The sequence below is a fragment of the Homo sapiens genome, chromosome 2 (genome assembly GCF_000001405.40).
Source record: "Homo sapiens chromosome 2, GRCh38.p14 Primary Assembly".
Taxonomy (NCBI): domain Eukaryota; kingdom Metazoa; phylum Chordata; class Mammalia; order Primates; family Hominidae; genus Homo; species Homo sapiens.
The window spans coordinates 67772099-67844187 of NC_000002.12; the positions used below are offsets into that span (position 1 = coordinate 67772099).

General features: G+C 40.4%; 1 long non-coding RNA gene across 1 annotated transcript, besides 1 other annotated feature; it reads right to left on the reverse strand.

Moving 5' to 3' along the window:
• Window positions 1-23955: 23955 nt before the first annotated feature.
• On the reverse strand, window positions 23956-53464 carry LINC01812 (long intergenic non-protein coding RNA 1812). The gene is made up of 3 exons (NR_110271.1): window positions 53391-53464; window positions 51776-51881; window positions 23956-24500 (listed from the first exon to the last, which is right to left on the reverse strand). It is a non-coding gene; the product is annotated as a long intergenic non-protein coding RNA 1812 (long non-coding RNA).
• Window positions 36699-37898: an enhancer, noted in NCBI's record as "MED14-independent group 3 enhancer chr2:68035929-68037128 (GRCh37/hg19 assembly coordinates)". NCBI's record gives its function as "activates an origin of replication core promoter dependent on BRD2, BRD4, P300/CBP and CDK7 cofactors, and independent of MED14, by STARR-seq in HCT116 cells {active_cell/tissue: HCT116}" and the evidence as "EXISTENCE:reporter gene assay evidence [ECO:0000049][PMID:35650434]".
• Window positions 53465-72089: the final 18625 nt, after the last annotated feature.

The following is a 72089-nucleotide window of genomic DNA, read 5'->3' on the forward strand; positions in this document are numbered from 1 at the left end:
CTTTAAACAAGTTGGCCTTTGAAGGACAGAGATGCCCAGAATATATATCATCAAACCTAAGCAGTTGTTGTACCCTTTTACAGGCAGCAGAGTAGGGAGTAGGGAGCTAATAACCAAATAGGATCAATGGCTATCCCTGGAAAGCACTGTGGATTTTCCGTTCAGAAAACCAAAACCCCAACAGCAAGATAGCATCTATTCCTAAACCTGAAGAGTTTTCCTATTCAATATGAGAGAATCTGAAAGGAACTTAGGAATCAATCCAATCTCCTTTCACAGACCAGAGAACTGAGACAATGAGAATTTCATGCCTCACCCAAGATGACATAGTTAATTAACTACAGAGATGTGACTGGAACCCAAGGCTCCAGGCTCCTCTTCCGTGTTGCTTCCACAATATTGTGCTTCATCCTCCAGGTTTAGAAAATCTGCATCAATGGTTCAGATGTCTCCTTGCCAGGAGACAAGCCATATTGGGATCAAAGCACATCTGTGAAGCTAATGACAGTCTAATTCACTATTGGCAGAAACATGGGAGATTTAGGGAGAAAATTGCAACAGACCGTTACAGACCATTCTGCAGCACATTGCTGAAAACGGAAAACACCTCTTAGATCACAAAGCATCATTGAGAAGGGGAGCCAAAAATCCCTGCTCATTTCACATTCGGCTCCTTCGGATGGTTGGTGGGTCCCCCAAACCAGCATGCTCCAAACGCACATCTGCTTCCATGCTGGAGAAACAAGAATCAGAGCTCTACTGAACTCACAATAAATTTATTTTTTCAAAAGCAGAGTTAAGAGCTTAACTGGATAAACAAAAAAAAAAAAAAGGAAAATCAAGTGAGTATGACGCAATCAGCCCCTTTGTGTTCCAAAAAACAGCCAAGGTCCCTGACATCTAGATAGCTATCTTTCCAGACTTTTCCCAGCCTTGCCAGCTGTCATTTGAGTTTAAACTCACTTCCTACAAAGGAAAAACGCACCACTATTTCTCTTTCATTGACTGAATAAATCTTCACTGAGCACTTTCTAGATGTCAAGAGTGTGATAAATCATCTCAGGGGCTAATTTCATTGCAATTCTAGCTTCTAGACTAATTATCAAAGCCCCCAAAGACCTACTGACCAACAATAAACAATTCAGGTGTGGTGTCCAACAGCCCCAAGGGCCAAACCCGAAACTTCCCTCCCCCTTCCTGGTTACAATACTTTATCCTCAGAGTATTAAAGACCACATAGTATATATTTTCCTTTAAAACACCATCATCTGAATTGGATACACACGCACACACACAGTGTGAAATTTTTAAAAAGTTATGCATATATATATATAAATTTATATATATACTCACACAAAATTAAAAATTAAAAAAATTAAAAATTTCAATTTCAGGTACTTCTTTTTAGTTAACTTTTATTATGAGAATTTCAAACACAACAGTAGATAGAATAGTATAATAAAACCCCACATATCTATCATCCAGATTTGACAATGATTAACATTATTCTCTTGTTGTTTCTTCTATTTCCCTCTTATTTTACAAAAAAAAAAAAAAAAAAAAAAGGCAAGCATTTCTTAATGATGCCATAATCTAGGGTAACCATATGTTTCCATTTGCCTGGGATAATACTTCTTTGTATTAACTAATACCTATTAACTAATTTTATAGCCCCTTTTGTTTTTAAAAATGACCTGGTTTGTATAATAAATTCTGTGGTCACTTCACCTATAGCCGATATTACTAGTCTAAGGCACTGAAAAAAAGGTGATGTCTTATACTGTTTGTCATTACTCAGTACTATCCTGCTCTTCTAGGCTCTTCTCTGAACCTCAAGAACGGAAAGCCCGAGTACTACAATTCACAGATTCCCTGGCTAAATTCCACCATTGAAAGAAATTGACGTAAGCTTTGGAAGACAAAAGAGAAGAAAAGCATCTTCTCCAGCTTCAGCAGACACATAAGCCTTGGAAGCAAGCAGACAGCAGATGTGGACTTTTGCCCATGATTTACAAGGCTACAGGCAGCCCAGACCATAGCTGGTGGTTTCCAGCAATCTCTGAAATTTACATTTCTTGAAAGCATTCTCACCTTTGGTCTCCAGACTCCAATCTTTACATAGACCTCCAATTCCCCACATGAAACCTCTTCCATCTTGAAATACTTAAAATGTCTTCCATTTTCCTAACTAAATACTGACTAGAACAGTGACAAAGTGAATCCCCACTTTTCAGGTTTGCTTTGGCTCTGAGTATTGCCTGCAGGAGCTCTGCAGCAAGCAAGGCCCTCCACGTTCTCAGCTCCATCCATACTCCAGCCCCAACTCCTGCCACTCTAGCCACATCAAGAGCTGATAGCTTACCAGAACGTCACATTAGGTCTCATTTCCATGTCTTCTCTCATTCTGCCTTATAATTCCTTCTTCCTCTTACTCTCCCTTGGCTAACTCATGCTGCTTGTACAAAGCGCTACAAAAAGCTTCCTTCCTTCTCAATGAAGTTTTCTCTGACCTTTCCCCACACTGTTTGTGTGTCCCCACTCTGTGTTCCCACAGCAATCCAATATCTCTATCACTGGACTCATCACAGCCTATTTATGTTTTTAAATGTAGGCTTACATATGCTAATGTATCTATGTTCTCCTTGGGTGAGGAAACCTTGTTCTCTATCCCCAGTACCTAACACAGAGTAGAAGGCACGTAGTAGAAATTCACAGAATACTTGGTAAATAAACAAGTGAAAGAGCAATTCCTCACCAGCTTCAGCAGCTTAAGGATAAAGAATCTTGCATCTAAAGAGGACAAGGTCATCTCAGCATTTGACACTATGTTCAGGTCTAGACCTGCACTGCCTAATACACAGTGGTCACTATCCCCATGTGGCTACTTAAATTTAAATTTAAATTAATTAACTAAAATTAAATGAAATTTAAAATTTAATTTCTCAATTACATTGGCCACATTTTAAGTGCTTAACAGCCACAGATGGCTAATGGCTGCCATATTGGGCAGCCCATTTCCATCATTGCAAAATGTTCTACTGGACTGTGATGGTTTCTAAAATTAGCAGAACAGAAGAAACACTTTCCAAGGCAGAGCTAGTAAAAGTTCTCTCATCTGCATACATGCGTAGATGATACATTTTTACAGCTAACTCAGAGACAAAATGACCAGCCAGAAGACTCAGAGACAAACACTAAGGAAGTGGGTTCTAGCAAGGGAATAAGAATCTCAATGCTAGCTAACTTTTTTTGGGCAGTTAGTGTGTAAAAACCCTTGTAATAAGTACTTCACACATACCTTATTTAAGAAGAATGTAAGTAAATACTGATCTGCTATCCCTTATCTACAATTCCAAAATCCAAAAAGCCCTGAAAACCATTTACTTTTTAGATAAGTTTTGCCACAAACTCACTTGGCAGTAAAATCTGACCTGAATTTGAATTGCTGTGAGCCTATTCCTAATCTTTATTTAGCATGAATTGTCATTTTGCTGCAGAAATATTAATAGGTTACAGGATACCACCCAGACCTCACCTTTGCTGGTAGTTTAATGTAAAATAGGGCATATGTGCTATTTCATTTTTCTAAAATCTGAAAGAATCTCAATTCTAAAATACATTTTGCCCTAAGTGTTCGGAAAGCAATTTTGGACCTGTATTTTTATTTTCTTATTTTACAAATGAAAATACAAAACTCGGAGAAGTGAAGGTATTTGCCCCAATTCACAGAGACAGTAAGGGAGAAGCAGGGGTTCTAACCCATCTATGCCCAAAGCCCAGCCCTTAACCACTAATTAACACTGCCTCTCTCAGCTACAAATGCAACCAGTGTGCCTCTGCTACAAATGTATAGCAAAGGCCCAGCCACCAATTCTGGAATTAGGGTAAAAACTACACATTCCAGAGAGTACCTCAGGACCCTAACCAGGCCCTATAACCACAACCGAAACTGACTGAATTAGAGTCACCATTTGCCCAGCACAAATGGAGGCAATGTGGGTTTAGTATTTGTGGTATTTCAAAGGAAAATGAATCCCGATATCAAGTTCTCCAATACATTGCAGTAATTAACATTTTCAGAATCTAGCTATTTAATTTAAAACACCTCAGGATAGGGGATCCTCAATAAAAGCGAAACAAAGGGAAAATTCCCCATCCGGAGAAGCACTGCTTTCTTAATCACAGCTGAGAGCAAAGGCTCCCTCGTGCTGAAAGAGGCCAACCCAGTTTCCTTTTTCATGATCCTGCTAAAAAAGAGGATGCTAGGGAAACCCTCAGGGATCCCTAGAGGCCTGGCTGTCAGCTTCCAGAGGGCAAACTCTGAGGGCCCATCAAACCACTGGCATGAATCAGTAGCCACGCCAGTGGCATGGCTCATAGGCAGATCAATGATCAACAATCCAGGATCCAGGCATCCTTGGGTTTTGTTAAGAAATCACTATAAACCTGGGGAAGAACACCAGTGACTTCAGCAATATAATGCAGCATGGGTAACTCTCTATCTGGAAATGTTTAATTAGTTAATGAGTTTGGGGAGCAGCTCTTCTTAGGGATAATTAGTTAAGGTTTAACATATGAGACTGCAGAAAATTCTCATTAGTAGGAGTCAGCAGATTTCCCTTCTCTTTGATGGCCAATCAGAAGCCCTTATAGTGTGCCTACGAAGTGCCCTCCTCAATGCTCACTTTAGCAGTATGTTTCCAAATTCTTAGCCGATTAGACTCTGAGACAAAATGGGGACTAAAAACCCTTGCAATGGGGTTTAATGCATGAACCTAGGTAGGGGCTGGTTTTGGCTGAACTGTCTGGGACTTAAACTCCCTTTTCACAACTTACATCTTGGGCTCCCAGTGATGAGCGCACAGTAGATTGGTACTCCTTGACACCTACTGCTGTAAAAGCATTAGAGAAAATTGTTGATCCACACTTATCATAGAACAAAGGAAATATGCCCCTGTGGCCTGGACAAAGAGAAAGGCTGCCTGATTCTCATTTAACCAGGTTGGTGCCATAATTCCAGGAAAAGATCCAAAAGCAATTGCTGCCGCCTCACACCATCTGGAATGTCCTTTACCCCAAAAAAGCATCAGGAAGACTCACAAATCACTCATATACATGCCCTTGGGTGCTCTGCAGAGGGAAATGACTTCAAAAGATTAGATCAGCTGATACTTCAGAAAGCCATTTGTTCCAGATAAATGCAAATTATCTACCCCACACAAAAGGTTCAGACTCAGACATGAAGATAATGACCATGGTTAACTCCAAGGAAAGAAGCTGTATCTCTCACCTGTAAGGACTATCCTCTTAAGGTCAATAGAAGTCAGTTCTGCACGATTCTGAACAAGGGCCTGTCTCAGAAAGCTGCCATCATCAGTGATTCTGCCTGGTGTCAGCCAAAGTGAGAGCCCCAGGAGAGAAAACCAAAGTCACTGCAATGAACTCATGCTTAACTGGCAATGTCTTATTCTAAGCAAGGCGAAAATTTTTAAACAACACAAAAACTAAGGGATATGTACTTTTAGCCAATAACTAGCTTCTTTTTTCTGTACAAAGTTTTTGAGCTTCTGACACCATACTGCTAAGATAAGAAAGGAGAGGTTGGAAGATGCTGGGGCTTTGAGGTTCAGATCATGTGGTCTACAGAGTGAGATGTCCCCCATTTCTATCCTTCCAGACTTCCAAGTAACACCATAGACCCAGGTTGTAAGCTCTTCTGAACCAAAACCAAAAATTTAGAAACATTCAGGCACATAGTGCTTGCAACTATGGCTTTCAAATGGTGGTGTATAGAATGCCCTGGTGTAGGAGTAAGAATCCACCGAAGGATCATGGCAAGTCTCCCAAGCTCTTCAGGTCTCAGGTTCTTTATTACATGAGGAGTATGCATGATTAACAACACAAACTTTGCAGCCAGATTTCTTAGGCTCACATCTTGATTTTGTTACTTACTTTGTGACACTGGACATAGAACAGTGCCTGGTTCATAGGTAACTGCTATATACATGTTGCTATTATTGTTATCAGTAAACTGAGAATGAAAACATTGGTCCTTCCTATACTACAGAGAAGTAATAAGGGCAAAACAGAATGAGATGTTTGAAAAACAAGTTCAAAAGAGTGAAGAAATCACTACATAAGCAAATTTCCTATTATGTTTCTTTTTTATAACACATCCTACTACTATGGTATTTCATTGATTCTAAGACACAGATTTTTTGACATTTTAACATCTCTGAAGTTGTATATACCTGACAATGAGGGGACATAATTAATTGGCATTTTATAATTTTTGAATGATACATAAAAATATGTTTTATAATTAATTGTATCTTAAGTTCAATAAAATATGATAGTATATTTCCAATAAATGTGAATCATTTGGTTGTTTCTGGGTTCAGACATCCAATCCTGCTCATAATCATAATTTTACTTTTTCTTCAGATGCGCTTTTTAAATTTCAAGCTAATTTGGTCTAGGACTACTGGACTCTGAAGCAGAAGGACTGGGATCCAATCCCGATCAAAACAACCACAGGTACAGGCTGGGGGGCATGATAAAATAGCAATGACAATAATAACAAAAACTCATTTTATGAAAAACACCTCTGAAAAAGAATAGTTCAAAATAAATTTAAGTATGCATTAGGTGATAAAAATGGCGTTTTAAATCCTTGGTGAAAGAATGGACCTACCAATCAATAAACTGGTGTACAACAAAAGGCAGCAAATTAAAGGGGGTGGGGAGGGCGCTTAGAGTTGAAGAACTACCTTACTGCTTACAGCAAAATCAATTTCAGGTGCAGAGGGAAAAAAAGTAAAGAGAACTTCATCTTGCACCTTAAGTACCAGCACAGTCACAGGCAGGTAGAGCACTAACCAGGTTCTTGGGGTCCCCAATTCCAGGACTTCACTCTTAGATGGCATTTTTGGACCTCCCTGGGCCGGAGAAGAGCCCACTGCCATGAAGGATGAGTCCAGGTCGGGCAGCATTCAGCACAAGCTGACAGAAGGGCCCTTGGGCCTTAAGGGAACATCAGTAGTAGTCTGGCAGTGCTCTTTGTGGCGTAGGGGGCAGGGGCTATGGAGCAGGGCTCCTCTGACTTTGGAAAAGGGAGGAAAGAGCGGGAAAAACTGCGACCTGTGGTGTGAGTGCCAGCTCAGCCACAGTACAGTAGAACACCAGGTAGACTTCTAAGGTTTTTTACTCGAGTCCCTGATTGCGGCACCTCTAGACCCACCTGGAACCTAGAGAACCTCACCACCCTGAAGGGAAGTTCACAGGCCTGGATGGCTTTGCCACCAGTTGATTTTAGAGCCCCAATACAATAATAGCTTGAGACTTCAACACTCCACTTGCAGCACTGGACAGATCAGATAGGAAGATTGTCTGGAAAGATGAAATTCAACAAAGAAACATTAGACTTAATCTGCACTATAGGCCAAATGGATCTAACAGATATTTACAGAACGTGTCATCCAATGGCTACGGAATACACATTCTTTTCCTCAGCACATGGATCATTTTCAAGGATAGAGTATTATGTTAGGTCACAAAACAAGTCTTAAAACATTTAAAAAACTGAAATAATATCATCCCAGCACTTCGGGAGGCTGAGGTGGGCGGATCACAAGGTCAGGAGATTGAGACCATCCAGGCTAACACGGTGAAACCCTGTCTCTACTACAAAAAAAAAAAAAAATACAAAAAATTAGCCAGGTGTGGTGGCAGGCGCCTGTAGTCCCAGCTACTCTGGAGGCTGAGGCAGGAGAATGGCTTGAACCCGGGAGGCAGAGCTTGCAGTGAGCCGAGATCAGGCCACTGCACTCCAGCCTGGGTGACAGAGCGAGACTCTGTCTCAAAAAAAAAAAAAAAAAAAAAAAAATTGAAATACCAAGCATCTTCTCTGACCACAATGGAATAAAACTAGAAATTAATAACCAGATAAATTTTGGAAACTACATAAATACATGAAAAACAATATGCTCCTCAGTGACCAGTGGGTGAATGAAGAAATTAAGAAGGAAATTGAAAAAATTATTGAAACAAGTGATAATGGAAACACAACATACCAGAACCTATGGGATACAGCAAAAGCAGTACTAAGAGGGAAGCTTATAGCTAAAAGTGCCTAAATCAAAAAAGAGGAAAAACTTCAAAGAAACAATCTAATGATGTATCTTAAAAAACTAGAAAAGCAAGAGTGAACCAAACTCAAAATTAGTGGAAGAAAAGAAATAATAAACATCAGAACAGAAATAAACGAAATCGAAATGAAAATAATACAAAAGATCAGCCCGGGCACAGTGGCTCATTCTTGTAATCCCAGCACTTTGGGAGGCTGAGGCTGGGGGATTGTCTGAGCTCAGGAGTTCGAGACCAGCCTGGCCAACATGGTGAAACCCCGTCTCTACTAAAAATACAAAAAATTATCTAGGCATGGTGGCACATGCCTGTAATCCCAGCTACTTGGGAGGCTGAGGCAGGAGAATTGCTTGAACCTAGGAGGCAGAGGTTGCAGTGAGCCGAGAGCATGCCACCGTACTCCAGCCTGGGTGACAGAGCAAGACTCTGTCTCAAAAAAAAAAGAAAAGATCATTGAAACAAGAAGTTGGTTTTTTGAAAAGTCAAACAAAGCTGACAAATCTTTAGCCAAACTAAGAAAAAAAAGAGAAGATCCAAATATACCTTCAGTATTGAAAATGATGCAAAGATAAAATACCTAGCATAGCAAGTTGGCATTATATGTGAAGGAACAGAAGCCACACATGATTAAATTATTTGCCAGAGAAGATTTCTTGTATTTTGGGCCGGTGTTTTCACTTTTATGATCTTCAGAACACTCACTGAACTCGTATTTGGAGAGTGGTTGTGGTCTACAAATTTTGTAAGTACATGCTGTCCATTTGGAAAACAAAACAATCACAAGCAAAGGAGATACAGAATGAAAAGAATTTGCAATTTTTGCAGGGCACGGTGACTCACACTTGTAATCCCAGCACTTTGGGAGGCTGAGGCAGGCGGATCACTTGAGGTCAGGAGTTTGAGACCAACCTGGCCAACATGGTGAAAGCTGTCTCTACTAAAAATACAAAAATTAGCTGGGCGCAGTGGTGTGTGCCTGTAATCCCAGCTACTCAGGAGGCTGAGGCAGGAGAATTGCTTGAACCTGGGAGGCAGAAGTTGCAGAGAGCCGAGATTGTGCCACTGCACTCCATCCTGGGTGACAGAGGGAGACTCTGTCTTTAAAAAATTGCTATTTTTATAAGTCCTTTCTATGGGACATAAATACATTAAAGAAAACATTTTTCAAAAGAATCTTGGAATACAATAGACATTTCTAAGTATGACAAAAATTCACATATGCCATAAAGAAAAGAGCTACTAAATTTAACTTCATTTATATTTTTACATTTCTGAATGAAAAAAATCAATAGATAAGTAACAATGAAGGGTGGGGGTGGCAACATTTATGACAAATAGCTAATTTCCTTATAAGTACATGGTAATTCTACAATTTTCAAAATCCAGCTCAGAAACAAGAAACAAGGCCAGGCACAGGAGCTTGTGCCTGTAATCCCAGCACTTTGGGAAGCCGAGGCGGGAGTAGCACTTGTGGCCAGGAGTTCAAGACCAGACTGGGCAACATAGCAAGACCCCCATCTCTACAAAAAAATTAAAATATTAGTGAGGATGGTGGTGCACACCTGTGGTCCCAGCTGCCTGGGAGGCTGAGGCAGGAGGATCACTTGAGTCCAGGAGGTCGAGGCTGCAGTGAGCCATGATTGCACATCCAGCCTGGGCAACAGAGTGAGACTCTGTCTCAAAAAAAAAAAAAAAGAAAGAAAGAAAGAAAAAAGAGAAACAAGATTTCAACTCTGCCACTGACTAGCTTTGTGATGGTGGGTAAGTAGGTAAGAAGCTAGGGTTCCACTTCTGCTAGTGAGAGCTGGGCGAGATTGTCCACAGAGTCTTCCCAGTTCCCATACTGTGTGATTGTCCGCAAATCTCCAGGTTTGAAAAAGAGGCAAATTATGCATTTAAATGAAATGGAATTTTATAAAGGATACAACACAAAACAGATTAAAAGACAGATTGTTTGGCTTGAATTCCTAAACAATTACACTGCAAAGTACAAAATGAGGCTTCTTGTTTGTAACTTAAAATTTTTAAAGAACTTTTATGGATGAAAAGTACCAGAGAATCTCATGATTAGCCTGTTCACAAGCTAACAAATTATAAAATGTCTGCCTCCTTTTCTAGAGAGAAATAAAGGGTCATTCAGGGACTACCAGCCCTAGAGTTAAAATTAATTTCCAGTAAATCTGAAAGGAGAGCAACATGTCCACTGAGTGGACCTACAAAAACCACAGAGGAAGTGAGAGCAGACAGCAGTTTTCCTTCAGAACAGTGGGGTTGTGAGGTCTTGGTAGGTTTGCTGTGCACAGAGCGCCCATCACCTTCCCACCAAGCCTGATTCACAATCTAAGTGACTCTGGAGGACTGAGCAAGGAAGTGGATTGGTCCCAGCTGGCTCCTAATAGTTCACAAATCTCTGATGCTCTGCTTAACCCAGAGTCTGTCATTTTTTTTCACTCCCAGGCTTTTCTGCAGACGCCAAACTCTAGGAGAATCTCTTTTCTCGCACTGCTCCACAGCCTTGCTAACCCATGACATCATTCCCACAGCCTTCTATGGCTCCCTAAAGCTGCTCCTGTAATCTGCTAACCCCACCGTTCCAGAACAGTGGCACATCAATAAAACCCAGCAGTTCTGTTATTTGGGTTTCATCAAGCTTTTCAGGAAAACCTTTTGTGGTGGACAGTTAGTAAAGGAAACAGAACAAAGAAATAAAGCACCAGCTCATTAGACCTGAATCAGAGCCTAGAACCAAACTCTACTCACTTGGAAAGGGTTGGCTAGGGGGTCTTAGAAGTCTGCAGGCTCTATAAAAAGGAATGTTGCTCTTCAGACACTGAGCAGGGAAATTTGTTGGTGGCATTTCGTAGTCTAATCCAAGCCCTAGGATATGGAATTTAGGAGAGAACAAAATTGTTCTAGGGATGTGAGCCCCTCCTTACCTGATAACAATCCAAACCCCAGGGACTGACTTGCTCACTTGAGGCTGGCTGCTTTCCAAGCCCAGGACCTCATCCAGCTTGCCTTCCCCTTTCTCCAAGAAATTCTTCCTTGAAAGGAGATACACTTTAGTGTAATAGCTCTTTAGACAGATATTTATCAAGGGTCTATTCCTTACCAGGTATCATGTGCAATGCTTTGGTGTCCACTACCCTATTCCACAGGGATCTACTTAGAGGCAGAAGCAGAGAATTTGCTGAGACCTTACAAGAGGCTGCAGAGAAGCCTCTGAGATGGGAGGTCCCAATTTTACAAGTTGGGGCTCAGAGCAAGAAGACTCACCCTGTTCAGGACTTCTTTAAGGGAGGATCATGTTAAAATGCAGACTCTCATTCTACACATCTGGAATTGGGCTTGAGATTCTTCATTTCTAACAAGTTCCTGGACCACTCTTTGATGAGCAATGCCCTGACTCCTGGAGAAGATGCCACCTCCTATGGGCCACCCCTGCTTTGGTTCTGGTGGGAAGGGTAGGGCATTGAGGGAAAGGGTGTGACTGCTGGAAATGGCTGGTCCTCTTAGAGGATCCTGAGTGAACACATCCAGTCCCCTACTTTTTCCCAACTCAATTCTCCTAAAGAGATTTTTTTCCTTTTTAATAAACCCAGTGGTTAACAACTAGCTTGTTAGTTAAAGGCCTGAGGGACACAGAGGGAGGCTCATGCCCTACTACTCAGTTCATTAACTGGAGTAACAACCAATTTCAAGGTGATTATTGCTATTATAAGCTCTGATCAATTTTTTAAACGTTTCCAGGTTTTAAACCTAAAGCGGGAATATTAGAGCTCAGAGAGCAGCTGTGTTGAGAATTAGTCATATCCCCAGATTAATATCTGATCTCTCCATCAAAGAGAATACAGGACACATTTAGTTAGGGTTCTAATTGTACCTCCAATAAACCTCCACCACAGTGAAATATGAGTGCCCATAATTTTTAGTTTCAACTTCCTATAGATAATCCATCTGACTGGATGGTCTTGAGCAGAGGCAGTTAAAGCAATTTGTTTCACTTATATAAAGAAATAAATCAGTGCTTAATTATGTGAGGTTTATTATTAACAGTGCTGGCAATCTGACCATATGCCATGACTTCATCTTTTTACATCAAGAAAAAATATGAGAATATACTGATTGCTTTTATGATGGCTGTGCCCACTCCAGAGTGACGCTTGTGGCACACAATGTGACCCAATGAGGAGGAGGAGGTTCTACGTGTTCACACTGTTCTCAGTATCCAGCTGTGGGCCTATGATGCATGCATAATGGTCAATGAACAGTTGCCACTGAGAAGAGGCAGGAAAACTTCACATCATCCTTAGTACTGCTTCCCATCATGAGAACAAGTTCATCAAATCTTTTTTTCTCCAGAATCTTGATGTCTTTCCTAGACCAGCATTAAATCACCAGCATGCAACAGAAGAGAGGTCACAGATTTGGTGTCAGAAATGTGAGTCCAAATTCCCACTCTTACTAGCTGTGTGACTTGAGTAAGTGATCCAACCCCTCTGACTTCCTGTTTATTTCCCTAGCATGGGATATCGATGCCTCCCATGCCAGTTCATGTGAGGATTAGACATTATGGATGAGTAACACCTGGCCCATATTAAGTGCACCGTAAAAGGTAGCTATTACTTTGGAAACTCCTATTCTAGGGATAAATTGGATAACTAAAACTTAAGCATGTCTATATCCTATGGTTGTTGATGAACTGATGACATCAGTGACAATATTTCAAATTGGGCTTTTAGTTTGCTCTTGCCTTTGATGTCTGTTTCTAGTGGGCCAATTTCCAATTTCTCTTTAGATTGCTGTGTATCCAACAGCAAACTAGTGAGTATTCTGAGCTTCATCTGTTTTATAGATGATCCAGTTCTTAGGGAGTTAAAGCCTTCAGGATGGGAGCTGTGACAGGCAGGTTTGCACTCAGGAAATACTTCACAATGGCCACTGGAACTCCTCCTGCTGTGGCAGACAGCTGGTAACCCAGTCAACATGCATTCTCCTGTATTCCTTGGTGAAAGAATCCAGTTGTAGATGCCCAGCTGCTAAAATATGTCTTTGCAGGTCAGGATGGCCAACGATACACAAATGGAAATTGTTGAAGCAGATTTCCAGGAAACCTCCTTGAGGGAGGCACAGACAGCTGGCATCTCCTCCTGTCACCCTTTCCTCTTCCCTGTACTCCATTCCTGAGTATAGAAGTGGTATTGGAAACCCAACAATCAGATGGAACCATAAGGCAGCCCTGGGGATGAAAGCCATGTGCTGAGGATGAAGGGACAGGAAGATGGAAAGAACCTGGGACCCTGATGACACCATATTAGCCTAGAGACTGCCTTTCTCTGGTCTTCTATTGCATGAGGGGCAAAAAAAAAAAATGTAAGTTATGTAAGTCACTGTTATTACCAATCTATGTTACTAGTAGCCAAATGCAACTATTTTTTGCATTTTTATACACACCCCAAGCAGACTTGCGCTATGCACAAAGGACCCTGGAAGAAAAGTATTCCATATCTGTGCTAAAAATGCAAAGGACTAAGCTTTACCTACCCCAAATAAACTAGTATGTTACTCATACATGGCTGAAAATGTAGATATTCCTTCCAGAGAGAATAATTTATTTAATTTTATAATATTCTGGACTTGCAATAAATACCCCAAAGGCATACCTTCTACAAGGTCTCTAGCTTAATTGGGTCCACGTTCTGAAGCTTATGAAGTCACCAGTCCTAAAATAGCTCTGCTTTTCGTCCCTCACCAAGACAGTCTTAAACTCTTTACTAGACACTATAGCAAAATAAAACATGCTTGAAAACATTAAGGGCTGATGAACTGGTTTGGATTTTCTCCAATCCTCTAGACTTTCTCTCCTTCCCATAGCTCTAAAAGAAAGTCCAGCCACTTTGAAATGAAGACATTTGATTTGGGGCCACCACACATTGATTTATCTAGCAGAAGGTGCTTGCATTTTTCAAGCCAGAGCAAAGAGCTTCCATACCACTCTACTATCCCCTTGGTGAGGTATGATGGTTCTTGGCTGCCAGATTAAATAGAAATACAGTGTCTCATTTCTGGTTCCCATGAAGAGGCAACTGAGATGGGCTGACCTGAGAAAAGAACCATTCTGCAATAGAGAAATATATTAACCAAGATAAATTCAAATCCTAGTTTGCCTCACCATATCTCATTTTAGGTACCTAGAATGGAAAAAAAAAAAAAAAGAATTCATCTCTTTTTTTGTGGGGGGAGGCACTGTCTTGCTCTGTCATGCAGGCTGGAGCATAGTGGCTCAATCATAGCTCACTGCAGCATCGACCTCCTGGGCTCAAAGGATCCTCCTACCTCAGCCTCTCCAGTAGCTAGGACTACAGGTTTGCACCACCATGCCTGGCTTTTGTTTTATTTTTTATTTTTTTGTAGAGATGGAATCCCATTGGGTTACCCAAACTGGTCTCAAACTCCTGGCCTCAAGTGGTCCTCCTGTCTCAGCCTCCCAAAATGCTGGGATTACAAGTGTGAGCCACCATGCCCAGCCTCATCTAAACTTTAATGAGATATTTGATACCATTCTACACAATATTTCTGTCTTAACTTTGCTTACCTTATATTGCTGACATAACATGGATTGACTAACACTTAACAAGTAGAAATTAATTGTTCAACAACCCTCAAGATAGTAAACAGACTAGTCTTCTGAAGTCTGTTCTCATGTTATTTAAAATCTTTATAAAATAATAAATAAATAATTGATATTTTACATATACAGATGCAATCGATGGGTTGGACTTGTTCATATCGAAAAAAAGGAGAAATAAAATGTAAATGCCTTCATTTAATTAGTAAATATGGCTCATTTGAGCACAGGTTGGTATTTAACAGAGAACGTGCAAAGAAATGCACAAAATAAAGACACTGACAGAAAAGAAACACTTGGAGGGAGAGGGAAAGGGGACTATTAGCTTCTCTGAATTCTCCAAAGATAATATAAGATTATGGTAAATGAACTCCACCAGCTAGCTAGCAATCCTTTCCCAGCAAAAGTGACAGGTTAATCATTCTATTTAATATCAAAAGCCCACCCTGAAAGCTCAAAGTTCCGAATCTGGGAGTAAGCAATGCAGAACTCCATTTCCTAGCTCTAGAACACCAAAAGGCAATCCGTGGGACTAAGTAGACCACTAGCAAAGAATCCCAATCCTGCCTTCCACAGTCTCCAGCCAGGACTTAACGAGCCATGAATTTTCACCACAAAGTAGATTTCTTCATTAAATAGCTAATTAAGCTCTTTTGAAAAAGTGATTTTCAACAGAGCTGATAAATTCAACCCAAATTGGTGCATTAACTAATCAAAGCAAGAGACTTCTGCTCAAAAGTACAAACCGAAAGGCTTACAATTCCCACCTCCTCACATACCTTCATTCATTCATAGATAGACCGATAATAGACAGATAGATAGATAGATAGACAGACAGACAGACAGACAGACAGTTAACCTGTTCCTAAATGTGATTAAATAAGGACTTGGAACCTGAAATCATGAATTTAGGAGAAGCTATCTCAGTCCAATTCACACTGGAGAGTATGGAAAGAACCCAGCCAACCTCTGCTTCCTGGGCTGAGTCCATTTCCAGGTCAGCTTAGCACCTTGTTAAGTTGTCTAGATCTTGATATTCATGGGATCAGTAAATTAGTAACCCCCTGCCTTCACTTAGAAATCACAAAGTAGGACTTCCATTATATTCATCTTTGTGTTCCTTAGAAATCCTGGATTTTCCAAAACTGTAATTATGTGTTCAATCATATGCTCAGAAATGACAGCAAAGGCCAGGCGCGTGGCTCACACCTGTAATCCCAGCACTTTGGGAGGCTGAGGCAGGCGGATCACCTGAGGTCGGGAGTTCAAGACCACCCTGACCAACATGGAGCCTCTACCAAAAATACAAAATTAGCCAGGTGTGGTGGCACATGCCTGTAATCCCAGCTACTAGGGAGGCTGAGGCAGAAGAATCGCTTGAACTCGGGAGGCAGAGGTTGCAATGAGCTGGGATCGCGCCATTGCACTCCAGCCTGGGCAATAAGAGTGAAACTCTGTCTCAAAAAAAAAAAAAAAAAATAGAAATGACAGCAACAATTTGAAATGATGTATTTTCTAGCACTTGATTCTTAGCCCTGTCCCTACACACAAGCATATTATGTCTTACCAAACTACATAGAAAATAGGTAGTCCACCTTCACCTTCTAATACCATTTTGTTTTAGATTACATATTTTATGCATATAATTTCAAATTTTATGAAAATTATAGAAATAATTTGCAAATTATCGGAAAACATACAACAAAGGAAAAAAGAAAAACACAATTCCCTTGATCAGAGAGCTAGACCCTAGACCCTATTAACATTTTGGTGTTTCTTTTGTCAGTCATGTTAGAAATGGTATGGACATATATAATTTTTAGAAAAAATGTATACTACTTTGTAGCTCACTTAAAAAAAAAAAAAAAAGTTTCACTCTTGTCGCCCAGACTGGAGTGTAATGGCGTGATCTCAGCTCACTGCAACCTCCGCTTCCTGGGTTCAAGTGATTCTCCTGCCTCAGCCTCCCAAGTAGCTGGGATTACAGGGGCCTGCCACCACACTCAGCTAATTTTTGTATTTTGGGTAGAGACGGGGTTTCACCATATTGGCCAAGCTGGTCTCGAACTCCTGACCTCAGGTGATCCACACACCTCGGCTTCTCAAAGTACTAGGATTACAGGCATGAGCCACCACGCCCGGCCTATAGCTTGCTTTTTCACTAAGGAATACATACTGAACATTTTTCATGGCACTAAATATTCTACAAACTTATTTTGAGTAACTGAATAATATTCCATCAAATATGTTTACTCTAGCCAATCTTCTATTATTGAGTATTCAGGTTGTTTCTAATTTTTACCAGTAAAATATTGCTTCAGAAGGCCGTGGTGGCTCACACCCATAATCCCAGAACTTTGGGAGGTTGAGGTGGGAGGATTGCTTGAGTCCAGGAGTTCAAGACCAGCCTGGGTAACGTGGCAAGACCCTGTCTCTAAAAAAACTAAAAAGATATTAGCCTGGCATGGTGGTGTGTGCCTGTGGTCCCAGCTACTCAGGAGGTTGAGGTGGGAGGATCACTTGAACCCAGAAGGTTAAAGCTGCAGTGAGCCATGTTCATGCCACTGCACTCCAGGCTGGGTGACAAAGCAAGACCCTGTCTCAAAAACAAATTAAAAACAAACAAACAAAAACAAAACATTGCTTCAATGCCTGCCCTCAGAGAGAAGTCATTGCTCACATTCATATTTTCTGGGACAAATTGCTAGATATAGAATTGTTGGGACAATGGATGTGAACAAATTGTAAATGCTCATACACGCTGACAAACTGTCCTGCAAATAAGTTGCACCAATCACACTCTACCAGTAATATATGTAAATGCCCCAAGTTATGGTCACTTTCCTTACATCCTCACTAACTTTATTATCATTTTTTCTCTTTGCCAACTTAAAAGACCAAACAAAGGCATATCAATTTGATTTTAATTTCTCTTATTGCTAGTGAGATTGAACCTGTTTTCATTTGTTTATCATACATTTGTGTTTCATCTTTCAAATTATTTATTCATGGTCTTTATCCATTTTTCTATTAGGATATTTGTCTATTTGATTAGCAAGAATATTGTATGCATTAGGGATATGCACCTTTTAGGTGACATATAGATTATATATGTTTTTCCCAACTCTTTGTCTTTTAACTTCCCTCATAGTGTTGACATATGGAAATTTTAGAAGGTTTTTATAGCCAAACCTGTCCCTCTTCTTTCATATTTTTATTCCTCTTATAAAGCCCTTCCCTGCCTCGAGTTATCATTTATTCAACATTTTCTCCCATTACATTTATTGGTTTGTGTTTTGCTTTTGTCACTAACCTACACATTTAATCTATCTGAAATTTATTTTGCCATGACAATAGGAAAGAACCCTCCAACTTTTTGTAAATAGTTAACTCTGAGCCACAACTTATGCCATTGATATGGTATACATTCACAACATTCTTATGCACTATATTTGGTCTGTAACTTTAGCATTGTGGTTAAGAGCTTTGGTTTGGGAGTCAGACTTGATTCAAACTCACCATTCCTACCTTTGTGACCTTGGACCAGTTTTTCAACCTGGTTAAGCTTCAATTCTCTCACCTGCAAAGCACTTAGCAAAGGGTCTTGCATATAGTAAGTGCTCAATCAATATTAGGCATTAGCAACCTTTTCAATTAGATCTCAGAATGACCACACAAATTCTACAACTGCACCTGATTTGCTCTCACTGCAATATTAAGGAATAGTCTGGAAAATTTCCTCAGCAGCCTGAACCTAGCTCATGAGGCAACCTTCCTCCCTTCAACCAGACTATGTAGAGCCCACTGACAATTCGAGGGGAATGAATCAGATCACGGCTTTTCTCCACAAAGCTTCTAGCCTCCCTTTCACCCCATTCCTATTAATATAAGCCACCACAAGCCAGCAGCAAAGGGAGAGGAATCCACAACCACAGGTCAACATCATTGCCTTCCCCACATGCAGAACACACACTCTGCTCCAGCTTCCTCCCTAACTCACAGAAGATGACTCACTTTACTCCATGGCTTAAGGTATTTATTTTCCCTTAAGGAAGAACTAGTGTTGTTATACTTGGAGGTCCTGATAGTTTGGGATTCAGGAGAAAAGGACAGTGGAGGAAAGAATTCCAGGGTAAGATACTCAGAGAGTTTTCAATGGTTGTGCAATTAATTTAACAAACTGTCCCAATCTCAGATAACTTCTAAAGACCAAAAAAAAAAAAATACTACCTGGTTAAAAAGCCAAGCAGTTAAATCGGAGGCATAAATTGGGTCTTTATTACCAAGTTCTCCACCTCTCTCTTAAATCATTACATTCCCTCTAATATTTCTTTATTAGAAATATTATAGGGGTAGAAGGTAGTTTGATGTATAATGGAAAGGACTCAGTATTTGGAGTTAGACATAACTTCTAAGATACATCATCAGATACCTGCAAAACCCTGTCTTCTAGCCTAGTTCAGTTCAGCCTGTACCTTAGCAGTTACTATATGCCACAGGATAGGGGTAAAATAAAGTAGTCTCTTGACTGGGATAGCTCAAATTCCATTTCCTCTCTGGTATCCACTCTTCCCCATTGTATCACAAACTTCCCCATTAGGAAGACTATGTCTGCTACCACCTTTTAGAAACCCAGGAGCCAAAGTCCTATGATGCATTCAATAGCTGTCCCAATACATTTTAGAAGGAAGAACTGAGATGTGCTGTTACTGTTTCATATCATCATGCTCCAGATGAAGAAAATCATTTTCCCAAGTAAAGCAGGGACCACGCTATACTCTTGCCTTATCCTCTAGGGCACCATTCTCTTCTTGGCTTCAGTCCAGCCCCACAAAAGTAATAGTAAAAGAATCAGACCTGGGGCTTCCAGGTCTCTCATCATGCCATCTCCTCTGTTTCTCTCCACTGATCTAGAAAAATGCAGTAGATACTGTAGGGCAGCTGGCTCTTTGAGTAGCAGGCCAGAGTCTCATGAATGCATGCCCCTTCTGGGTCCCAGTGGCATGAGGGCACTATAATTAAGTGCTTTGACTTTATTACCTCTTCTTCCTGAGCCTTCCCTGCTCCATCATTTTTATCCATCAGTCCTTAGATTTCATACCTAGGCATTTGCTTTCAGTATCTCTATGTCTGCTGCACTATCAATTAATGGCTGCAAAGAATTCCCTAGAATCCAAGCCTTCCTGGCCATGTACCCTGGGGTCCAAATGGCTCCTTCATTTTGGCAGATTGTTCCCATGACTTCTTGGGTCTTCTAGTCAGCATCAAGGATATTGCAAGCCACTTCCTAATTGTTTTACTCTCAGTATGCAATATTCCAGTCTTCTTCCTCTGGCTATGGTTGAGAGAGCCAGGGAGTGAGGTCTCTCTGCCTATGAAGAGGATCTACCTCTGCACATAGCCATAATTTGATTCCCCTCTCTGGGATTCATACGGGGAGTTATTGAGCCAAGAGTTTATTATCGAGCTTAGCATGAATATACAGTGAGGATAGCTGAGTGCAAAACCAAATGTTCCAAGTGTTCTTAATTCCATGTGTTTTGAAGTGCCTGAAGCAGGAATTTTATGGAAGAGGGAGAGTCTTCCCTGGTGGTAAATTAAGGATACTTCATTTTAGCCCTGGATCACGATCAGGTTTTTAGCAGTCAACTAATCCCATTCTGTCTTTATTTTCTAATTGTATCCTTACCAACACCCCTCAGCGTTTTTTCACAGTAGAGTAAGCCTTGCTAAAAAAAAAAAAAAAAAAAAAAAAAAAAAAAAAAAAGAAAAGCTTCTCTGTTCTGAGACTCCCTCTAAAACATGTCTTCGCTTCCAAGGGTAATGAACTCTTTTATAATAAACGCCTCACTTTAATGCACGCTCTCTTTGGTTTCCAGGAACTGCCTTATAATTACGCCGCTCAGTATTGCATGTCAGAGGTTTGCTTCGCCTTTAATATTTTATGAAGAAATTCAGATTTTGACAGTAAAAATATTTAACCCAGAGGACCTGAAACCCAGACTATTATTTTGTAAAGTAGCCATCTAGCTGCACACTTGTGCACCGCTGCCTTCCCCAGTGCGTACTCACACTCTTTGATACTCTCTGAGCAGACCCAACCACATGCTGTCCAGATGGAAACCTGGCTATATCATTACATTATATTGAAATAACCCAATACCACCTGTTTCTGTTGGGGTTCCTGCCAACATTTTCCCATAAAACATTTATTTTGCTAATATTTTAGTTGGTCACCACAGAAGGACACTTGAAGTTAAAGATTTACCATGTGTTACCGCCACTCGGAGCCAAAAGAGGCAAAAAATAAAATAAAAAGCCCTTTGAAACCAGGCAGCAGAGTTCGAGAAGAGCAAATGTCTATCTATTGTTTCCAAAGGTGGATGCCTCACCTGGCATGATGTAATCACGGGCACAGGGATTTCAAAACAAGCTTTTCTTGGCAATCTTCACAGAACGAATTATTCTTGTGTCTCTGGTGCTCATCTTTGGATCGTAAAATATTTTCAGCTTTGTGAGAAGCTTTTGCTGCTCCTTGGCAAATTTTCTCCCTCCAAAAATGTTGCATTTTGTAAATAAGTTCATGGAGATAAGGAAGTAATTAGATGAATTTGATTTATAGATACACATGCATATATTATTTGCATTCCATGAAGAACAGGATAGGTGAGGGGGAGTCAATGTCACATATTAGGAAATGACCCTGCACAGGATGTTCAAAGTCACTGGATGCCCTTGGGGACAGAAGCAATGCATTTCTCTTCAGGATTGAACATCCAATGGAACGCTTTGGTCAAGAGACATAATGCAACATAATTGTCAAGTGTTTTGTTTCTTGTTTTCTACCCTTTGCAACTACTTCACTATTTCTTGTTATGAAACACAAAGTTAAAGCCAAACTAGCCCAAAAATCAGAAGGCCATTGGAATAGTTTGCCAAAGATGTCATTTGGAGCTGGATTTGTGAAGGAAGAACTGTTGGCACCTGGTTGCCCCTTCACCACCTACCTCATGTGCCACTGTAGCTGGACCCAGCTTCCCTGCTATATTTTAAGCTTACACCTACATTACAGTCTTAATTTTCTCCTGCACACGGAACCCCCTCTCAACAATAAACCCCAGAGGATGGGGGAAACACACAGAGACTAATGGCATTTGGCTGCTGCACATCCTTAACATCTCCAGTCTTTTGGCTCTCCTGGCTCCTGGGATCTCCATCGATTTTCCTGGAATTCTCATGCACTACAAGAAGGTCTTTCTTTCTATTATTATACTTGGTGATTCACGTGCAAAGGTTAACTGCATGGCCTTTTTCCTGGCCCTAGTTAATTAGGAGGATGGGCCTTCCCCCAACCCCACTTCTTGACTGGCATATTGCTAAAAACCAGAGGAATGGAAAGGAATGATGTTAGCCTGGAGCCCCACTCATGTAATGTGTCCATTTTTCAGCCAAAGGAGCTCTTTTACACCAAAACGCCTACTTTGCATTGTAAAAGTAATTTATATTTTAGATATTTGTTTTAAAAGTCAACTTGTAACCTGTAATGGCTATAGATATAGATTAAGGATCACAAGTAAAGCAATGTACCTCTCCTGGCGGCTTCCATTCACATTCACATATCCTCCCTAAAGACAGATAATCATATAATTAAGCAATCCATTTCTCAGCATATATGCGCTGTACAGAAGACAGTGATACAGTGAATTCTGGTGTGTGCTTTGGTTCAAAGTATGAAATACTGAATAATCACCTTTTTTATGAAAGCACTTGACCTTTAAATTGATATTTCCACCCAACAGATTATAATTATTGTTCAAAGAGGTGTTGAATGCAGCACAGCTAATCCAAAGGTGGCCCGTCTGTTACTCAATGGTTACGGCTTGTGTCCAACTGATTATATTAGCTGATGGCCATAAAAAGGGCAGAAAGGGTCACTTTTGGCTTCCTGTCAATACCAGCCTTGATTTTTTTTTCCTTCTCTAAGATCGTGAATCTGAATTCTTAAGGTCAACCTAAATTCATAAATATCACCTGCAGATTTGCATCTTTCTACTTAGAGAATGTCAACATTCCGGATGGAGCAAAGCAGGACAAGTGGTAACTGACTCTTGAGTGTTGATCAAGGCTGCTTCCAAAACAAAAGCTCCCCCTTAAGTCGAGTTGCCAAATTTAGCAAATAAAAAATACAGGATGCCCAGTTCAATTTGAATTTCAAAAGGATAAGTATGTCCCATACAGCAAATTATTCATTATCTGAAATTCAAGTTTAACTGGGCATCCTGTATTTTATCTGGCAGCTCTACCCCGGAGCACTCAATCTCTGATTCTGATGTACCCTAATTATCTGTATTTTTCTCTTTTCTACAGAAGAAACATCAAATATGGACAGCTACAGCAAACAACATACTCAGTTCACTGATGGCTGAAAACAAGGAGCACTAAGAAGTCAATATCCATCATCCTTTCTGTTGTTTATTTGTATTAGTTACTGATTGGACCATTTCCCTTTTCATAATTAAACAACACTCTTAATCATCACCTCAGTTCCTGGAATCCTTTATCAAGAGCAAGGACAACTCTGTCCAGGCTGAACAAGGAAAAATATGAAATATATGCTAATATTTAAAAGCTTATTGTTTACCCTACCAGCATCTATCAAGGTAAGCACATTGTGTGAATTTATCATGAGATATGCACAAGGAGATGCAGTAGTTTCTGACACAGTCAAATCTGTTCTGGTTAAGCTCTGGGAATGGGCCCTATCCTTCCCACAAAGTGTCTTCCCGGCACGCCAAGCTCAGACCTAGACCCAGAGGAAGGGCCGGAGCCACCTTGGTGAGCAGAAGGCAGAGAGGAGGGCTCTACAGACACCCACGGTATGACTATCAGGCCAAAAGAGCATCCTAGCTCACATCAGCAGACTTCTCCCTCACCACTGGCTATCCTGCCCTTGACTAGCTAGAAGGGAGGATCATGGATATAAGGATATAGCATCCTTGTAAAATTGTACTGAATCCAAGGCTCGGGGAGATAAATCTCCCTGGGCTTCCCCTGCATTCCCTCTTCCTTCATGCCATAAAGGGGCCACCACCATAAACTAAATCTGAAATCCCAGCATATCAGAAGAAAGCAAAACTAAAAATCCATATCAAAGCAGAAAATCAAGAGTGGAGACTGAAAACGTGATTCTTATCTTTATTGAACATTGCATTGATGAGAATCAATAACAATTGTAAATGTTTCCATTTCATATTTAGAATGTTTTATATTGGTCTAGAAGTTAAGAGTTCAAAGAGCATGTTCATTTACCTCATTTGATATCGCAGTGATTTATTGTACAAAAGGAACTTAAGAGCCCTTTGATCAATCTGTAACAGACATAGTTTTCCTAACCAAGTGTTTCTCCAAGTATGGTTCTCAAAACTGGTCCATGCAAGCAGCATCAGCACCACCGGGGACTTGTTAGAAATGCAGATACTTGAGCTCCATCCCCAGACCTGCTGAATTAGAAACCCTGGGAGTAGGCCTAGCAATCTTTGTTGTCACAAGTCCTCCAGGGAATTTCTGTACACCCTATCATTTGAGAACCACTGCCCTAGCCTCCTAGAGACTGCCAGGCCTTCCTGAGTTCCTCTTCACCATCTGAACCAAACAGTGGCATTTTTCAAGCACTATTTGTAGAGTGTTTGTCTGTCTTTGCCAATAGTAAGGTCGGGTCTTCAGATTTCTGTGCCAGATTTAAGAAAAGACAGTAAGGCAGTAGTTTTCAATATTAAGAAAATGGTTCCCATTTTTTCTTCATACCCTCTCCCCATCACGCACATACACACACACACACACACACACACACATATACATATACACATGCTGCCCCTGCCCATTTCAGAGTGTCTCCTCCAGCTCCTCAGACCCCTATTCTGGGACATTCTGCACTCCCTTCCCACACCCTCCTCTATAAAATGCACTTTTTAAAATCTTAGCCTCCAGCCTGTATCACCTCTCCCCTCCATATTCACCCATCCCCCATTACCCCTCTTCAGCCTCTATCTTTTTGCAGCTTCCAAAGCTTTTGCATTTACAGCCTCACCCTAGGCACTATCTTTCACCCAACACCTTGTGTCCATTTCCGAAACCCTGTCTCTCCGCTCCCCTCCTTCCCACTCCTGCCCTATGCACATTTTCTCTCCTACACGAGTGCTAGCTCCTTTCCCACAGGTCAGCCAGACTCCCTCATTTGCTGCCCATCCCTAGTCCCCACTGTTTTCCTGATGATTTTTGTTCTCATCCCCTAGAACAGAGATGACCAGCCCCACACCCAATCTTCTCTGGGTCTCCCCTCCTCTGACATCCTCTCCCCTCCTCTGACATCACCAGTCTTTGGCTTTTATTTCTGCTACAATAGAAATATTTTTTCTCTGAGGCCATAGTCTTCTCCAACTTTCGTACTTATCTTTTGTTACCTATGCACTAGTTTCTTTTTTAAATATATTGAAGTGAATAGTTGATTTGAAGGAAAAAATATTAGATAAAAAATTGTTCAGGTAATAAGAGGATGAACCAAAAATTGTGGAGGTGGTCACAGAATAAATGATGGTATCAAATGCTGATGCAGCAGGAGGGGGTGGGCATGTCGAAAAGCAGAATATGTTAAATATTGTGAGAAAAGACCCTGGGGTAGAGATGAGCATGTGGCTACAGGCAGCAGTGGGATTCCAGCACGAGAAGGGTGGAAGGAAGGTTCAGGTAAGACAAAGATGTTTATCCTTTCTAGGTCAAAGCCCATGTTGAAAATCTAATGAAATCTAACAAGTCCTCATAGTAAAATGCCCAAACAAGCAAAAGTTTGCATTTATTTCTGGCACATGGAAGAATTCATGAAGCCTAAAGGGGATGACGTCCAGAGACCTCAGATAGAGAAACATGCTGGGTTTGGGTGCCAGTCCAAAAGGCTTCAATGCCAGAAAATGCAACAAAACTTGGGCTTCATCCAAGTGGCAAGGTGGTATGTGTTTTAGGATGCTCAACTTTGTGTACTTTATATTTTGTGTACACATCTCGTGCCCAGCCTTTAGCAAGACTTTCCGAAATTAATGTTTTGATTCCAGAAACTTCAGGCCAGCAACATTGGCTTGATGCCAGAAAAACCAGCCACTAACATATTTTGAAAATGATGTCGTAGATAGAGTACAGGAAATGATTATCACTGGGCAGATAAAAGGAAAACATCTTAAAAGAGAATATAAACTTTTTAACCTACTCTAGAGGCAACATGTAAAAACGTCTGTGCACCAGAGAAAGAAAATTCAGTGATATGTGTGAGGAGTGGTTTGCATGTGTGTGAGGTTAGAGAAAAAGCCACACGTGGATTGCAAATGTATTCGTTTTATCTACTGAGTGCTATTCTGCCAATCCTGAAACAAGAAGATTACCATTTTTGTGTTTTCAGTGTAATAGTATCAGGTAACACAGATTCATTGGTTGCTACATGCCAAGCACCTCATGTGCATTGTTTCATTTAAACCCCTCCTTTACCCTGTGAGGCAGACACTCATACAAATGAAGTGCTGAGGCCCAGAGAGCTTATGCAAAGAATGGCTAAGTCGCTGTTCTAGAACCTGAAGCTGGGATGAACTAGACCAAGATTAAACCAGGTGGCCTGACTCTGTCAGAGCCTTGCTTCTTAACACCATCCTGGATCCAACAATAGTTCTCTCTCCCCAAAACTGACATGGCTCAAAATCTGAATTCCCCTGTTGGCCCAGTTTCCAACCAGATCCACAAACTGTAATTGGATTATGCAGCTGGAATCTGAGAAACAGGAAAGTGCAAATGGCCAAAATAATGAGCACTCGTTAAACTCCTTGGAAAGAACAACACTGCTTCAAGGCAGTGCCTACAAGCAAGTTTTCCTTGAAGAAAATAACTAAAACGTAATCATTACTTTTAGAGATCTTGGTCGATTTCACCCACTGTCCATTCTTCTGCTTGTTTTCCCAGAGAAAATGCGTAGGTGCTCTCTTATTAAAAATAAACTTGCATCCCAGTCTACCCCAGAGCGAGATCAAATGGCTACCACAGGGAGTGATATGAAAATGGAGTCATTTCTCTGAAATTCCCAAGGGTGCTTTTTTGCTTTTAAGAGCAATGAAGTCACTTTCTGCTAGTAATTTATTATTTCCACCAGTTATTCAAATATTTGTCCACATGTTGAAAAATTAGTCCTTATTCAAACAAGTTTTTGCTTTTAAAGCAAAGGCATTCTAAATGTTCAGTAAAACTGGATTCTAGCAAAGGGATACATATAAAGTAATTAAAGGCACATGCTCACTTTCTTCTTAGATAAGCAAACTAAAAATACAAAAAAAAAATAAAAAAAGCCTACACCTTTCTTCAATAGACATTGGTTTCCCAGATTGCACTGGAGGCCTAAGCTCAAAAAATGAGGTTGGCTTCATCCAAACATCACCTGTCTTGCCATTTCCCTGGGCTTGCATGCTAAACAGGTTCAGTCATTTCTGAAAATCGTGGTTCAGGCTGGTCTTTCTTTTGTCCTTGGCATTCTTAGCCTCAGCCAATAGCAGTATGAAGACATTAACCTTATTAAACATAGATTGTGGCTGGTGTTATTGGAAAGAAGTTTAGTTTGTTGTTCACCCATTATCACATTATAGATGACTTTTATCGCTATAGTGGTCATGTGTATGTGGGTAATTGCCCCCTTTCCATCCAAATAATATAAATACCATTAGGCAGGAAGAAAAAGGAAATGGGAAGGAGAGAATAGAGTGCATAATGGGAGGAAAGGACTATTTCCTAAATGCTTCCTGACTTACTGTAGGGAACAAATGAATTATTGCACCCTTCTAAAACTTCAGTGCCCTTGGTAAAAGCAGACAGAGACAGGAGAAAGGGTAAGCAGTTTGTCTTTCTGGAAAAAAGGGCAAATTATATTATATATATATAGTTTTTTTTTCCCCAAATACTGCTCACTAAATTAAGTATTTCCACACTGTTCCCAGCAAGCAGGGAAAAGCATATGGAAGAAGGGAGAGAGAGATCCTATATAACTTCTTCAGAATTGAGGGAGGGTCAGGAAAATACTCAAAGAAATAAACTGTGTAAATAAATACAGTAACTAATCCTAACAGCCTCTGAAACCTCACTTAAGGCATAGATGGTGCCTGGAAGCCAAAGTTTCCACTCAGTCAGCACTAGCATTCAAACACATCATCATTTAGGGAGTTGCTTTTTCTCATCATCTGTTTATCCTCAACTGCCCTCATTGTTCAGCACAGTGAGTACTCAGTAATTACCTTTTGAATGTATAAGAAATCACCTCATTGAGCATCTACCATATACATAGGATTCTTTTTAATAATTACCAAATTTCAGATATGTTAAAGTTAGGAAAAAAAAATCTGGTTTGGGTCAGCAAGTTCAGTAAATCGGTCTCATAAAAGAAGTTTGAGAAGAGCATTTTCCATTGACCTTTTCTTCACATTTAAAGTGTCTCTGAATTTGACAGTAGGTATCAAGAGATTTGGAAAAGGTCATGCCTCTTGCCCAAGTAGCTCAACTTCCAGATATCTACCCCCAAGGAAGTCATAAGAGGTATGAACAAAAATTTGTGGTGGAGATGTTCATCACAGCACTATTTAGAATATCAGTATCCATGGATACACATGTCCAGGCACAGGGTCAAGTTTAAATTAAGCTGGAATCAAAGTCAAGTCATGTAATGGCCTCCCAGTGACCCTTACATGTGATTTTTTTAAAGTTTCTTTAATGGCATGGAAGATATTTGATGATACACTGATAAACGAAAAAAGCAGGATGCAATGCACTTCACACAGGATGATCGAAATCTACATCAGAGAAAAAGCTACAGGAAGAAAGAGACACACACACACATGAAGAGAAAATCAAAAGTTAACATTCCAAGTTACAATGAGGAGTTATCCCTTAGTTATGAAGGTTATGAGGTCACAAATGATTTCTTTCATCTTTTTAAAATTTCCTGTTATTATATATTCCCAGATTGCTTTTATAGTCAGAAAAAAATAAATTTTTTGTCATAGAATTTTTAACTGTTTAGACCAGGTTAGGAAGTCTAATCATAGGGAAAATGAGATATTCTAAATTCTGACAGCTTCAATTGCCAGAATTCAATTGCCATAAGTTTTCTGTGTGTTTTTGTTGTTGTTGTTGGTTTGTTTTTTTAGACAGGGTCTCGCTGTCACCCAAACTGGAGTGCAGCGGCACAATCATGGCTCACTGCAGCCTCCCCATTCTGGGTTCACGCAGTCCTCCTGCCTCAGTCTTCTGCTACCAGATGATCTCTACAGTTTTCCTATGGTTTCTTGAAGACTTCTGTGCATTTTCCCTAATAGCCAACTACTTATGATCTGTGAGTCTGCAGCAGCTAATAATTACAAGAATTTTCTCAGGAAAGGAAGATGGAAAGGGGAGTTCAGGAGAGTCCGACTCAAGCCATAGGTTGCCATTGGCTTGTTGGCAAGTCACTTAAACTCTTGAGGCCTCCTTTGTGTCATAGACTAGGTAATTTTTAAGCTCCCCTGTAGTTTTAAGTCCAAAAAATAATTATCTTTTCTATGCTGTTCTAGGAGGTCGCCACCAAATAATTTGCATTTGGAGCATGTAGACTTCAATTGTTCTTGAGTGAAAGAATTGCCTTCCAGTCACTCTGGAGGATGACAGAGGCCAGTCACTCACACTTGGGCTATTCAGTGGCCTTCCTCTCACATCATCTCCTGGTTTCTGGGCTTCACCACCAGGATCCCCTTAGAGTTCTGCTCGTCCCACAAGGTATGATTTTTAACATGCCAAATGCACTTTTATCATCAACAAAGCCTACTGTGCTGGGAAAACAGTGGCCCTCAGCCTTTTCTGGGACACAGCTGCCTTTCAGAAACTGTGGGAAACATTGACCTCTCCTCAGAAAAATGGTCTTTCACGTCAAAATTTGGCTGACCACTTCATGGACTCACAGACTTGCAGCCCAAAGCCCTTGGATGCCAGGTTAAAAACCCCTGGTTAGGATAGTATTTACCTATTCAACAGAGCCCCAGATGATTTTAAAGCATGCTTCTTTTTCGCGAGTAAGATGATCATGATGACTAGAAATCATGTAATGAAGGGGGCCCGCCCAGGCCCTGTGAGTCAGGAAGAAGGGAACCCAGAGCTGTATCCTTCAGTGCAACCCAGGATCAGCAAGCCTCAGGACAGCGGTGAGGACCACAGGAAAGGGGACACATCTCAGAAACCGCTCCCTGCTCCAGAGCCTGTCTACAAGTGACAGAGCTGCAACCGCCACCAGGGCAGCCTTCTCCCTGACAAGAATTAGGACTCAGGTTTACAATGCCCCAGGCATTATCTTACTGATCCTCACCACAACTCACTGTGCTACTATTGAGCTTGATTGTACGTGGTACCCAACATCTCCATTTTGTAGATGAGGAAACTGAGTATCAGGGAGGATAAGAAGTTTTTCCAAAGTCACAGAGCCAGCAAATGTCAGGGGCATGATTCAGGCTCTGCCTGACTCTATTCCACCCAAGTCAGGCTAATTATTATCAGGCAAGCCCCCGTGCTCAGCTCAGCCACAGGATTGTGTTTCTCAGGAAACATTGCCATAAGTTGAACACAAGTGACACAGAGGAGACTCATGGAAAATTAGTAGCAAGTGGTAGCTGAATAGCAGTTTTTCTTTTTTTTTTTTTTTTTTTTTTGAGACAGGATTTCACTGTCTCCCAGGGTAGAGTGCAGTGGCATGATCATGGCTCCCTGCAACCTCCACTTCCTGGGCTCAGGCAATCCTCCTGCCTCAACATCCCAAGTAGCTGAGACTATAGGCATGGGCCACCATGCCTGGCTAATTTTTTCAATTTTTTGTAGAGATGGAGTCTCATTATGTTGCCCAGACTGGTCTTAAACTCTTGGCCTCAAGCAATCCTGCATTGGCCTCCCAATGCGCTGGGATTACAGGTGTGAGCCACTATGCCTGGCTGGCAGGAATGTCTTAATGCCCGATGCCTCTCAAAGTTCTGTTTGAGGGTGGAAGTAAGAAGGAAGACAGCCTAGGAGCTTCTTTGAAAAAAAATAGCATCTTTGTTTTTTTTCATTTGCAGAGTCATCATTTCTCTGTGTGCCCAATGCTGTGAGTGACCAGCTATAGCCAGGGAAACTCTGTAGCTCTAGAACATGGCCAAGGCCTTTGCTGAAATCCCAGAGCCAGGGAACCACACAGAAGTGCATGGCAAGCCTGGCTCTATGTTCCAGGGGACTGGCTACTTCTCTTAATAAAACAGACTCCCTCTGTCCCCTCAACTAAGAATCATAGAACTTTAAAAATGGAAGGAACCTCAAATATTACTTGGTTTAATGGCTTCCTCTTTTTCATCACTCCCACCCTTCCTTCCTACCTTTACTGTAGACCTTATTTTGCCAAGGAAGAAATTCAAAACCAGAGAAAAGAAGTTGCTTTTTTAAGATTCTACAGATCATTATTAGAGGGTAGAAGTTGAACATAGGTCTATTATGGACCAGGAAGTATGTCACATAATTTACAAATAGCATCTCATTTAAACTTACAGTTATTCACTAAAGTAGATCTTATTATACTCATTTTATAGATGGAGAAACTAATGTTCAGGAAAATAAATAATTCACCATGGTCAAACAAAAAAAAATCATTTGAACATAAATAGCCCTAACCCATAAAGCCAATGCCTTTTTCAAAAAACTCTATAGACCATTAGAGATGAGCCAGAAGTTACCCTGATAATGCTCCTGTGAAGTGCTGGTCAGTGTGTTTAGGTTCCCCTGCACTCCTTTCACCTATGGTACTCTGCCTCTCCCTCTCAGTCTGGAGAATGAACAGCAGACATGGTGATGGATACAAAAGGGAGACCCCTCTGATGGGTGCAGTGGTGACAGCAAAGACCAGATCCAAGAAAGTACCATCTTGGATGGGATATGTGCCAGAGTGGATGCATGACATGACCAAGGGTCAGAAGAGATACGTGACATTTCAAAGATAACAGAATAGTAACAAAATAGATGAGTTTAAAAAAAATAAAATAAATAAATAAAAACGTTTTTTTCTAACAACCTCAAGAGTGTCAGCTGCCGACATACAACTTATTATAAATGCTGAGGAAAGAAGGCGATAAAAGAAAGACAATCCAAGTTCGACGATGAAGGAAAAAGGCGACAAGATTAAGCTTTCTTCATCAGGCATAATATATAGAAGCTCAAAGTCAGGGTAAAGTGAGTTATAGAAAAATAAAGATGACATTTTTCACAGCAATAATCAGTTTCACAGTTATCATTTGTATTAAACTGGTTATTCTATCATGCTACCAATTCAGAAATGCTCCATAAAAATTATGCAAATTATTTCATTTGAAATAAGCTTTAAGTCAATTTTAGGGAAAGGAAAAAAGAAGGACCACAAACCATGTACCCATTTCCCATGTGAAACTCATCAGCCCTCCTGCCACTACTTGTTATTACAGATTTGAGGAAAACTGGAAGAGACAGAAGACAAGAAAAAGAACCGTTCCAGAATAATCCAATATGGGGGGAATGGGGGTAGTGGGGCGGGTAGTGAGAATAAAGCTGTCAAAAGACAAGACAGATTATAGGCCGGGTGCGGTGGCTCACAGCTGTAATCTCAGCACTTTGGGAGGCTGAGGCGGGCGGATCACAAAGTCAGGAGATCAAGACCATCCTGGTTAACACGGTGAAACCCCGTCTCTGCTTAAAATACAAAAAACTAGCTGGGCATGGTGGTGGGCGCCTGTAGTCCCGGCTACTCAGGAGGCCGAGGCAGGAGAATGGCGTGAACCCGGGAGGCGGAGCTTGCAGTGAGCCAAGATGGCGCCACTGCTCTCCAGCCTGGGTGACAGAGAAAGAATCCGTCTCAAAAAAAAAAAAGAAAGAAAAGACAGATTATACTTCCTGTGCCCTTCAAAAACTGATTCAGTTCAGAAATAAGGATTCTTAGAATTCTTGATCAAGAAGTCATCTAGCTTTTCTCTGTCATCTTCAGGAAAACCAATGGCTACAGAGACATGAGCCCAGGGAAATGAGAAGTTTCCCAGAGGAAGCGATTCTAAACTGCCCTCACAGTCACAACCCTGCATTAGGACTAAATAAAGCTGATCAGCATTTATCAATCCGTACCTATGTGATAGATTCATTCATGTCAGTCTCTCCATTGAAAAACAGTTTCCACAAGGGCAGAATGTGACAGGGTTACAATGTATCAACATACTCTTCAAAACTAGCACAGTCCCTGACATAGAATTTATCCTACATTAATTTTGTTGAACAAATGAAATAAAAAAGTCTACACCCCAGGAATTGGAAATACTCTGTTATGATTACATATCTGCACTATACATGAAGTAAGGTAGTGCTATTTGAAAATGGAATTAGATTAGTAAGTTTATATTGCAAATATAGGACAAGTGTAAAAACACACTTTTAAAAGTATCCTTGGTATGCAAAAAGAGGAAAAAAATTATATAAAATTCTCAACTAAAATGAAAGAAAGCAGAAAAATGGGGGAAAAGAAAAAGTGATGAAAAGAAAAGTTATAAATAAAGTAGATATTAATCCAATTGTGTCAATAATCACTTTAAATATAAATACCTAAACATAACAATGAAAAGTCAGAGATTGTCAGAATGGATACAAAATAAGACACAACTATGTGTTGTCTACAAAGAACCACTTTAAATATAAAAGTACATTAAATACTACATCAAGATCTTCCTTCTCTCCTATCTCTACCCTCATGCACAAACACACACACACACACACACACACACACACACACACACAGAGGCTTTTAGTTAAAAAAAAATATTTTGGCTGAGTGTGGTGGCTCACACCTGTAATCTCAGCACTTTGGGAGGCCAAGGTGGGTGGATCACAAGGTCAGGTGTTTGAGACCAGCCTGGCCAATATGGTGAAACCCCTTCTCTACTAAAAATTTAAAAATTATCTGGCCGTGGCGGCACGCACCTGTAATCCTAGCTACTCGGGAGGCTGAGGCAGGAGAATCGCTCAAACCTGGGAGGCAGAGGTTGCAGTGAGCCAAGATCATGCCACTGCACTCCAGCCTGGGCAACAGAGCAAGACTCCATCTAAAAAAAAAATTATAGAGCTAAGAATGAGTTACTTCCTATTCTCAGTATACTAGATCCTGTCAATGTATTAATCAAGACAGTTACACAAAAGGATTGAGACTTCTCATGGTTTCATACCTTCTGTAAACAGTTCCACTATTCTGGAGCAAAACTGAAGGAGGCACTTAACAAACTTGCTGAAGTCTTGCTCTTACATACACAGACAGGCTTTAACATATAGCTGAAAATCAGTTACAGTTTCTCAGGACAGTGATGAAAGAAAACATGCAAATGTAACCCATATGTTAACTTTGATATTTGTCCCTTAGCCCTGTCAGGTTAACATTTCACACTTGGAAAATGAGAACTTCTCTTGTTATATTGCTTAAAGAAAACCAAAGTTTTGCTTACCTAAATGAAAATAAGGTTGTTTCTACCTTATGATGTCCAAATGGGACTTAGTCTCTTCCCTAAACCTTTTACTCCTCATAATTTTCACTTTTTCCTGAAGAAAAAACTGAAATTCAACTTTCTGAACCAAATCAGTCACTAATTGAAATAAATGCTCAGAGGAGAGCATATAAGCATTTTTAATTCAAACAACAAATACCATGTGATTAATAAAGTGTCATTCAACTTTCTGCTAAACTATCTAAGCCTTGATCTTTTCAGTTGTATGTTGATTATATGATTCCATTTCAAAAGGTCTGCATGAGAATAATTCTGCTTACAGGAAAACTAGCAAACACAAACTTCTTATTTGGTCCACCTATGTTCTCTTGCCTCGACTGTTCTTTAAAAAAAAAATAGGTTTAGTTGACAGCATATTCAAAATGAGAGATTTCAAATACATACTCTGATTTCCAAACATCTCTTGAAAACTAGATCTGTCTATTAAACTTAGGCTTATTAGTTCATCTGGCAACAATCAGCTTGCCTAATAACAACTGCTCCCTTTAGACAAGGCATGTGCTTTCCAGTTTGCCAGTTGCCAACATTCCATATTGATTCCCTGACACCGAGACCCAGTGCCAGTTGCCATTTACCATCAGGCTTCTGCTGCTGTTTTTCTTGTAATAGAGAACTATTCCTCTGTTATTTGTGTCACTATGAAAAGTGGGGAGATAGACCAAGAGAATATCAAGTGTGTTATACTCACTGCATGCTTCCATCATGTACATTCACTGACCCATCATTTAAACATTTCGGTTTGAAACCTATGCCCTATAGAACAGTGATGAGACAGTCATTCGCTCTGAAAGTCAAGAGGTGCCAGCCAGCTACAAACTAGGGTTTGTAGAGGTTTGTTCATGTAATAAGTGTAATCAAGATGACACTACACATAGGAAGAATAAAAAGGAACACCAAGTCATCAAAAATTTTCTGAAAAATCAAGACTTTCCATGTGATGGTGAATATTGTCAATTTGATTGGATTGAAGGATGCAAAGCATTGTTCCTGGGTGTGTCTGTGAGGGTGCTGCCAAAGGAGATTAACATTTGAGTCAGGACCAGGAAAGACAGACCCACCCTCAGTCTGGGTGGGCACCATCTAATCAGCTGCCAGCATGGCCAGAATAAAAGCAGGCAGAGAACATGGAAAGCCTAGACTGGCTTGATCTTCTGATCTACATCTTTCTCCCATGTTGGATGCTTCCTGCCCTCGAATATCAGACTCCAAGTTATTTGGATTTGGGGTTTTTTCCTCCTCCCCCTCCTCCTCCTCCTCCTCTTCTTCCTCCTCCTCCTTCTTCCTTCTCCTTCTTCTCCTCCTCTTCCTTCTTCTTCCTTCTCCTTCTTCTCCTCTTCCTTCTTCTTTTTCCTGCTTTTTCCTCCTCCTCCTCCCCCTTCTTCTTCTTCTTCCCCTTCTTCCTCCTCCTCCACTTGTTCCTCTTCCTCCTCCTCTCTTATACTTCCCCTTCCCCATTTTTTTCACTTCTCCTCCTCCTCCTCTTTCTCCTCCTTCTTCTTCGTTTGCTTCTTCTTCTTTGTTCACTTCTTCTTCCTCCTCCTCCTTCTTCCTCCTCTTCCATTTCTTTTTCCTCTTCCTCCTCCTTCTTCTTTTTCCTCCTGCTCTCCCCCATTCTAGAATTCCAGATATACATATGTTTAAATGTTTGGTATTGTCACAGAACTCTTGAATAGTCTGTTATGATGTTTTTGTTTTGTTTCCATTTTTCTCTCTTTGTATTTTAGTCTGAATAATTTCTATAGACCTAGTTTTAAATTCACTGTTTTTTTTTTCCTCAGCTATGTCAAGTCTATTGATGAGCCCAACACAGGCATTCTTCATCTCTTTTATTGAATTTTTTATTTCTAGTATTTCCATGTGATGATTTTTGTAGTTTTCATTTCCCTGCTGAGATTATCTGTCTGCTCTTGCATGTTGTTTACTTTTTTCATTAGATCCTTCAAAGTACTGGTTATGCTTATTTTAAATCCTTGTCAGGTAATTACAACATTTGTGCCATATTTTATTCTGGTCTGATGATTGCTTTGTCTTTGAAGGTGTATTTTTTTTTCTTGCTTTTTCATATGCTTCCTAACTTTTTCTACATCCTGAGCATGAGTCTAACAGAGCTTTGATATCACAATATAAAAGGATCATTCAAGGAAAGAGCACTGCATGCATTACTAAGCATAGTTTTGGAAAACAAAATAAAACAGTGTATAAAAAGAATAATACATCATGATTAAGTTTGGTTTAACACTAAAAATAGTAGTTAACATAATCCAACACATTAAGGATTAAAAGAGAAAAATCATGTGATTATCACAGTAACTGCATTAAAAAGCATTTGATAGAGTTTTAATCCTTCAATAATTTAAAGTAAAAACTGTTAGGAAAAATAGGAGATGGGAACATTCTTAACTAATTTTTAAATTAATAATTTCAAAAATACATAAGCAGAGAGAGAGAGATCATCATGGCAGATGGGAGGCAGGACTACATTGCAGCTCCAGACAGAACAGCTTACGGAAGCTCGCAGTGTGAATTTTAGCTCCAGATCGACTGCAAGAACAAACCAGCAATCCTGAGAGGACCCGCAGACCCTCTGAAGGAAGCAGACTGCTCCTGCAGGACCCAGGAAACGTCCCAAATACTGTGAGTGCCCCAGCTGCAGAGGTGGGAAAGGGAGACCCTCCATTCCCAAACACACACTCCCACTGGAGAAGATGAAGGTCTGTTTGTGGGAGAAGTTTCCGACCTTACCTGGAGCTGAGCCAATTTAGAGAGTCGAGTGAAATACAGGGGTAGAGGAAGCAGCAGAAAGGCCCTGGGAGCTTGCTGGGTCCCCTAGCTGGCTATTCCTGCCTGGCACCACACGGTTCCATTCAGTGGGTGACCGACCAGAGGAGCAGGGGATACAACTCCACAGGGAGAAGGAAATCTCTAGCTGAACTCTGTAACAATTTGAATGGGGCAAGAAGCCTTCTGGCCATAACTCAGGGGAGTGAGCAAATCTGGCATGCAGACTCCACAGGCAGGGAAAGAACCAAGCCCTTTTCTCTGGCAGCTGGGAGGTGGAAAGCCTGGGGCAGGTTTTCAATCCCCTCATGCCCTCCACCTGGAAACAGACCGGGGCTGTTTGCGGGGAGCACAGTGGGAGTGAGACCACCCCTTTGTTTTGCATGGGAGCTGGGTGAGGCCTGTGACTGCCAGCTTTTCCCCATTTCCTAGACAACCTGCGTGACTCAGCAGACAGCCATAACCCTCCTAGGTACACAACTCCAGTGACCTGGGAACATCACCCCCATCTGCCACAGCAGCCACAGCAAGACCCACCCAAGGACAAAGGAGAATCTGAGTTCAGACATGCCTAGCCCTGCCCTGACCTGATGGTCCTTCCCTATCTACCCTGGTAGCGGAAGACCAAGGGCATATAATCTTAGGAGTTCTAGGGCCCCATCCACCGTCAGTCCCTCTCTATACTACTAAAACTGATGCTTTCTGGAAAGCCCCACCTCCTGGCAGGAGGCCAACCAGCATAAAAATAGAGCATTAAACCACCAAAGCTAAGAACCCTCATGGAGTCCACTGCATGCCCCCTGCCACCTCCACCAGAACAGGCACTAGTATCCACAGCTGAGAGACCCATAGATGGTTCACATCACAGGACTCTGTGCAAACAACCCCCAGTACCAGCCCAGAGCTGGATAGACTCGCTGGGTGGCTAGACTCAGAAGACAGACAACAATCACTGCAGTTCGGCTCACAGGAAGCCACATCCATAGGAAAAGGGGGAGAGTACTATAACAAGAGAACACCCCGTGGGACAAAAGAATCTGAACAGCAGCCTTCAGCCCTAGACCTTCCCTCTGACAGAGCCTACCCAAATGAGAAGGAAACCAACCCTGGTAATATGACAAAAACAGGCTCTTCAAATACATGGAAATTAAATAACCTGCTCCTGAATTAGCAATGGGTCAAAAACAAAATCAAGATAGAAATTTAAAAATTCTTTGAACTGAATGACGATAATGATATAACCTATCAAAACCTCTTTGATACAGCAAAGGTGATGCTAAGAGGAAAGTTCACAGCCCTAAGTACCTACATCAAAAAGACCTCACAAATTGACATTCTAAGGTCACACCTCAAGGAACTGGAGAAACAAGAACAAACCAAACCCAAGCCCAGCAGAAGAAAGGAAATTACTAAGATCAGAGCAGAACTAAATGAAATAAAAACAAAAAATATATATTTACAAAAAGATAAATGAAACAAAAAGCTGGTTCTTTGAAAAGATAAATAAAATTGATAGACCACTAACAAGATTAACCAAGAAAAGAAGAGAGAAAATCCAAATAACCTCACCAAGAAAGGCAACAGGAGATATTACAACTGACACCACTGAAATACAAAAGATCATTCATGGCTACTATGAACACCTTTACACACATAAACTAGAAAACCTAGAAGAGATGGAAAAATACCTGGAAAAATATAACCCTCCTGGCTTAAATCAGGAAGAATTAAACACCCCATGCAGACCAATAACAAGCAGAGAGATTGAAATGGTAATTTAAAAATTACCAACAAAAAAAAGGTCCAGGACCAGACAGATTCACAGCAGAATTCTACCAGACATTCAAAGAAGAATTGGTACCAATCCTTTTGACACTATTCCATAAGATAAAGAAAGAAGGAACCCTCCCTCATTCATTTTATGAAGCCAGCATCACCCTAATAACAAAACCAGGAAAAAGCATAATCAAAAAAGAAAACTATAGTTCAATATCCTTGATGAACATTGAGGCTAAAATTATTAACAAAATACTTGCTAACTGAATTCAACAACATATCAAAAAGATAATCCACCATGATCAAGTGGGTTTCATATCAGGGATACAGAGATGGTTTAACATACACAAGTCAGTAAATGTGATACACCACATAAACACAATTAAAAACAAAAATCACATGATCATCTCAATAGATGCAGAAGAAACATTCAACAAAATATAGCATCCTTTTATGATTAAAACTCTCAGCAAAACTCAGCATACAAGGGACATACATTAATGTAATAAAAGTCATCTAAGACAAACCCACAGCCAATATAATATTGAATGAGAAAAAGTTGAAAGCATTCCCTCTGAGAATGGGAACAAGACAAGGATGCCCACTCTCATCACTCCTCTACAATACAGTACTGGAAGCCCTAACCAGAGCAATCAGACAAGAAAAAGAAATAAAGGGCATCCAAATCGGCAAAGAGGAAGTCAAACTGTCACTGTTTGTTGATGATATGATCATTTACCTTGAAAACCCTAAGAAATTCTCCAGAAATCTCCTAGAACTGATAAAGCAATTCAGCAAATTTCCAATACAAGATTAATGTACACAACTCAGTAGCTCTTCTATACACCAGCAGCAAACAAGCAGAGAATCAAATCAAGAACTCAACCACTTTTACAATAGCTGCAAAAAACAAACAAACAAAAATACCTAGGAATATACCTAACCAAGGAGTCAAAAGACCTCTACAAGGAAAACTATAAAACACAGCTGAAAGAAATCATAGACAACACAAACAAATGGAAACACATCCCATGCTCATAGATGCGTAGAATCAATACTGTGAAAATGACCATACTGCCAAAAGCAACCTACAAATTCAAGGCAATATCCATCAAAATACCACCATCATTCTTCACAGAATTAGAAAAAACAATTCTAAAATTCATATGGAACCAAAAAAGAGCCTGCATAGCCAAAGCAAGACTAAACAAAAAGAACAAATCTGGTGGCATCACACTACCTGATTTCAAACCATACTATAAGGCCATAGTCACCAAAACAGCATGGTACTGGTATAGAAATAGGCATATAGACTAAGGAAAGAGAATAGAGAACCCAGAAATAAACCAAATAAACCAAAGCCAACTGATCTTCAATAAAGCAAACAAAAACATAAAGTGGGGAAAGAACACCCTTTTCAACAGATGGTGCTGGGATAATTGGCTAGCCACATGTAGAAGAATGAAACTGGATCCTCATCTCTTAACTTATACAAAAATCAACTCCAGATGGATTAAGCACTTAAACCTAAGACCTGAAACTATAAAAATTCTAGCAGATAACATTGGAAAAACCTTTCTAAACATTGGTTTAGGCAAGGATTTCATGACCAAGAACACAAAAGCAAATATGCAATAAAAACCAAGAAAAATATTTGGGACCTAATTAAACTAAAGAGCTTTTAAACAACAAAAGGAACAGTCAACAAAGTAAACAGATAACCCACAGAGTGGGAGAAAATCTTCACAATCTACACATCTGACCAAGGACTAATACCCAAAATCTACAACAAATTAAGACAAATCAGCAAGAAAAAACCAAACAGTCCCAACCAAAAGTGGGTGAAGGACATGAATAGACAATTCTCAAAAGAGGATATACAAATAGCCAACAAACATGAAAAAATGCCCAACATCGCTAATGATCTGGGAAATGCAAATCAAAACCACCTTATTCCTGCAAGAATGGCCATAATCAAAAAATAAAAAAAACAGTAGATGTTGGCATGAATGTGGTGAACAGGGAACACTTCTACACTGCTGGTGGGAATGTAAACTAGTACAGCCACTATGGAAAACAGTGTGGAGATTCCTTAAAGAACTAAAAGTAGAACTACCATTTGATCCAGCAATCCCACTACCAGGTATCTACCCAGAGGAAAAGAAGTCATTACTCAAAAAAGATACTGGGACACTCATGTTTATAGTGGCACAATTCACAATAGCAAAATCGTGGAACCAACCCAAATGCTCATCAATCAACATATATGTATGTATAATATGTTATATATGTATATGTATGTTTATATCTATCTCACAGTTTCTTTATCTATACATATATATACACATATACATATATATACACATATACACGTGTATATATGCATATATACATATATACATATATACAAACATACATATATGTGTATATATACATACAAACATACATATATGTGTATATATACAAACATACATATATGTGTATGTATACATACACATATATATGTGTATATATAATATATACATATATTATACATACATATATACATATTATACATACATATATTATATATATGTATGTATAATGGAATACTATGCAGCCATAAAAAGGATTGTATTAACAGCATTTGCAGTGACCCAGATGAAACTGCAGACTATTATTCTAAGTGAAGTAACTCAGGAATGAAAAACCAAACACTGTATGTTCTCACTGATATGTGGGAGCTAAGCTATGAGGACGCAAAGGCATAAGAATGATACAATGGGCTTTGGGGACTTGGGGGAAAGCATGAGGCGGGATGAGGGATAAAAGACTACAAATGTGGTGCAATGTATACTGCTCAGGTGATGGGTGCACCAAAGTCTCACAAATCACCACAAAGAATTTATTCATGTAACCAAATACCACCTACACCCCAATAACTTATGGGGAAAATAAATAAAATTTTTTTAAAAATACGTAATCATATATATATATAATGTATACATTAAGTCCCATTTTTAAGAGTAAAATATTAAAAGTATTCCCTTTGTGATTACAAATAAGACAAAAATATCCACTATCACTAATTTTATTCAACAATATACTGGAGATCCTAGACAATACTGTAAAGAAATAAAAAGGATAAAGATTTGGAAAAAATAAAATAAAACTGTTGTTCAGATACATAATAGGAATTAGTTTACCAAGAATAATTGATATAAAATTACATATAAAAGCTATTACATTTTTATATACCAGCAACAATTACCTAGAAGGTGAAATTTTTACACATCATTTACAAAGTATGGATTATCTAGGAATAAATTTAATAAAATAACAAAAAAACCTCTATGGAAAAAATAATAATACTGCTTTTAAAGATTTGTAATGTAAATAAATAGAAAGTAGACTTTATGGGATCAAAAGACTCCAGTAATAAAGATGTCCATTCTCCCTAAATTGATCTATATATTCAATAGAATAAATACCAAAATCTCAACAGTTTGTTGTGTGTGAATGGGGCAGGGAGGGTGAAGAGAGAGAGAGAGAAGTGAGAAAAAAATGTGCGTGTACATATATGTTTGTTTTGAAACTTGAAAGCTAATTCTAAAATTCATGTGAAACTATTAAAGTGTTGGCTAGTCTTGAACAAGATAAGCATGAAGAAGAAAACTTGGGGGAGGGGACCTTGTTCTACTAATTATTAAAAATTATTATAAAGCTACTATTATTAAAACAGCCTGGCAGAGGCTAAAAGGCAGAAACAGAGAAAATCAAACAATACAGAGAACCCAGAAACTCAACAATACTTACCAGGACAACTGATACATGATTGAGTTAGCATTGTAGTTCAGTGGAAAAAGAACAAAATTTCAAAAGAAAATTGTGCTGTTAGGTATACTTTAGAGAAAGATTAAAATTTACCTTTACCTACATATACATACAGGTAATCAATCCAGTTATTTAATCCTAAACACCTATATGTGAAAAGTAAAGATATAATATTTTAGGTAATATCTTCTTGGTATGTAAGAGTTTTTAAATAAGACAGAAAAAGTAAACTTTGTAATAAATAAAAGGAAAACTTAGACTATATGAAAATTAAGTTGTGCTCATCAAAAGACACCATAAAGATAGTGGGAAGATAACAATATTTGCAACTCATGTAATTAAAGAAGAATGGCAATCCAGATTATAGTATAATTCCTGCAAATTGCTAAAAAAAAAAAAAAAAAAAAAGAAGAAGATGAAGAAGGAAAAAAGAGGAGGAAAGAAGAAACAGAAGCAAGAAAAATGAACAAAAGACTTGAATTTTAAAAAGGAAATTTGAGGCCCAGCACAGTGGCTCACACCTGTTATCCCAGAATTTTGGAAGGCCAAAGTGGGCGGATCACAAGGTCAGGAGTTCAAGACAAGCCTGGCCACCAAAGTGAAATCCCGTTTCTACCAAAAATACAAAAGTTAGCCGGGGATGGCGGTGTGCACCTGTAGTCCCAGCTACTTGAGAGGCTGAGACAGGATAATCGCTTGAACCCGGGAGGCAGAGGTTGCGGTGAGCCAAGATAGTGCCACTGCACTCCAGCACTCCAGCCTGGGTGACAGAACAAGACTCCGTCTCAAAAAATAAAAATAAATTAATTAATTAGTTAATTATAAAAAGGAAATTTGAATCGTCGATAAACATGAAAAGGTTCTTGACCTTACTAATCATCAAAGAAATGCAAATTAAAAAAACAATTAGCAATTACTATACTGGCATGAGATTTGAAAAAATTATATTTTACAATACCAAGTGCTGGTGAGGATGTGGATGCAATGTCAAGTTCAAACACTGTTAGTGGAGGTATATATTTGCAAAACTCCTTTGGAAAAAATTTGGCCATGCCTAAAAAAGTTGAACCCATACATGCATTATGACCAAGCAATTCTAGATATATACACCAGAGAAACTCATGCCTCGGAAGGTTTGTACCAGTTGTTCGTAGGAACATTGCCTAAAATTGGACACATCCCAAATGTACATCAACAGTAGAATGGAAAAAATAAAGTGTAGCATATTTAAAGTAGAATAACATACCACAGTAAAATTAAGTGCACATCAATAATACATGTCAATGAGTTTCACAAACAGAAATAAGGAAAAGAAGCAAGTGACAAAAGAATATTTACAGTGTCATTCCATTTGTATTAAGTTCAAAAAGAGAAGGAAATGCAATGCAATTTACTGACAAGCATTAGTGGTAACAGTATAAAGTAAACAAGAGAAAGGATTACCACAGAAGAGTAGTATGTAGTTATGTTTGAAGGGAAGAGGGAATTATGTCAGAAAGAAACATAAAGAAAATTTCTAAAAACTAGTAATGTTCCATTTTATAACCTGGGGGCAGGGATTATTTGCTTTAATATTATGTTATTTCAATTGACATATTAGTCACCATTCTGAATGATTAATATTGGTTACAAGTTGTTTTTTTTAATCAAATATTCAGTAGTCCATAACTACTTATTGGTCGGAAAGGTAGGAAATCTAAAGACAGGAAGTTGTTAAATGAATTAAAATATATTCATATGGATAAGCTAGATACTATACAGTACACTATATAGTATATCTATATATCCATATTCATGTTAATATACTATGCAGCAGTTTAAAATAATAAGGTATATTCATTTAAACTCATAAGGCAATATATCACAGATGTACACTAAGTGAAAATGACAAGTTGTACAAATTTCATTTATACAAAAATGTTCAAATCTCAAAAAATATAAAACCATAGTATATTCCTATTTAAACACATATAAATTTGTAAATGTATTGAATGAGTTCAGAAAAAAAGAAAAAAAACCCCACCAAACTGGTAATAGTAGTTACTTCTACAGAAAGGACTGATGTAGGGTAGAGGTGACATTGGATGGGGAAAGGTGAAGAAATCTAGAGGGAATTGCATTTAACCAGTATTATTTGCCTTTTTTTTTTTTAAATAAAGAATGTATTTGTGCATCAATTGTTTCCTTTGTTAAAAGTCTAGGACTTTCACTTCTACCAAATGAAGAATTAACTGCTATGGGAAATGTCTCTGTAAACAACTGAAAATCAGACAAAATATATGAAATAGTATTCAGACATGTGTAGCAGATAGCATGGGACTATGATCTCTGAGAGAAAGGAAACAAATGAGATGAGCAGTAAAATTAACCCAGATCACTGCCTAGAGAGTTTCCAGGCCTCAGTACAGGAGGGAGAACTCAAACAGGAAGGGAATCCAGTTGACTTTTTCTCACTAAGTTTAGGAAGCAAAGATAGGGAGGCCAAGGTGTCTAGAATTTGCAGACAAGAGTAAGTAGGGCTGCACAGAGGGTTCCAGAGAACTGCAGAGGGATGCCCTCAAGTCTTTGAGAAATAATCTGTACATAATATGGGGTGAAACTTTGGAAAGCAATAGATCAAATAATTTTCATAGTTCACATATGGCTAGGAAGAGTTTATGTTCAAATTCCAAACCACCACAAAAGAGGGATCTCATGAGACACAGGAAACTGAATAGAGAGTCTTCAGAATTGGGGTGCTTTCATAGTGAAGCTAAATGATCAGTAGAATAAAGGCTGCGCTGCACATGCCCTAATAAAATTTAAAAGCAAGCCTGGAAATGATAAGACTGATAGTAAGTAACATGACTATATGCAGAACAAATTCAACGTGCTTTAAAGAATACAACAAAACCCAGCATGAATGAACATAAAGTTCATAATGACTAGAATCCTATTAAAAGTTATAAGCATGTAAAAACAAAAAAAGCAGAAAAATATGACCTATAACTAGAGGAAAATTCAACCAGTCGAAACTGACCCAGAAACAACAGAAATAATTAAATTATTAGAGAAGACTTAAAAATACTATTAAAAATATGTTCCATATATTCAAGGATATTTTTCAAAACATAAATGTGATGAGAAAAAAAGTGGAAGATATAAAAAAGAACCATATGAACTTCTAGGGATATGTATTGATAAATACACTGGATAAGATTAACAGCATATTAAACATTGCAAAAACAAAAAGTGAATTTGAAAGCGTTGCAATAAAAAATATTCTCTGTAAACCACAGAGAGAAAAAAAAGAATTTAAAAAATGAACAGAGCAAAAAAAAACTTCAGTGAATTTGGGGAATATCAGCCAGTCTAACATACATTTAATTGAAGTTTTGAAAGGAAAAAAGGACTAGGGATTGAGACAGAAAAAAAAAACATTTGAAGAAATGATGGCCAAAAAACTTTAAATTTGATGAAACCTGTAAATCCACAAATCCAAGAAGCTCAACAAAAACTTCAGGCAAAATAGACATAGAAAATCACACCAAGGCAAATTATCATAAAAGTGCCAAAAATGCCAAAAACAAGAAAATCTTAAAAACAGTCAAATAAGAAATGACACATTTAATACAAATAAACAAAAATAAGAATGTCAGCAGACTTCTCCAAAAATATGCATGACAGAAGACAATGGAGAGACATGTTTAAAATACTAAAAGAAAACACTGTCAATGTAGAGTTTTATACTCAGCATACTTATCTTTCAAAGCTGAAGACAAGATCAAGATGTTTTGGAAAAACAAATGCTTAAATAATTCTTTGTCAGCAAACATGCATTACAAAAATGTTAAAATTCCTCGGGCAGAAGGAAAATATCAGATGGAAATTTAGATCTTCACAAATGAATGAAGAGCAATGGAAATGGCAAGTATAAAAGACTTTCATCTGATTTTTTAATGTCTTTAAAACATAGTTGACTATCTAAAACAGTAAGAAAATGGTATCGTGGAGTTTTAACATATATGGAGATAAGACTGAATGCTTTCTCCCTAAAATCAGGAACAAGGTCAGGATCTCCGCTCACACCACTTCTATTTAACATTGTGCTGATGTTCTACCAGTGCAATAAAGGAAGAAAAAAAATTAAAATCATAGAGAGTTAAAATAATGAAGTAAAACTGTCTCTATTTGCAGATGGCCCAACTGTCCATATGAAAAATCCCAAGGAATATAAAAATAGCTACCAGAACTAAAAAGTGAGGTTAGCAAGATCACAGGATACAAGATGAATATACAAAAATAAATTGCATTTATATATACTAGCAACAAATAATTGGACATTCACTTTTAAAATATAAATATACCATTTACAATCACGTCAAAAAATATGAAGAGTTAGAGATTTGTCTAAATATGTGTAATACCGACATACTAAAAACTACAAAATAAAGTATTGCTAAAAGAAATTAAAGAAGATCTGAATAAATAGACATGCTATGTTCATGAATGAAAGACTCAAAATTATTAATGTACCAACCTTCCCATATTGATGTAAGGGTTTAATACAATCCCAATCAAAATCACAGCAGTCTTTTTGTAGAAACTGGTAAGCTGATTCTAAATTTTATAGGAAAATGAAATGACCCGAAATTGCTAAAATAAATTTGAAAAAGAAAAAGTTAGAAAGTGTTCACTACCTGATTCAAGACTTACTGTAAAGCTATAATAATTAAGTCAGTATAGTATTTATGAGGATAAACATATAGATCAGTGGAACAAAAGAGAGTCCAGAAATAGATCTACTCAAAGATGTCAAGGTTACTCAATGGGGAAAGATAGTTTTTTCCAACAAATAGTGCTGGAACAATTGGATATCCATTTGGAAAAATAACAAGCCTAGACACTAACCTTTCACACAATACATAAAAATTAACTCAAGAAGCATCACAGGTCTAAATATAAGAGCTAAAACTATAAAACTTCAAAAAAAAACCCGTAAGAAAAAATATTTGTGACCCTGGGTTAGGAAAATATTTCAAAAATAGGACACAGAGAATACAAAGAAAAACATGATAAATTAGACTTTGTCAAATTAAAAACTTTTGATCTTTAAAAATGACCATTAATAAGAATACAAGCCACAAAATGGGTGGGAGAAAATATCTGCAAAATTTGTATCTGATGAAAGACTTGAATCCAGAACATGTTAAAAAACACAATTCAATAATAAGACAACTTGATTTTTTAGATGAGTAAAAGATTTGAACAAAGAAAATATGAATGGCAAACAAGCACATAAAAAGATGTCCAACGTCATTAATCATTAGAGAAATACAAATTAAAACCACAATGAAATACCACTATACTCTCTCTGAAACAGCTAGAATTAAAAAGACTGACAATACCTAGGATTGATGAGAATATGGAGCAACTGAAACTCATACATTGCTGGTGGGAATATAAAATTATACAGCCATTTTGGAAACCATTTTGGCATACGCTTATCATATCACACAGCAATTCTAGTCATAGTATTTACCCAAGAAATGGAAACATATTTCTACACAATGTTTTGTGTGCAAATGTTCATAGTCACTTTATTAGTAACAGTCAACAACTGCAAATAACCCAAATGTCTATCAACTATGGTATATGTACTCATTGGGGTACTACTCAGCAATATAAAGGAAACAGTTCATGCTACGTAAAACAACATGCGTGAATCTTAAAAGCAGTTTGCTAAGTGAAAGAAACCCAAGACATAAAACTGCCTAACTGTATGATTCAATTTATAAGAAATATGGGGAAAGGCAAAACTAAAATGATAGAAAGCCCAACAGTGATTGCCAGGGACTGGAAGGAGGCAGAGGTGATTAAAGGGAAAGAAGCATGCAGTAGATTCTGGGGTGATGGGAATATTCTTTATCGTGAGTATAATGAGATAGTGATGATAAATATTTGCCAAAACTTATTGAACTGAACACTTAAAAGGGTGATTATAATTACATGTAAATCACACCTGGGGGAAAAAGCTGATATAAAAAAAAAGTTTAAGGAGATAAACAGGAAAATGAGGCCAATGGTTATAATGTAAATGTCTAATGCAGCAGGAGTAGGTATCTTCTAGAATCTTTCAACCCTTCTTCTAACTGCTGCAGCTGCTGGATTGGATCATTGGATCTGTTACCAATTAAAGAAGCTTAAAAATGCTGAGAAGATGTTCTGTAGCTGAAAGCACCACCTTTCCCTGTCTAAGGCTACTGGGGAACCTTTTGAAATCTTCTACTCTTGCTCATTGGCCAGGTATGGATTTGCTGAGGTGGGGAGGGTGTAAACTTGCAGGTGATACTGTGCTTTGATGTCTTTCATCTTATTAAACTCTCCCAACAATCTGAAGGTAAATAGTTATTCTCACTTTGCAAGTAAAAAATGGAAAAGGCCTAGAGAGAAGAATTTGGGTTTTTAACTTTGAAAGGGATCACATACATATCCAGACACATTCTCATGAATTTTTGGAACAGCAAATCACAGAAAAAAATCCCAAAAGCACCTAGAAGAGAAAAAAAAAATGAGCTACCTCTAAGGAACAAGATTCTGCCATTAAATGCTCAAGGAGTTTGTAAGAAGAGTCTTTTGTGGGTTTCCCAAAGCTGCATCAGGTAGGACTGAGAGGAAATGGATAGCATCCCCTTTAGGACTGGTAAAGGAAACCAGAAACTTCATAAACAATAGCATGGCAAAGAAACCAAGGAATGTCAAGGGAAGGCCCAGAAGCCAGTGTGACTACAGCAGGACTGAGAAATAGGCCTGGAAGGCCAACTTCGTGTCACACTGCAGAAAACTTTATGGTTGAGAAGAAAGAGTAATGATTCTCCCTGCAGCTCTCTGTCCCACGCCTCATCTTTTTATGACCTTTGAATTTCCTACTCTCTCCCCAGAGACCTACTGATCCTCCTAACTAGAGAGTCTAGCATTGGGAAAAGGAAAAGAGTCCCAAGTATATCCACAATCACTAGTCTGGTAGAAAAGAACAAAGAATCCTCAAGAAGATAATGTTGCAAAGGAGAAAAGACAAAGTGTATACAGAGAAAGCACAGGAATTTGTGAAGAATAAATAACAGAGCTAATATCTTCTGGCCTCTGTTTGACTGTCCTGTTCTAATGTCTATGAGGCTTCAGGATTCACTGATGATGGTACACTTCTTCCACTCTCCCCTAAACCCTCCTACCCTAGTTTGGATTAGAAACTCTTTCTTGTTTTGATCTTCATGTACACCCTTAAGAATACCACCATCACTACAAGTATTATTAAGTAAAGGCTAGCTGAACTACCCAAATTTTCTGACATTGTTTCTCCTAGTTTCTTTGCTCCAGAAGTCCCAGACTTTTCCATTCCTGAGATTAATTCTCTTCCTTTAGCTTTGGTGCATCCCTGATCTTGCAAGGTTCAAAGCCTGCCATGTGTTGTAGTCTAAGCTCTTCTCTCCCTCTTTTGCTTCTAGAGGAAAGACAAGGGGAGCTTTGGACCCCAGGAGTTGAGGGAGTGGAGGCGGCCCACACTCTGGCTCAGCTTCCTCTTTATTTCTTCTGTTCTCCTCAAGTGCCTAAAAACAATTTCAGATGCATCTCCCACTGGCATGGGAGATCAATCTCCTGCCAATAACTGCCCCATTAGGTCTAGACAACAGATTCATGCCCAGCTGCACCCTTGGCTAGTGTCTGACATAATTTTACTTTATAATCCTAAAAGAAAATTTGCCCCTTCCCAACCTTAAGTCACATTACAAACTCTCTCTCTACCTTGACATTACAATTAGCTCCATTATCCTCTCCCAATTCCTGGAGTTCCCTGTGTAAACAAAGAGATGGGAAAATGAAATTCTGCCATACATCTAACACTTCACCAACTTCTGGTTTATTTTAATGCATTCCCAGAAAGCCTCTAGAGGGCAAGCACCAAGCCTTGTTTGTTGTTGTACTCTGCATGTCTGGCACAGTACTTGCTACATGGTAGATGGTTAATAAATGAAAAAATGAATGCCTCATAGTTTGCTTAAACTGAAAGAATTATACAAGATTCCTTCATGCACAAACCTGCAGGCAAGTCCATGAAAAGATGGCTGTCTGTCTAACTTTCAGCATTCCATCCACTTCAAACATGGCTCCAGGTACCAAAAATGCCCTCATATTTTGGTGCAATGCAGAATCCATACTAGAGGGATGGGCTTTGGTTTTCATGACAGGATTTAATGTGTGGGTTAGGCTGTCAAAAAAGGAAAGGAAGGCTAGGCGCAGTGGCTCACCCCTGTAATCCCAGCACTTTGGGAGGCCAACGCGGGCAGATGACCTGAGGTCGGGAGTTCGAGAACAGCCTGACCAACATGGAAAAACCCCGTCTCTACTAAAAATACAAAATTAGCTGGGCGTGGTGGCACATGCCTGTAATCCCAGCTACTCGGAGCTGAGGCAGGAAAATCACTTGAACCTGGGAAGCGGAGGTTGCAGTGAGCTGAGACTGCGCCATCGCACTCCAGCGTGGGTAACAAGAGCGAAACTCCATCAAAAAGAAAAAAAAAGAAAGAGAGAAAGAGAGGAAGGAAGGAGGGAAGGAAGGAAATAAGGCAACAATGAGAAACGTTACCTACAAGATGGCAGAAGACCAGAGGGGATGGTAGAGAGCCACAGGGATGAGAAAAAGAACTAATAACCTGCACTCTCCATGTCTCCCACTCTCACAGCTATCTAGACCTTGATCCACTGGAGAAGCAGCTTGGTTTCTGTCCTTCCTGAGTTCACGGGCTCAGTCTCCTCGAGCTCCTACCTTTTCAAGTGTTCCGTTCCCTGGCAGAGAGACCAGCAAAGTTCTACCATGGTTCTATTTCTGTCGCCCCCCTGCCAAATACCTTCCAGCCTACTTCTACACCATATGAATTAAAAGCACATCAGTGAGAAAATTAACTGGAAGGAATAAAATCTCATGGCCATTTGGCAGCCTCATGGTTCAGCAATACCAGTGGTCCCTCACCTTTGGCTTCGGGCGCCGTGCACAAGCCGGCTCCGGTGAGCCACCAGCCATCACCCACAGTGCTCTTCACAGTCATGGCCTTGGTAGAATGATCAGACCACTACAGCTGCAAGGAGGGAAATCCAGGTCACCGAATGCCTTCCCTCTCCTCTCCACTCCTCTAGCCTATTTCCTTCTACTCAAAATCTCCAGCTATCAGTGCAATCTCATCCCGCAAATCTTTTCTCAGGGAAGATGAGAGGAAGGCACCCTCCCCACCCATCTCCACTTTTGAAATGCCTCCAGGAGTGCCAGCTGTACAGACTTTTCCAGAAGGGTGTTGGAGGAGAGCGTGGCGCATTCAGAGCACCAAGGCTCCCTGATTATGCAAGGCATACAAGAGCCCCTCTATTCATCACCTCGAGGTAGACTATTAAATCTCTGGAAGCCTTCCACACAGTTTAGTAACGGAGATCCATTATGCCCTCCCTCAGGTTCCACTGAACACCAGCAAACAAACATATGGTGAGTAAGTTCTAATAGAATTCCACACCACATGCAGGCTCTGCGCAGAGCTCTGTGCTGGAGGGAAGCTGGCCCCAAGCAGCCTTTGATGGCAGCTCCTCCAAGTGGTTTCTGCAACAGGATTTTCCTGCTTTCACCATGTAAGGATATGAGGCGTGGAGAATTTATTTCTGTTTTCTAGTAAAGCATTTGGTGAGGAGTGTGGACATCTTCTTATATCCCCAGCTTGTAGAGGAGCTTATTAGCTGACTTTGGGTAGGTCACTTGGCCCCCCAAACCTTTGGTGCCTGTCTGTGTAAAATAGCCACAAATGATACCTGTTGTCTATTTCACAGGTGTTGTAATAATGAAACAGCTCAATGGACATAGGATGTTTTGGAACGCATTTCAGATTTGTATCATTATCACAACCCGCCCCCGGATTTCCCGCCTCCGGCCCATGTCTATAGGCTTCATTCCATACAAGAGCCAACTGCATTATCCTTAGGAGAGTTAAAAATAAAACAACAAATCTAGAGTATTGATGATATTGATAACAAGAAAATGTATTTTCTACAATTCAGTAGCTTTACAGTTCCTTTTTGAAAACTATACCTTTAAAAATAAAAACCTGTCTTCTCTCTTTGTCCTCCCCCTCTCCGACCTCCCCCCTCGTCCCCCTTCCCCGCCAAAAAGTGATTATGGAGTGAGAGCCATACTGATTATTTTGACTGATCAACTGGAGAAATTTAGATAAATTTGGCTTTTCATTAACTGCAGCTGTTGTTTCTTTCAGTGCTTAAATGCAATTTATCATTTGAATGTGCCGGCTGAGGAACGTTGCTTGAGTTTTCCTTTGCTTTCAATCATTAGTCCTAACAGTATGAATCCAATTTCTATAGTTAGCCCTTAAAAAGGGTCCCATTTTCTGTCCTTTATGGTTGTTCTTATTGAAATATTAAGTTTTAGGATCAGTTCTCTATCACACACACCACTATCAACATACTACTATTCAAACCCAAATCCAGCTTCCATGCCCTGAAATCACAGGTGCAAAAGCCTAAAACCTCTCAAGGCTCTCTGTCTCCCCACCTCAGCCCCAGCCCATCACCATCCCCACCCACCCACTTACTTAGAACAATGTTTAATTTGGTCACCAGATTCAAATATGCAGAAGTAAGGCCTCCCAAACTCAACGAGATTTCCAGCTCCAATGCACAAAAAGGAAGTTGTGTAGTTCCACATGACTTGACTGTGAATGAGAGCTGTGAAGTGATAAACGACCTCCAAACAACATTGGCTTATTTAAATTAAACTATTATTCATTTATACAGGATGATGACTCATGATTATCTGGACAGGAAGAGAAAAAAAATGTAGTAGGAGGAGATAGCCTCAGAACTTGTTTCCTGTTAATGTTCTAAGAGTAATATCATGCTAGTCTTTATGTGGTTTCTCATTATTCTTAGAACTTTAGTTACCATCTTAATTATTCTATTGTTTCTCTTGGAAGAGGAGGAGGAGTAGACAGGCTACATTTTCTTTTTTTTTCACACCATGATGGATTAAACGTCAAGAATAATTAAATGCCACAGGTTGCTAGCCAACAATTGAACGCTGACATCTTTTAGGAGAACCCACCCAGGAAAGAAGAAAACAAACATCTTAACATCTCAGTGTCTTTCCTGACTTCATTTACGTAGGCAGGGATCCCAACATCTTAAATAAAAAAAAAAAAGAACAAAGCCTCTCCAAGCTAATAATTATTCTATGCTTGGAATGAGAGTGTTCAGAAGAACCAGACATTTATGTCGAAACGTTTTCCAAAGTAGGAGAAGTGGGGGGTTTGCTCCTGTGCACGCTGGCAAATGAAAACAACAAAGAATGTGGATCATCCCAGAGACTTTAGAAACAACATGGAGCCATTTCAAAAGTTCTGATTCTGAGATTTTGAGGGCAAGGAAACAAAGGAAATGTTATTGGTTAATTTATCAATAATTGATAGACAAGGCTGTACTTCCAGTTCCATTTAAGAGCCAACTACAAATAAAATTGTCAGCACATGGCTGAGTAAGAACTATCTGGGGTGGAAGAAACTGAGAAATATTCACTGAAGCATTAATATTTCATGAAGACCAGAAGACCAAGGTCAGTTTTGTTATGAAGGACCCTGAGGTTCCAGTTCACTTTGAAATGCTGAAGCCAGGCAATTTCAGGACGTTCTATTCATTCTGGCAAGTAAAGACATCTTCCAAACACACAGCAGTGACTTTATTCGAGCACAAAAGTTGGCCCCTCTGGGAGTAGCAAAATCGAGACAAACGATACTCTAGATAATGTGTTCTTCTCTACAAGCACCCAAGTTTTTGTGAAGAACAGCTTAACTTTCGTGTGTTTACCACAAGACTCTCAACTCTCCACATGGCTTGAGTGACAACTGATATCTCTACAATATTATGGCCACACACATCCCATCTCTTGTTTGATTTTTTTGGATCTCCTCTTTCCCCAAAGCCCACTCTTCCTTAATATGAAGAGGTTGGTCTTGAATCTGCATTCTCTGGTTCCTATCCCTTTAGTATCTCTCATTTTGGGTGGCCAGTCACTCACTTACAGGGCACAGACAAAGTAACAGACAAACTAAAAGCCCTTCCAAACCAAACAACAAGGGCCAGGCGAGAAACTATCAGCTCTTCCTAGGAAGCTGAGACGCAGTGCCCTGAGTGATGATGGAGCCTGACAGGAACAGAGAGCACAGCCCACTCATCGTAGCTACAAACTATCAAATTCTTAAACACCAACACCAGATCTTCCTTTTCTTTCTCTATCAAGAGTCACTGGTTTAAACACTTGACCAAATGATGTGGCCTGACTACACTAAAATCTCAGAATTTAACACTATATAATTCATCCATGTAACTAAAAACCACTCTTACCCTAAAAGCTATTGAAATTTTAAAAATAACAAATAAATTTAAATGTAAAAAAAATTAAAATTAAAAAAGACGTGCCCTGAAAGCCTAGAGCTCTACAACACCCCTGAAATATAACACTTCTCCAAGACCCCAGGGATGTCAAAAAAGGAGAGCTAGAACGTAACTGTATTAGTCCGTTTTCACACTGCTGATAAAGACATACCTGAGACTGGGCAATTTACAAAAGAAAGAGATTTATTTAATGGACTTACAGTTCACTTGCCTGGGGAGGCCTCACAATCATGGCGGAAGGCAAGGAAGAGCAAGTCACGTCTTAGATGGAGGGCAGCAGGCAAAGAGAGAAAGAGAGCTTCTGCATGGAAACTCCTGTTTTTAAAAACATCAGATCTCATGAGACTTATCCACTATCATGAGAACAGCACAGGAAAGACCCACCCCTATGATTCAATTACCTCACACCAGGTTCCTCCCATGACACATGGGAATTGTAGGAGTTACAATTCAAGATGAGATTTGGGTGGCAACACAACCAAACCATATCAGTCGCTCTTGTTAAAGACCCTGAAGACTGTTCTGAATGGCTTGGGTGCAGGGCCGGTGCCCCCATTCTCCTTAAAGTGTCAGAATTCTTTCCCTTTACTCCCCATGTGAGAACCTATTATCCCACAGACTCCACCCTGCAAAACCAAATGTGGCAGCCCACAAGTTGAGTTCTAAGAGAGATGCACTCCAGACCCTTCCACCCCAATCACCCACTTTCCACCCCTGCTCTGTGCCCTCCCCATCCTGAGTGAGGGTGAAAAGGTAGCACAGAGAAGACAGGACCAAATAATCCGTTCTTACTCTCTTACAAATGGTAACTTGTTGAGTGAGCATTGCTACCACTCCACACCCAGATAAAAATAAAACAAATGTCAACAGTATATATCTCTTACCACCTGAGACCATGTAACCTGAGATCTTACCACCTGAGACCATGAGACCTGGCTCTCATCCCAGTTCCTTGCTGTGAAATACCTACTCAACATTACTGTCTATGAGTCTGCTACAAATAATTATTTGAATATCTACTACCACAGGCATAAAACGCTTTGCAGCACAAGTTCAGATTCAGGGCCATAAGTTCAAATTCCTGACCTCCAAACAATATTTGCAAAGGGACCATCCCTCAGACCACTTTCCTTGGACATTTCACCCATCCAAGAGAGGAAGGCCTCTACCCACACTACTATCTTACTACAGAGTGATTAAGAACTTTCCACACTATTATCCACCTTCTCAGTGAGAAGAACTAGAGTGCGGATAAAGAGAGTGCATGCTCAGTAAATATTTATTGAGTCCTCACTGTGTGCTAGGCACTCTGTAGGCACAAGAATGTAATACAGGTTGAGTATTCCTTATCCAAAGATACAAAAGACAAAATGCTCCAGTGAGCATTTCCTTTGAGCATCATGGCAGTGCTCAAAAAGTTTCAGATTTTGGAGCATTACAGATTTTAGCAGGGGTGCCCAACCAGTAAGTACATGATGCAAATATTCCAAAATCCAAAACACTTCTGGTCCCAAGTATTACAGACAATGGATACTCACCCTGTAGTAAACCAGATGACCAAGCAGCCTTCCCTCATGTGCTTTACCATCTAATCCTCACAGAGTCTCATGAGATCTCTAGCAACACCATTTAATCAATGAAGAGAGGCAAAGAGAGCCCCAGATAGAAAAGGACAGAGGTGGGATTGAAAACCAGTTTGTTCTCTCCAAACCACTGCTCTTTCCAGGAGATTACACTGCCCCCAAGTTAATGGGGAAACAAGGACTGTTGGTTTGCTCTTCTTGGCCCATTATTTTAAAAATGGCAGGAAATGGGCTTGAGGGTCAATCAAGCCCACTCCCCATTCAGTCCAGGGCTGGGGATTGTCACTGGGAAAGACAACCTCCAGCTGGACTCATTGATGGCTCATGGCTATGTGTTCATGCTAGATGGCCAAATGGGGCCAATTGGCCTCTAGGCCCATGCTTAAGGCAACAGCAATGTCAAGGAAGAATGTGAGAAAACAATTTTTGAAGAATGGTTTCTTTTTTTTTTTTCAAAAAAAAGAAACCAAGGGAAAAACAACAAAGTAATCAGATAAGAATTCTATTACATTTATTTATATTTACTCTATAGCTTAGTATTATTTTATTCTGAATTATATATGAGAAGGGAGATGCTGAAACCTTTTTGTGCTTAAAGTCGGTGAAGATCTTAATCTGACCCAAGAAAATTCTGCTCTTATGCCCCACGGAGAAGCCACAATACCTGCCCTTCCTGCCCAAGGTCACACAGAGGAGGAGGCCACTAGCAGACCATAAGCTGAGGTCTTCTGCCTGTGCCTGCACTGTTCTGTGCCTTCCTTCCCAGGAGCTGTGAGGATCAAATGTCATCAAGAGCATAGAAACTGGTGACAGACTGTCAACTTACCAACATACATGAGGTGTTTTGTCTCTATAAGCCCTGAAGCATCACATATCCCTTTTTCATATTTATGATGGAATTCCTCCAGTGAAGAATTGAACACAGTCACCCACTCAATCCCTGGGCCAATGCTGACTGCAAGAGATCACCTTCCTGCACAGCTGTGCTGTGCTCCTCCTTCAAGATTCATCACACATCGTACGAAATCCTAAAGCTGCTAAGGTTTGGCCCCTGTATGCTCCTCAGTCTTAGTCATGACCTCTTCCACTCTCCCTGATCATTTCCACCTCTCTCGAGAGGTATCAACAGGGCAATGGTATTTCTTGGGTACCAGAGCATTCTATACCAGAATGTTGTAAGGCTGTGGCTGACCCAAGCCTTTGGTGGGTATCTTTTCCTTGTCTATTTTTTATTACAATAATTATTCAGCTTGTGGGCTTAAAGCAAGATGGCACCCTCGGTAATAGCGTGCACCAGACCCTCCTGGCTTCTCTGTCTGCCCAAGAGAGTCCTCAAAGTTGTAAACCTCTAGGGAAAGCAGCCATAATCACAGGCCCTTCCCATCTGCTCATCTTAAATTGCCATCTCTCACTTCTCTTTTAGACCAAGACCCTTGACTTTGACATGAAAACACCTTGGGGAGTTTTCAGAAGCTCCATGCCCAGACTCTACCCAGAGATTCTGATTCATTTACTCTGTTGAGGCCCAGCATTCATGCTTTTTTTTTTTCCTTCTTTTTTTTTTTCTTTGAGACAGAGTTTCACTCTTGTTGCCTTGGCTGGAGTGCAATGGTGCGATCTTGGCTCACTCCAACCTCCACCCCCCCGTGTTCAAGCAATTCTCCTGCCTCAGCCTCCCAAGTAGCTGGGATTGCAAGCATGCACCACCAGACCCTGTTAATTTTGTATTTTAATAGAGACTGGGTTTCGCCATGTTGGTCAGGCTGGTCTCGAACTCCTGACTTCAAGTGAGCCACCTGCCTCGGCTTCCCAAAGTGCTGGAATTACAGGCATGAGCCACCTTGCCCAGCCATTCATGCTTTTTAAAAGCTCCCCCGGTGATTCAAAGTTGAGAACCACTGCTCTACCTAGATCATATTCCAACACACAATGACAGTTTCTTTTTCTCTTCCAAAAGCTAAGATGTTTACATTTCAAGTGAACTGACTCTCTGTGAATCTCAGAGTTGAGAGAAGCTCTGAAGCTTCTCAATGCAGTAGGTGTCTCAAGATTCTGAGATCATTTACAACCAGCTAACACAAGGCACGATACGTCCAGCCCTCCTTCTCTTTTGCTTTATTCTTGCTAGTCCAGGTCTCTTGGCATGAAATCCTGAGAAAGTTTATTCGTGGGAGAAGCTCCGGCTTAGGCTTGAATTCAGAGATGAAAATTTCCCTTCTTAGGAGTCTTCAGCAGAAATGAAATGAAAGTGAATGATTCTGGGGGGCCCAGGATACTTGGAAAAGATCTATGGTCCAAAGAGGGGTTAGGACAGCTGAAAACCAAGCTAACCTACATCACCCTCTCAACCAGCACCTAAGCCTTCAAAAAGAAAATGAAGAAACTTGGACAAAGAGCCAGTAGATCCCAAACATAACACCCATCAGGAATGGTGTCCTTGTCTCTGGACAGGGACTCTGAGACACCCATTTTTTATTTTATTTTATTTTATTATTTTATTTTTCAGAGACAGGGTCTCTCCCTGTGGCCCGGGCTGGAGTATAATGGGTGATCATAGCTCACTGCAGCCTCAAACTGCTGGGCTCAAGCACTCCTCTCACTCTTAGCCTCCCAAGTAGCTAGAATTACAGGAGTGTGCCACCATGCCAGGCTAATTTTGGTTTCGTTTTGTCTGTTGGGTTTTTTTTTGGTAGAGGTGGGGTCTCATTGTTGCCTGGGCTGGTCTCAAACTTCTAGACTCAAGTGATCCTCCCACCTCAGCCTCTCAAACATCTGGGAGTATAGATGCACACCATCACGTCCAGTTAATTTTTTAACTTTTTTGTAGAGACGGGGTCTTACCATGCTGCCAAGGCTGGTGTCAAACTTCTTGGCTCAAGCCATCTTCCCACCTGTCTCCCAAAATGCTGGGATTATAGGGGTAAGCCACCGTACCTGGCCCCTGGCCTCTTCTCTGTTTCATATAAAAACACCTAAATGAGCACTTTGGAAGGCCAAGACGGGTGGATCACTTGAGGTCAGGAGTTCGAGACCAGCCTGGCCAACATGGTGAAACCCCATCTCTACTAAAAATACAAAAGATTAGCCAGGTGTGGTGGCACGCGCCTGTAGTCCCAGCTACTCAGGAGTCTGAGGCATGAAAATCACTTGAACCCAGGAGGCAGAGGTCGCAGTGAGCTGAGACTGCGCCACTGCACTCCAGCCTAGGTGACAGAGTAAGACTGTCTCAAAACACACACACACACACACACACACACACACACACACACACACAAAACCACCTAAATGATGTATTTAATGCATTTGGGATATTGGATGTAAGACATTTCCCAAGAAGAGGTAGTATTAATTACATATTTCACATTTGTACAAAATAGAAAGAAATATTATGAGGGGTAGGAATCAAAATGTAGGGAACTGGGCCTGTTCTGTGTTACCATAATTTTAGGACTTAATATAACATCATATACTAAATACGGGCACAACATGAAAACCAGTAACCAGAGGTCACAGAGTAGCCATTAGCATAGAGTCTAGCCAACAGAGGAGATCAGGAAATCTTTCTGAGATGGATAGAGGATAGATGGATAGATGATTAGATGATGATTGGATGGATGGATGGAGTATCTTGTGAACACCCTTCAAGCTAGTAGTCATGAGACTATTGATAAACAAGAAGGAGCGGCATTCTCCATGGCATATTTTGATCTGAGCCCACCACTACCTTCCATCTATCATTGCAGTTGAACCAGAAAGGCCTGCCTCAGCAACAGGAGACCTTCTCTAAAGCATGTTTTCATTAGGGCTTTCTCAGTTGCAAATGACAGATCCCTACTTGTAATGGCTTAAGCCACAAACAACAAGTGTTGAAAGGATATTGGAATATCTCAGGGAATACGAGGATAGATGCAATTTAGTCTCAGAAACCATTTAGAACAAGAACTAGAATCATGTAGGGAACCAGATTTTTCTTCTTTCTGTGCATCTGTTTGATTTTTTCCAGTGTATCTGCTCCATTTTCCTCTGCCATATTGTAGAGTCATTCTTCCTATTTGCCAGAAAACTTTTTTTATAGCAGAAAACATTTTTTCAATGGTTCCTGAGTTCTGCATGATCCAAATCCTGGTACCAAGAAAGAGTCAAAATTGACTCTTAGGACCCATTCCAAATTCCTGGGAAAAGAGCACATTGGCCCAATTTGGGTCAGCTCCCCACTGCTGGGCCAATTAACTATGGCAAGGAGTTAGAATTATGCTGTGTGCTCTCTTGGCAACCATGAGAATGGGAGTGGAAAGGAAAACATTCTAGAAAGATAGGTGAGCTGATCAACCAAATCCCTACAAATAGATTGGCACCACTGGCAAAATTCTTGAGCAGCCCTGGAAAAAATTGTGACATATGACTCTTCTTCATCTTCCATTATTTCTGCACCCACTCTCAGCCCACACACAAACCTCTGCCATCAAGCATCCAAGGATTTCAAGCAATCCAAAGCTGCTTTACTTTGAGACCCAATCCACGTGTACATCCCCACCCAAACTCCACCTTTTCCTTCACAACGTAGAGTTTTCAGGATTCAACTAAAGCCTCAGTTACCTCGTTGGCCCCCCAGGAACTTTGAAAATAATCTCAGCATGCAGGCCTGATGGATAAAGAGGAAGTAGTGTCCGGCATGCATGGGGGAGACAGGAGCCAGAGGTCACTCTGTGTTCAAGATATAGACATAACTCACGCCCACAGAAGACAGTCTTCACAGGGTCCTTCTCTAATGTTCCATCATTAAAATGAGTCAGCTTCTCTGTGTATGTGTCTCTGTGTTTCTTTAGATTTTTCCGCTTCTGCTCCTAAACCACTGCCCACCTCTCCTGTTTAAATTCCTGATCGACCCAATATCCCTTTGTGATCAGAGGTCAGCTTACACACTGGCTGGATTGGAGCCATGGGATCAGCCCCTGCAGTCCAGTTAGCTATGTTCAAAAGACAGAGTCATGCGCTATAAACTTTTGCTACTCCAGATTTGTTTGTGGACCAGCAGCAACCACATCACCTGAAAGCTTATTAGAAATGCAGATTCTCAGGTCCCGTGCAGAACCTACTGATTCAGAAACAACATTTTAGAAGTTCCCCTAGGTCATTTGTAGATTCATCAAAGTTTGCAAAGTGCTGGTTTAGAATACGTCCCTTCAAGCTGGAAACTGCCTGGGCTGCTTCACAAGCATGGAGCCAGGAACAGTGCTAAAATCCCTGCCTCTTGTCAAGCCCAAGTCCACTAATCCCATTGATAACGGTATTGTCTACTCCTCCTTTTAGAGCCATTTATGCCTTTTTTATAATTAAACTCTAGAAAATCACAAAATCTGCAAAAAGGGAAGGATCTATTGGTGATATTTCAGGCACTGTTAATAGGGTAAAAAAGTGAGAATTGTTTATTTGTTTTGGAAAAGTTTGTGGGGGTGTTATGTTTTGTTTTGTTTTAAAATACAGTCCTTTGCCAGCCTGGGCAACATGGCTAAATCCCATCTCTACGCAAACTACAAAAAATTAGCCAGGCATGATGGCTCAAGCCTGTGGTCCCAGCTACTCAGGAGGCTGAGGTCGGAGGATCACTTGAGCCTGGGAGGCGGAGATTGCGGTGAGCCAAGATGGCACGCCAGCACACCAGACTGGGTGAGAGAGGGAGACCTTATCTAAAAATAATAATTATAATAATACAGTCCTTTGTCATCCATTAAAGCCTCAAGAGAGGCTACTTATTCTGCTTACTAATCTGTCTCTATGTAAAAACAGTCCTGCCCAAGGAAATAGTTTGGATTTCTGCTATGATAATCAGTTTCTTTTCTTTCTTTTTTTTTTTTTTTTTTTTCCGCTCTGTCACCCAGGCTGGAGTGCAGTGGTGCAATCTCAGCTCACTGCAACCTCTGCCTCCCGGGTTCAAGCGATTCTCCTGCCTCAGCCTCCTGAGTAGCTGGAATTACAGGCACATGCCATCATGCCCAGCTAACTTTTAGATTTTTAGTAGAGACGGGGTTTCACCATGTTGGTCAGGCTGGTCTCAAACTCCTGACTTGATCCGCCCACCTCGGCCTCCCAAAGTGCTGGGATTAGAGGGATGAGCCACCGTGCCCACCCCCTGCAATCAGTTTCTTACCTTAAAACATCATTGCCAATTCCCTACCGAAAGAGTCTTCTAAGATCTTCTGTCCAACCTCCTCATTTTACAGATGTGGGAAACTAAGGCCAGAAGAGAGAGATACTGACAAAAGGTCAAAGAGGTGATTTAAGCTTCAGCTGATGCCAGATCCCAGGGATCCCGGCTTCTATTTGAGGGTTTCCTTCACTAAATAGAGCTTCCAGAGGAGAGTCACTCCTGCATGTGCGCCTGTTGGGTTGAGGCAGGAGGGCACAGGGAAGTACTTCTGAGATAACATGTTGCTGGTGAGAAGTGGAGACAAATATTTGCCAAATTTTGGATGAGGACCTGGAATCCAAGAGTCTGCCCCACACGCAGTCTTTCGTAATATGGATGCCACAGGACCTTCCAGAACATTCTGAAAAAGCTTTTAAGGAAACAGCAACTACAAAACATGAAAATAACTGCCCCCAGCTGCTCTTGGGGTCACTGTATTCTGACTGCAGCTGTGGAGAATTGTTGAATTCCATTCTTCATGTTGCCCTAAAAGCATTTCAAAGAGATTCAGAGAAAGCTGGGTGCACTTTGGTAAACTGAAAACTATTTGTGACAAACCAACCATCACCATCTCTCCACATTTACCATCAGAAAGAGGCAGGGGCCATAGGGGCAGAAGGCCAGACCCAAGTCAGAGAGGGACGCTCACATTTCCAGTTGCCCCTGCCTTTCTGGACAACCCTAGAATAATGCATGTCCCTTTGTGTCCTTACCAAGGATATTTTAGAAGAGAACAGAAAGATGAAAAAGCTGCAAACATTTCTGTTTGCCATACACCTGCTTCTCAAGAATTGTAAGAATCTGTGAAGTTAAAATAGAAAGTTCTTCCTGTGAACATTATTTCATAAATGTTAATTATGACACCGTATTTGCTTTAATACCTGCCCGCTATAATTACCTCCAAGCTGTAGACATTTGTTAAGAATCATTGTTATTTGACTACTTTTTCTGATTATTCAGTCTTCTTATGTGGAAATATTAATATTACTGCAATCCTTCCTCATATTTGTAGAATGCATTTCTTGGAAGAGGAGAGTAGTGAGGAAGAAAGGAAGATGATAATGTTTAACAACAAAAAAGCCAGAATTTATTACTCCATTAATATCAAGTTCAAAACTAGGCAAGACAAAAGTGTAATGTTTAGGGCTGACTGCTAAGGTGACAAGCCAGGAAGTGATTGCCACAAAGCTCAGGAGAGGGGTTAATTTTCCAGGGAGCTGGAGAGGACAGTGATAGGTAGAAGCATGAGGCAGTAAATGAAACTTTGAAGTACAGGTCATGTTCTATTTCTTGACCTGGGTGGCAGTTATGTGAGCATTTATTTTGTGGTCCATTTTTGAATAATGAGATTTTGGTTTGTGCACCTTTTCATTTGTTAGTTTATTTCACAATAAATACCATTAAAAAAATGGAAGGATATATCTCAGCCACTAGCCCCTTCTCTTATATGAAACCATATTTGATCGTTTCCCCTGTCAAGTTCCCAGTGAAAGGGACAACTCAAAGAAAGGCATTCTGATGCCTATTTGCACAAGCTAGTCTCATGAAGTGCCCCCCAAGTATTTTTTAAAGCAAGAAGACCCTTCAAAGAGACACTTATAAGGAGGTAGCAGTATATAAAACACACAAGTGGAGCTATGCTGTTATAATCAATTGCAGGCCTGGGCCCACCCATCCTGGTTCCTCTTCCAACTCTACTGTATCCCCAAAGGCATTTTTGTGGGCTCTCTTGGGTTCTTTAGAATACAGTTTAAAACCCCAGATCTAATGAATACCCAGTCGTTACCTACAAATAACCTAGAGGCCAGGAAAGCAGTCAGGGGAACTGGGACACGGGACAGATAAGTCTTAATGTGAGAATTAAGGTCAGGAACATTTATGTGTCAGGTGGTGAGGGACTTGGTGTGGGACTCAGAGCAGCTGGAGAGCACTGGGTGCCAGCCACTGGGTGAGGGCTGGTGTGCTGAACAGAGACCAATGCCTGAGTCTAAGCTGTGCAAATGAGCGTGAAAATGTGTCCAGTCAGTTAAAGTGAACACAGCTCCCAGAGGTCCCTGAGGAGTCCTGCTAATGGTGGGCGTGGCAGGCACCACAGAAGGCCTATAGGGAAAAACTTGGGGTCACGCAGACCTTTTTGTAGCTTTCAAATAACAAGTAAACAATGTCCGTCCCATGTCCCAGTGAAACTGAAAAAACAAAATAGCTGTGATTTTTCAGTAGGGCACGTCCTAGAGAAGAAGCTCTGCCGTTACAAGGTCGACACTCTCCTTCCCTCCCCTCTCCTTTACTGAAATGAAACTAAGAGAGATTTTTTTAAATGTATTAAGTGGTCCTCTACCATTCTCCAAGCAGAAGAGAAAGAGGGATGTTTCACGTCGGCCTTTGTTTCAGTCTGTTCAGGCTGCTACAGCAAAATACCATAGACTGGGTAGCTTCTACACAACAGAAATTTCTCATAGTTTTGGAGGCTGGAAGTCCAAGATCAAGGTGCCAGCATTTCTGGTGTCTATGAGGCCCATTTCCTGGTTCTCTCTGTGCCTTCACATGGTAGAAGGAGTGAGCTAGCACTCTGGGGTCTCTTTTATAAGGGGACTAATCCCATTCATGTGGGCTCTACCCTCAGGACCTAATTATCTCCCAATGGCCTCAGGACCTAATTATCTCCCAACGGGCCTCAGCACCTTATACCATTACATTGGGGGTTAAGATTTCAACATATGAATTTGAGAGAGACACAGACATTCACACCACAGCAATCTTTAAGCTAGAAGGCTTTTCAAACCAGATATCTCCACACTGAAAATTCTTGTTGCTTTGGGCTGGGCTCAGTTTTGTTTTGTTTGGATTTTCTCAAATCAAGAAAGGCCAAGCAGGAAAAGGTGAGCACACCTGCTCAGCTCTCCAGATCACAGGCAAGCATTTTTCCAGTCCATCCATCCCCAACCCCACACCACCCAACCAGTACACCTCTAATCAGCTCTGAGGGCGGGTGCTCTTCTCCACCTGCTAATAACTTCTGGTGGCTGAATGTAGGGTGGGCCCATGTACAGTATTTGGAAAACATAAGTGCTCAATAAATATTATGTAGCAGTAGTAACAGTAGTAGGAGTGGTATTTGTAAGGAGCCATTGAACTGCTAAGCTTCCCTGGAGCCCTCCAGCCTGCCCTATTAACAATGAGAATATGGGTAGGAATTGCTGCAATCCCTGGGAAACACAGTATTGAGAGCAGAGGACTTACTAAATCTGTAAGTAAATCACATGGTATTTGAGGATCCATAAAGTGTTACAGTTGATAAGTACCATGCTGGCCTCTGTCTGATGTGAAGCCAGTTAGGAATCAGAAGCCCCTGACCGGGTGCAGTGGCTCATGCCTGTAATCCCAGCATTTTGGGAAGCTAGGTAGGCAGATCATTTGAGGTTAGGAGTTCAAGACCAGCCTGGGCAACATGGCGAAACCCCGTCTCTACTAAAAACACAAAAATTAGCCAGGTGTGGTGGCGGGTGCCTGTAATCCCAGCTACTGGGGAGGCTGAGGCAGGAGAATCTCCTGAACCTGAGAGGCCAGTGTTGCAGTGAGCCAAGATGACACCACTGCACTCCAGCCTGGGTGACACAGTGAGACTCTGTCTCAAAGAATAAAAAATAACCAATGTCCCCACATAACTTTTACTTATATAGGTTATATCCATCATCTTTCCCATGTTAGAAATAAATAGGAAGAAATATTTTAAGTATTTATTTGAAAATAATAGGCCCATTCATATTAGTATATATAGCATTTTTATAAAAATAACTATATTTACCAAAATAAAATAAATTAGTGAGACTAGTAGGCCCATTCCCACCAGGAACCAGCAGCATGGACTCTCTAACCAGAAACCTAAAGCTAGGCCTGGTTTTCCTATTTGCCTTTTAGCCTGAAGATCATAAAGGTGTCTATCTTCTTACTTGATCATTTTTCCAGTTTATTTATTTTTTCTTCTTTCTGTTACAATTCCCCAGATCACCCCCCGCCCCCAAACAATACTATTAGCAATCCCTTAGTGAACCTTGCCTAAAATAGTACATGATTAAATAGATGGATGGATAGATAGGTGCTAGATAGATACATAGATAATAGATACATAGATGATAGGTGGAGAGAGATGATACACACATACATGCATACATATATGCATACATAGACAATAGGTTGATAAATTTATTTTTACCTAAATGGGGGCATGCTATGCATACTGGCCTGCCCCATTGCTTTTTATCCTTAACAATGTATCTTGGAGATTATGTCATAAGAGCACATGTAAATCCACCTCCCCTTTTCTCCCCCTAATTTACTTTGTGACTCATTCCCCTCCTTAGTGGAACTTCGCTAGATGAATTTCACTTACATCTTTCTCTCATACACTTCCCCTGCATCCTGATCTTCTTCCTTTTAAAGCTCATCGCACTCTGCGATGAGAAGCAGTCATGTGATGCTGACACTTGCTACATGCCAGGCAACATTTTAAGATTTTGTATTAACTCATTTAACCTTTGCAGTGATCCCATAAGGTAGATACCAGTAGGGTCTGTGACCTTCCAAGGGCCACACAGCTAGAAGTAACAGACTGGATTCAAACCCAGGCACTGTGGCACCAGAGTCCCTGCTTCTTGTCACTGTGCTATGCTTCCCTCAGTACTGCTCTGATGCAGTAAGTACTCGATGTCTTTCTCACCAGACCAGACGGTAAGGGGTTGTTGACATTGTCCACTATCAAATCCCCTAACAGGCGTTGCATAAATATTTGGAATTGAATGCCAGTAATGATACCACATTCTAGAGGCTCCCTACTATGGGTCACTGTGCTAAGCATTCCACATATATTATCTCACTTAACCCAGCAACTCCAGGAAATCCTTTACCCATAATTATCCAAATCTTACAGATGAGGAAAATGAAGAGGTATTATACCTAGTAAATTAGAGAGGCAGAGTTGAACCCAGGTCCATTTGAATTTAAAGCATGCACTTAACCTCTACACCAGACCAGCCACTCTCTCTGAGAGCCACCAACATCCTCCCCTCCTGGAATCCCACCTTCACAGGATGCTGAACACCCAGAACCAGCTCTAGAGCAAAAGCTCCTGCAGCAAACTTGCTACAGTTCCTACTATTCTAGAAAAAAAGGTGCCAAAGTTGTTATTATTATTAAAGAAGTGTCTCTCCCTACCCAGAGCTGCATTAGCACCCAAGGCAGTTAAATTGTAGTGCATCATAAGGCACCAAATATCATCTCAATTGTCACAACACATTCATGTGCTTGAAAAGTGAAAAGGGTACAAGCTTGCCACTCAGCCAGTCTTAGTACTTAATGTCTTGAAATTGGCGAAGAGAGGAAAATCCTAGAAAGACTTTCTTTGGGGTAAAGCTAACTGGCACACATTTACTGCAAATCCAATAGACTAGTTTCCCCATCTAACATAATTTATCTTGAAACACCACAGGTGGCCTATATTAAGAACAGCACTGGCCCTGCCACAGGACTGGCAACGCCACGGTCTCACACTGCCCTCTGCAGCCTGGCTGCAGTCTTCACAATGCTCCCTCAACCTGCCCAACTGTCACAGCTTGGGATGTCGTACACATACCTCCAGTCCTTCAGGTAGAATCACTACCTACCTTTAGTCTAGAGACCAAAAATAAAATACCACTTAACTTGGTGCTTACACAGGTACATTTACAGCCATGATTCTTCCCTCTAGGGCTGGTGTGTGTGAAAAGCACACCTTTGGGGGCTCATTCATAACACTCTTTTCCAATAAGAGGATTAAATTAGGAAGACATTTACCCAGATTGGTCTCATTTACTCACCCTAGTCTCTCCCTGAAGCCCCTTCTTTCTACAATACAGTATGCAACCCCTAAGGAGAAGGCAGGTGCCATCGAGGTCAAAAATACATTGGGTGAAGAGCAAAATAATCCAAAGGAAAGAAAGACAATGCTCTGCAGACTAAACCTATTATCCAAGAAGAAAAATCTTTAACAGATGTATATGCTGAAAGAAGACCAAATATCTGTCCTAAAACCCAAAATACATACATTCATGAAGACTGTTTTAAAATCTTTTATCTAGGATATATTTTAATATATTTGTATATATATGCAAATGTGTATATACATATGTTTATGTTGTGTATGTGTATATGTATGTGTACGTATATGTGTAGGTTTATGTGTGTATATGTATATATTCTCCTAGAAAACCTCTTAGGTTGGCTGGAAACGAGCTATCTTTGTATTTCGACATGCAAGAAAGGTAGTATGGGCCAGGTGTGGTGGCTCACACCAGTAATCCCAGCACTTTGGGAGGCCGAGGCAGGCAGATCACTTGAAGTCAGGAGTTTGAGACTAGCATGGCCAACATGGTGGAACACCATCTCTACTAAAAATACAAAAATTAGCTCGGTGTGGTGGCAGGCGCCTGAAATCCCAGCTACTTGGGAGGCTGAAGCAGGAAAATGGCTTGAACCCTGGAGGTGGAGGTTGCAGAGTGACAAGATCATGCCACTGAGCTCCAGCCTGGGCAACAGAGTGAGACTCCATCTCAAAACAAACAAACACACACACACACACACACACACACGCACAAAGATAGCATAAACCTTCTTGGCAAACTTACCACCAACATGCCAGATATTCTTATAAATGTCCTATCCTCCATACCACCCTCACTCTCCACAGACACAGACACACACACACCCCTTGTACATGCCTGCATTGCATTCTGCAAGGCCGTCTGTGAGAGAGCTTTTCTGGGAAACCACCTTTAAACCACAGGCAAACAACCAGTTCCACACCATTCCATGTCAGGTTGTCAGGCACTTTCTTAACTGAGCTTTTAATCCAAAGTTGTTTTTTTTTTTCTTTTTTCACTACAAAGTTAGAAGAAAAACAAATGAGAGTCTGCTGGGGGTTGGGAGGAGATCTTCACCTGGAAGAAGAGAGAAGACAATGCCCAAGTTTGCAACCTTCAGGGATGGGGTCAAAAGGGGCCTATGAAAGGGTGGGAAATATTCCAGAGTTGCGGATCAAGGGAGGGCTCCCGTCAGTATCCAAGGCTCTTCAATCTCTGTCCAAAACCAATGTCTCATCCTCTCAAGCTTTCAAGCTCCAACCCAGGTCTCCCCAGCACAGCTACACTGTTTCCTGGACTCCTCTCCCTTCTCTAGCATCCACTTGTGCATTCCCCAGCCCTTCCTGTCCTTCAAGATGTAGCCAAAACCCCTCTTTAGTGAAGATTTGGGTGACCACTCCAGCAAGATCTGTTCTGCCTGCGGGCAGTCCTTGTTTGCCTTTTGCTGCACCCATGGAGATCGCACTGTCTAGGGAGCTCTCATAGGCATGCCCTTCATCTCACTAACTAGACTGCATGTTGCCTGAGGCTGGGCATTGGGTACTTCACGTGCTGACTGCTTGGTTCCCTGGCTCATGCTGGCTGGGTCAGCCGGGGCTCCACGGAGCAGCCGCAGATCTACTCTGAGTAGCGATCATCATGTCCAGCACAATTCCAGGCATTTTCTGGGCACTTGGTACACTTTAATTAAATGAATGAACAAAACAAAACACTGGCAGGAAAAAAAACGGAGAGTGACTGCCTGAGGTCCAATATGCTAGGAAATATGTCAGTCCACTGATAAACTCCAGCTACTCAGCAAAGGGAAAAGATACTGAGAGGCCAATTTAAAATGATTTGATAGCTTTGCCCATTGCTCCTTATTGTACAATCACAGTCATAAAGTTAGTCCAATCGTTTGTAATCTAAACACACACATGCACACACAATCACTCCATTGGCAGAAACAGATCTGTCTGGAGTTTCCAAAATGTCAGTACCTCCCCACGTTACCAGAATCTTCAAAGCTCCCAAGGGAGAGGCATTGGAGAAAGGATGTTTTTTCAGAGTCAGATCTTTTAGTAGGACAATACCACCCAGTAGGTTAAGAGAGGGCACGATTTACAATTTATTCCAAATAATGAAGTCTGTGCCCTTTGTTTCCCAATAGGAAAGCCTTCCTCTGATTCTAAGGACATTCCACTCTCACCTTCCAATGTTCCCCTTTCTATTCCGATTTAAAAGCAAATAAACAAATAGAAGCAAAGAAAAGAAAGGAAAAATAAAAGACCACTAATAGCCCATGATGTCCAGCCAGGTTTTCCAAACATCCTCTGGAGAGCGTCCATTTTAGGGACGAGATTCTAGTTTGCCTCAGCTCTTCAGCATTCACGCTACCTTTAGAGGGAAAGTCCTAGGACACAGGTGAGAAGGTATGGGGCCTTTCAGGGTTTTCTTGGATTTCTGTTTTAATTTTGTCAAAGAAGACCAAAGAGCCCTGGAAATTTTACCCTCTGCCTCCCATTAACCACACATATTTATCCAGAGCTGCAGGAGGAGCCGTTCTATTCATTTTGCCCTTTGGGTCAATTGATGGATATGGTCACCCAAGGTCTTAGATTAAAGCATCGTGTCAGATCATCCAAACTGTCCAGCACTTGGAGCAGCTGCAATAAGCTACTTTTTAGAGTGTCAATAATTTAAAGGGGAAAAATGTTTTTCAGAGAGATTCCATTGCTTCAGAATCATAAATGGAATTATACCATGTTTCAACCTGACAGCCCCACATGTCAGCAGGAGAGAACAGCTAAAACTTTTGTCAACATCCAAATCCATTATTTTATTATTAAGCTACATGGATTTGCACCTCACCAAGGGATATCTATTCCCAATTCCATTTGTTCTAGGCTGTATTAGTAACCAAGTTAGCACATTCAGAAAGAAAGAGAGAAAGACAAAGAGACCGAGACAGAGAGAGTGAGGAAGGAAGGAAGGAAGGAAGGAAGGAAGGAAGGAAGGAAGGAAAGAAGGAAGGAAGGGAGGGAGGGAGGAAGGGAGGGAGGGAGGGAGGGAGGGAGGGAGGGAGGAGGGAAAGAAAGAGGGGAGAGAGATTTATTACAAGAATTCTTGTAGGGTGGGGTGTCTCTCCAAATTCAAAGCCAAAAATATGCAGCCAGACTTGAGAAATGGCTGAATGACTGA